The sequence below is a fragment of the Myotis yumanensis genome, unplaced genomic scaffold (genome assembly GCF_028538775.1).
Source record: "Myotis yumanensis isolate MYYU_CA2020_CCGP unplaced genomic scaffold, mMyoYum1.0.hap1 SCAF_22, whole genome shotgun sequence".
Classification (NCBI taxonomy): Eukaryota; Metazoa; Chordata; class Mammalia; order Chiroptera; family Vespertilionidae; genus Myotis; species Myotis yumanensis.
Genome location: NW_027223773.1, coordinates 11,147,016 through 11,219,104, shown reverse-complemented (window position 1 = coordinate 11,219,104; position 72,089 = coordinate 11,147,016). Strand labels below are relative to the sequence as shown.

Below are 72,089 nucleotides of genomic sequence, written 5' to 3'. Positions count from 1 at the left end.
ATGCATAGGGGATTCCTAGGTTGATTCCTTCAGACGAGAACTACAGACACTTTGTCAACACGTTATGTCCAAATCATACCTCCCTATTTCCCCCCTGAATCATGTAAACACCAGTCAGCCCAAAACTCTTAATTAAGCTTGAGCCCATAAACTTTTTATTTAAAATGAATGAAATAGGGTTTCCTACACACCCAATTAAGGCAAATTTATCAGCTAAGTATGAGATTTGAAGCCATAGCATGCCATTTGTATATATTGAAATATGCACGGCCCACTTCCTAATCCTTACACTTCTTTTTATACAGAAGCTTAAGAGTTGACCGCAGTTCAAGAACTAGAGGTTTAATACGGAAGTGAATTCTTTCAAATAAGCCTGCAGTTATTCAGTTCCATTGCTATTGGTTTCTTTTTATTTGCTTCCTAATATAAAAAAGCAATTACTCTGTAATTTCTAGGCCATAACGTGCCTTTCAAACTTTAAAGATTGTCAGTGCAAGTGATAAGATATTAAGCGCAAAGGATTCGGTTGCTTTGGGTGACTATGTGTCCTCCTGCACATGCTATTACTGTGACTGTAGAGGTGTCATGGCCTTGATGGATTTTTCATGTGAGCCTTCCTCACTATTGGGGATTTTGTTGTGTTGTTGTTAATCCTCACCCGAGGATATTTTCCATTGATTCTTAGAGAGAGTGGAAGTGAGGGGCAGAGACAGAGAGAAACATGCATGTGAGAGAGCCACATCGATTGGTTACCTCTCGTATTTGCCCCCAAGGCTGGGGATCAAGCCTGCAACTGGTACATGCTCTTGACCAGAATCAAACCCAGGACCCTTCAGTCCAAGGGCTGACGCTCTATCCACTGAGCCAAACCTGCTAGGGCTGCGTTTTGTTTTTGTTTTTAAATTGATTAAGAGAGAGAGGAAAGAAGAGGAAGAGAGAGATAGAAACATCAGTGAGAGAGAAACGTTGATTGGCTGCCTCCTGCATGCCTCCTACAGGGGACCGAGCCCACAATTCCGGCATGTGCCCTGACTGGAAATCGAACTCGGACCTCGTGGTTCATAGGTCGATGCCTATTGGGGCTTTTAAATCCCCTGTATTCTAATGACGGTAAACATGGCAGACCCCTGCAGGGGTCCTCATCTAGTAAGGGAAATGATCTTTAGGGAAAAGAGAGAAAACTAAAATGAGAATAAAGATGAGCTGTTGGGGGCTGCGCTTTCTCAGAAAACAGAGACACCCATGTCAGAAAGTTTTCAAAATTTTCTTCCTTTGGTTACACTTTGATCTGTTTGTGAAATAACAGGTTTTCTTTATTGATTTACTTCTTCTTTAATCTTTACTGGAGAGTTACAATTCAAGCTCAATATGCTAGTTTTTGGGGTTTTTTTTTTGGTTACAAAGAATTTTATTTTATATTTGTCATTTAAAACATATCTCCAGCACAATGTACCGTCTGTGAATGACAACTCCATTGTGTGGTTCCCCTCTCATTCCCCCCTTGCCCCCATATCTGGAAATGTGTTGTGAATGGTCTGTTATATTAAACTAGAAGCCTGATGCACGAAATTAGTGCGGGGGGGGGGGGGGGGGGGCTCTTGGCCTGGCTGGCAATCAGGGCGATCAGGGCCAGCAGGCCGGGGGAGGGACCGTGGGAGGTTGGCTGTGGGAGTGCACTGACCACTAGGTGGCAGTTCCTTTTTTTTTTTTTTTTTTTTCCGCTTAAAGTATTACAAAGGGTATTACATAAGTGTCCTTTTTTCCCCCCCCCGCCCTTTAGGTGGCAGTTCCTGCATTGAGCATCTTCCCCCTGGTGGTCAGTGCACGTCATAGCGACTGGTCGATGGGTCATTCGGTCGTTCGGTCGTAACAGCCGCTTAGGTTTTTATATATATACTAGAGGCCCGGTGCACAAAAATTTGTGCGCTCGGGGGGGAGGGAGGGGGGTCCCTCAGCCCGGCCTGTGCCCTCTTGCAGTCTGGGACTCCTCAGGAGATAACGACCTGCTGGCTTAGGCCTGCTCCTGGGTGGCAGAGGGCAGGCCCAATCCCTAGGTGCAGCCCCTGGTCAGGCTCAGAGCAGGGCCGATTGGGGAGTTGGGGCGCCGCCCCCCGTCATGCACAGAGCAGGGCGGATTGGGAGGTTGCGATGCCACCCTCAGTCACGCTCAGGGTGGGGCTGATTGGGGGGTTGGGGCACCGCCCCCTGTCACACTCAAGGCAGGGTCGATGGGGAGGTTGTGGCGCCACCCCGTCACGCACAGAGCAGGTCCAATCAGGGGTTTGGGGAGCTCCCCCCTGTCACGCACAGAGTAGGGCTGATAGGGGAGTTAGGGCACCGCCCTCTATCACCCACAGAGCAGGGCCGATCAGGGGGTTGGGGCGCCGCCACTGTCACACTCAGGGCAGGGCCAATGGGGAGGTTATGGCTCTACCCTGTCACACACAGAGCAGGGCCCGTGAGGGGGTGGGGTTGGTTGGGGCGCCGCACCCTGTCACGCACAGAGCAGGGCCCATCAGGGGGTTGGGGCGCCTTCCCCTGTCACGAACAGAGCAGGGCAGATAGGGAGGTTGTGGCCCTGCCCCCTGTCACACACAGAGCTGCAGGGCAATCAGGGGGTTTGGGCGCTGCCCCCTGTCACGCTGATCCCGGTGATGGGAGGCCTCGCGGCTCCACTGATCCCAGTGCTGGGAGGCTAATTACCCTTTTACTATATAGGATAGAGGCCTGGGGGCCGGCTGGTTTGTCCTGAAGGGTGTCCTGGATCAGGGTGGGGGTCCCCACTGGGGTGCCTGGCCAGCCTGGATGAGGAGATGATGGCTGTTTGCAGCTGGTCACACACCCTTCAGGGTGGCGGTCCCCACTGGGGTGCCTGGCCAGTCTGGGTGAGGGGCTGAGGGCTGCTTTCAGGCTGGCGGTTGTTGACTGAAGCTCCCAACTGCTCCTTTTTTTTCCTCTTTTTTAAATTTTATTCTGGGCCAGCTTTAAATCTGGATATAGCTCTGAGGCTTCGTATCTGGTTTGTTTGCCGTTCTATAATCGAAACAATGTATAACTTCAGCTCTGAGATCCCGGCTGGCTGAAAGCCAGTTTCTGGGGTTTTGTTTAGCCTCTTATTTGCAACATAGTACATAGTTGCTTAGAGTTGCAACTCAGAGGCTGGCAAGTCAGGTGGGGAACGTTGGAGTCTGCAGTCACTGGAGCAAGCAAGCCTCATGTTCGCTTCCAGCTGCCTGGCTGCTGGCCGCCATCTTGGCTGACAGTTAATTTGCATAAGGATATGCTAATTAGCCAATGGGAAGGGTAGCCAGTCGTACGCTAATTACCATGTTTCTCTTTTATTAGTGTAGATATATATATATATATATATATATATATATATATATATATATATATATTCTGGTTGAACTTTGGTTCTAAATCGCGTAGAGACAGCCCTTTGCTGCTCATTCGTGAGAATGTTTTCAAGCCCATGGTGGCAGGTAAAGGGAAGGCTCACAAAATATTTATGAAAAATAGAAAAAACTGGACTAGGACTGGGGAGTGTGACGCTAAATTGCACCAGAACCTGAGGTGAGTCACTTAACCCCTCAACCCTCAGTTTCTTCACTGGCAAAGGTTATCCCCGTATTTTTCCACCAAACTGGTTGTGCTTGAAATCTTAATACCGGCTGCTCGATACACGGTGCCATTGGACATAAGTCAAAAATATATGTAAAGAAAAAAGAATCGACAAAACTTCATATGTCAAATTACAGTAAACTCTATTTTTTCCTACCTATGAAAATGTGGACAAGTGACTTAATCTCTAAATGTCTGTTTCTTTGTCTGCAAAATGGAGAACAAGACGGCCCACCGATGAGGTTTAGTAAAGGCTAAATGGGGAGATTCATGCGAAACCCTTCTCTCAATGTCAAGTGGTAGAAAGCGGGCAATGCCTGATGACTGTGACCAGCAGATGTTCTTGAAGGTCAAGGACTGTCACTGGATGGCATTAAGGAGTCAGGTTGGACCCAGGTGGTAGGAGGTCTTAAGTGCCAGGACAAGCAGATCTTTCTCTCTTTCCAAGTATCAACGTGTGTGATGACAAGGTACAGGTCTGATGGGCGAGAGTGGGGCCCAGTTTGGGGTGATGAACAAGAGCCCAAGAATAAGGTTCCTAAATTATAGCAGGAAGTTACAGGAACATTTTATAAAAGGGAGATTTTTCAGGAAAATTAGAGTAGAGAATAGAAACGGATTGGATTTCTATGGCAGCAGGGGAGTCTGGAAGGAAGAAAAAAGTGGAAGTGACTTTGAGATGAGAATAGTGACAGAGGAGCCAATACCTACTTTGGAAGAAAAGATGAGTGTATTATAGACCTTTGAAGTCTCAGGATAGGGCAGAACGGTTACAGTGAGGAGGGCAGAGAGTGGAAATGTGATGTCGGGAGAGGGCTCGGACGTGATGACAGAATGTGATAGTCACTCGGGTAGAAGTCCCACTTGATGGTGTGAGTAAACCGAGCTTCCTAGAGGGTTGTGAAGTCAGAGGAGCAGAAAATGGTCCAGATTCCGCAGGTGACACAAAATTTGCCTTTGTAACCCCGTTCCCCTCTCTCCCTTGCCCTTTCCCGCTACTTATTCTCCTGTCTTCAGCCTTCCTTCCTCACAGATCCACTGTTTCAGGACCTGCCCTAGGACTAACAGTATTTCTGATCCCAACATAATACCTAACACATTGCGGGCGGCTCAGGAGCGTTCTTGTGTTTTCATGTTACACAGTGTTCTGCATAAATGTTAAAGGCATGCCTTAAAATTAAATACCCGTTAGTTTTGAAGTTATTTATTACATGTTCTTACAAGCTAATGTCTTTTTAAAGTATGATACTTTGTAAAACGTTTTTGTATTCATTCAATAGAAACTTAATTGGCCACTGGGTAAAGCTAGCAATAAAACTACTGGTGTGCAATTTAATAAATAGTATTTTAGATGTCGCTATCTTTTGAAAATATATTATTATTGATTTCAGAGAGGAAGGGAGAGGGAGAGAAAGAAACATTAATGATGAGAGAGAATCATGAATCAGCTGCCTCCTGCACGCCCCCTACTGGGGATCCGGTCTGAAACCCGGGCATGTGCCCTGACCAGGAATCGAACAGTGACCTCCTGGTTCATGGGTCAACACTCAAACACTGAGCCACACCAGCCGGGCTTAATAAATAGTTTTCAACACATGCATGAGTATAGTATTTTTAACGTTTTCTGCAACAAAATAAATGACCACTTTGCCAGTAGGCTGTCCTATGGAAATAAACCACAAGGTGGTACTAGAGTATTTAAAGTAACTGCATGTAGCTCTACCTATGACAAAACAATGGTGAGATAGTGTTCTTTTAAAAAATATTGTTAGATTTATACATATGTGACTTAATAAAGACATGATACAGTGTTACATTTTAAATGTTTTTTGGGTACTATTTGTGCTTTCAAAAGTGAGTGTAGACTGAGTAAGCATTTTAAAAAAACAAAACTATCAGAACTGAAGGGTCAGAGAAGGGATGGGTATTAGAATGTTCCATAGGATGGTGAAAATGGCTACCTCACTCAAGCATGTGAAATACATACAGGTATCTCTATATATGTGCATGCATATTTATTACATATATTTATGTATTATATATAAATATCTATTTTACATATTTTTATGTAATGTCTAGATCTATTTTATCCCATCCATCCATCCATCCACCCATCTATCCATCCATTCATCCATCCATCCATCCATCCATCCATCCGTCTGTCCATCCGTCCAGCAGAGCATTTTCTCCCGGGAGGCAGCTGAGCCATGCTGTCCTCCATGCACTTTCTGAAATGCTCCCTGTCTCCCCTTTTTTCCCAGATGCCACTCAGAAACCTCTTCCTTGGTGCAGCCCTTCCTGATATCTCTCCCGGGGAAAACCCATCACTTGCCTACTACTCTGACCCGTTGTGTCCGTACACAGGCATGCTTTGTTTCACTGTACTTCCCAGCATTGCATTTTTTACCACCCACCATCAACAGAGAGATTACCACTCCCTCTGACATTCTCACTTTATCTCTGTGGCCTGGAATAGAACCCGCCATATCTCCGAGGTATGCCCGACAATTTCATATCAGTGTCTATGCCTTCTAAGCCCACTGATTCACTTTCCTATGCGCCACATTCGATGTCCTTGTGAGCCCTCTGAGATGGGAACTGTATCTGATTTGGTCTGGACTCCTAGGGCCGGGCACTTAAAACAGACCTCAGCAGTGCACGGGGAGCAAAGGCAAGGCATTCTGAGCTGGGAGAACGCTACAGTTCGAAGATTTATCCTAAAAACATGCACAGAACAGACACGATCCTTCAAATTGTGGTCCAACATGTCAACATGTTTGGCTGACACGCCGTCAGTCACATTTAATCAGCAACAGGGATCAAATGCATGCACGCACCATCCTTTTCCTAGCGTTATTCACGTGGAAAGCATCAGGAATGCTGACCAGTCTTTCTATTGGGGTGTGGGGCGGAAGAAACGAATCTTAGTAGATATGAAGATTGGGGAGGGAACTATGAGCTTGGCCATTGTGCACATTAATTTGTGCTGTAAATCTGTCCCCCCCCCCCACCCCACCCCGCCCCCACTTCTCGGCAGCTGTAAACCAGACCAATTGAAACCGGACTCGGCGCTGATCCTCCCATATGCTGGTTGGCACTCTCTTCAGAGAGGAGTTTAGAGTCTAATTATTTTTAAACCCCCTGTTTACAAACCTTCTGCTTCTTTTCAAATCGTGCAGCCGAGCTCAAATCCCGAGCCAGTAAGACTCACCGTTTAAGAAGCAGAAGCTCAACTAAATGAAGATACAGTGTCCGGGAGATACTGGCGGAAGGGATACTAACCTCTGGGAGTAGGAGGGTTCTTTGAAGAAAACTGTTTGAAACAATTAGGTTTGCATTTCACAAACCCAGAACAGTAACGTTCAATGTTAATAGCATAACAAAGTGTTTTAACTTCCACGTTAAAGGTGGAAAAGGGAGTTGACCAGGATCATCTCATTTCTGCTACTAACCACACTGACCACACACACACACACACACACACACACACACACCCTCTTCTCTGTCTCTACTACTTAAGATCTTAGGTGACTTGAGATGAATGCTGAGATTAAAGATAGGCGATGATAGTGTTTTCTGAGCCAACACAGAAGTCGCCCCTGATGGTTACTGTGGGGAAGCTGAGAGGCAGCGTGGAATCCGAGTTCTAGGGCCCTAACCCTGGTTTTTTAAAAAAAGATTTTTTTCTCACATTTTCTTAGCTTTTAAGAACGTTAACTACGAAGTCAGACCATCTGTACCTGCAGTTCATTCATCCGATCAAAACTCCAAAACGGGGTCGATGAATAAATAAGGCGAAGTATTTCTCAGTCGTGTGTGTGTTTTTTTTTAAATAGATTCTGTGGTTCATTAGGTACATGGGTTGAACATAATTAGTCTCCATTTGAATTACATTTTTTTGCGTCCCTTGGATGACTGGAATCTTAATATCAGTCGTGCATGTAGAGACTTTATTAAAATTTTAATATAACTCGATCTTGAAGTCCCAGGAACCCGGTGTTGGACTCTTCCTGATGAAATTTGCTGAGAGCTTCCATCTCTCCACTCGAGAAAGAATTGAAAGTTGCTGGTGGCACCCGGCAGGAAGGCTCTCACACAATGACAATGTGTTCCGCTCTCTGTCAAGGTTAAAAGCTCAGTATGCTCTTACACGGTAGAAGCAAGCTATTGGAATTGTCTTTAAGTGGAAAGAAATAGAAAAGGGAATTTATGAAATTCTTCAAATCCCACTTCTCACACACATTCACGGTCAGATTCTTCTGCTTCAGAATGGACCCCGTTGTACATAAAGCATCTAAGTCTTCCTCCCCACTGCCTTCTTCGTCTTGTGCATGGTGAGAAAAGACATGCATTGCACAGCTTGAGAGAATTGAATGTTATCGATTTAAGTTCTGTGTGACCGTTATTTCCTATTAGCGAGCCATGTTTAGTGGACTGTCGGTCTTGGTACTGTTTTCAAAGGAGATGTCCATCCTACAGAGCTAAATCTGAAAGTATGTGCAGGCATCAGTGTGAATTTTTCGAGTACAGGTTTATCACAACCATTGCCTCAGTTATACTAGCATTAGAACTAAGTCAGAGATGAAAATTGATAATGAATACCTGAACCATCCTCTTGTTTGTCCATTGCTTTGGTAAGGACAACTTCCATATTTTCCCTCTCCACAGTGTCTTATTGTCTAATTGGGTAAATAACTTATGTGCCCTTCTATTTCCATCAATAGCAACTGTTAACATTCTGGCTTATACCTCTCAGGTGTAAGAGTGTGCTTAAGGTATGTTCACCCTATTCCACTCTTCTGTCAATTATTATAGTTTTCCTCATAGAGATCTCATCCATATTTTGTTTGATTTGTACTTAAGTATTTAAAATTTTTTTGATGCTAATGTGTATTATACTGTTTTGATTTTCAAATTCGACTTTTTCATTGCTGTTATATAGAAAGCAATTGAACTTTGGTATATTAACCGTGCACCCTACAACCTTGCTATAATTGTTTCGGCCTACATATTTTAAAAGTTACATCAATAAATAGAATTAAATTGTTGAAACATTTAGTAGATCTTATATATAAATTGGTGTTTATTTAACTATTTTGCATGTGATAAATCATACCAAATTTGATTTCATTTATCTTGACTAATCAAGATTTGAAGGTTTTCCCCTATCTTCCTACATATATATGTACACACACATATATTTATGTACATAAATAATTACTTCTGCAAATTAAATACAATTTTAAATAAACTTCTCTCATAATATCTTCCCCTTTTAGGTAAAGAATAGAGAGAAAGAACCACATATTCTGCTAGGTCTTAAGAGAAGTAAAGATGCCTCATAATTTAAGTAAACATTTCAAATTAATGGAGAAAAGTGTTTTAGTTTGTTCACTTCAGGTATGTCTTTGTAAATTTACCTTTTCTCCAATATAGTTTTGTATGTCTAGGGCTTAATTAGAAAAAAAAAAAGTAAGAGCCCTTAAGGTTTGTGTTGAACGATGTTCTGCTTTTTCTAAAGAGGAGCAAAATCATCTTCCAAGTGTAGACTTCAAGCCTCAGTCTCAGAGGAGGGACTAGGGTTCTCTGCTGACGGCAACATTCCAGATTGACTCCTGCCCCGGTTAGAGCCTAAATGATCATCGTGATTTCCCTGGGAACCTTTAATTACTCTTGATACGCAAGTCAGACAGTCTGCTTAGAATGTGCCATTCTTCTCCAATTGCAGTTTGGCTTGCATTGTGGGATTCATGAAGGCCCTGCCATTTCTCATGGCGCACCAGCCGGCACATGTGCCTCAACATGCATATTCAGGGACAGTTTGTGATTCATGTCCCTGTTTTGGTTTTGTTTTTGATTTCCAACTTCCCTTTTCAAAAGCATTCAGCGTGGTATATACCTATATATCTATATCTATATCTATCTATATCTAATCCATCTCTAATCTATACCTATACCTATACCTATACCTATACCTATACCTATACCTAATCTATACCTATACCTATACCTATACCTATACCTAATCTATACCTATACCTATACCTATACCTATACCTATACCTAATCTATACCTATACCTATATCTATACCTATACCTATACCTATACCTATACCTATACCTATACCTATACCTAATCTATACCTATACCTATATCTATACCTATATCTATATTTAATCTATACCTATATCTATCTCTATATCTCTATATCTCTATATCTATATCTATATCTATATCTATATCTATATCTATATCTATATTTCTTGATTTCAAAGGGAGGAAAGGAGAAAGAGAGAAAGAGATGGAAACATCAATGGTGAGAGAGAACCATTGATCGGCTGCTGGATTCCAAATGCGCAGGCTTTCTTCTAAGTGTAATAGGGCACCTTTCCTATCTCCCTCGAATCATTCAGAACAGGTTGCAAATCTTGGCTTCCTGTGGGTTTTGGAGGCGTGAGAGAAAGAACCTCAAAAGACAAAGTGAGGGTTGGCAGAGCCGTAACTTCCTCTCTTCACTGCCCATCTATTGGCCTGTTATTCAGTGTTCAGAACTTCTGTGTAAAACACCTAAAGCTAACAATTGGGTTTGATGGGACTCCATAAATGTGCTTTATAATTTAGATTTAGGTCTTTGCGGTTTTTATAGATTTGGTCACATACGAGCCGGGCTATTTGATCATGTTCTGTCTCCCAGCTCCCACGTTTCAAGCCTCTCCGGGCAGAAATGAAAGTATGCGTGCACCCCTTTTCTACAGCTCTTTCATTTATACCCCAACCCTCGCCCGCTTTCATGTCGGCCATAAAAATCTCCATCCAGTGCTGCTTTATGTGCAACCTCATTTTTTTGTTCAGCTTGACCTACCGTGGGGCTGGATTTTGTAATGAAACTTTATCAGGTTTTTATTCAACGGGGCACCTTCATATGAGGAGGAAGAGACAGAATATGTTACCAAAGGTTGTGCTGACGGGATAAAAAGTGGGTTTTCAACTTGTTTCATCCGTTTTGATCATAGGAGCCGCTTGAAAACTTTGCAAGTCTTTAAAGCGTCAGCTCCTGATATTTTAAATGTGCTGAGGTCAGGGCCGCAGTGAGAAATGGAAAGCGTCATGTGAAGGGAATTCTGAGGTTCTGTTACCCCGAGGAAAGCAGGGGGGAGGTCAGGGACATTTGGGGAAGAAACCAAGGAAATGAGGTTGTCTGGTTTTCACGTTCCCACCGTCCGGCTGTGAGACAAGATGAATGAGCCATGCCTTCCCCGGGTCCCCAGACGCCTACAGACGCCTGACTACAGTGTATGTAGTCGGTGTTACCACTTGGAAGTCACACAACTTGGACCAAAGTCAAAGGGACATTTCTTTATTTAGTTCATCCAAAATACACAAGTGTGCAATGTCTCCAAGACTGTGACTATTTTGTTGTTAATCCTCACCCCAGGATATTTTTCCATTGATTTTTAGAGAAAGTGGGAAGGAGGGGGAGAGACAGACAGAGAGAAACATTGATGTAAGAGAGACACATCGATTGGTTGCCTCCCAATGTGCTATGACTAGGGCTGGGGACTGGGCCTGCAACCAACAGATGTACCCTTGACCGGAATCAAACTCGGGGCTCTTCAGTTCGTGGGCTGATGCTCTATCCACTGAGCCAAAACCCGGCTAGGGCCCCATGACTATTTTAATTTTTGGAAGAATGTCACACAGAGTGCAGTCTACCATTCCGAATCCATCATAATATGGTATTTATAAGACTGTGGCTCTTTTATTTATTTATTTATCTTTGGCTGTGGCTCTTTTATATATCATCTTATTTACCCAGGGTCTTTTATATTCTATGCATGACTATAACTCAGGAAAATTTCTACTCGTCAACACACTTGGGTACATGATACAAATGTAGCACCCTTAAGATGCAGCCCAGAAAACATACTTTACAGCTACTGACAAAAAAAAAGAAAATAAAAACACTGTTGAAAATTAAAAATAAAAGTGATTCCTGGATCAAATTCACGTCAGGCCCAAAAGAACAATTCAGTTTCAGTCTGTAAATACCTTTGGGTGGCAGAGTTTTCCATGTGTAAGGTTCATACCCTGACTAATTTTTGTCAACTTGATGTAGAAATTCAAAACAGAATGGGGCAATCTATTTTGAATTACCCATTTATATCATATATGCACAATGCTTGCTAGTTTCTAATTTTTCTAATAGACAATATTATTTTATAATTGCTTTTTTGACTCATTTTAATTATTTTTCTAAATTAAAATTCAGTTTGGCGAGTTTATGAGGTTAGATCAGTGATCCAGGGTCCATGCCCAAGGGGACTCCAAAATAACAAGAATGATGCTGATGGTGATATTGATGAAAGAATGAAAAACAGCATTTATTGTGTGCCTACTGGATTCCATAAACGGTTCCATATACTTCACATGTAGTAAATATTAAACCCTTAGGACAAGGCTATCAGATAAATATTCTTACTCAATTGAGAAGTTTGGGCTGAACAGCAACTTTTGATGACAAAAACATGCTAGAATTTAAAAAACAATTTAGAGCTTAGGTAGGCATAGCTACTTTTTTGCTCACAGAAAGCACCAAGAAATGTCTTAATTCCTGGAAACCTAAGTGAATTTCTAAATATAAAATCAATTACATAAACGGCAGGGCAGCACAATTGAAGCCAGGGAAATCTAATGAATAACTTTCCGCTGATATTTGCTGTGTGTGTTTATTAACAAACAAAATATCCCCAGTGTGAATGAATAAATATATAGACAAATAGACACACAGATCGATACGTAAGTAAATACATTAAATGCGTAAATGAGATGTTGCTATGCTTTCCAGTCTACCCCCACATGTGAACACAAAAGTGATCGTCTTGGAACTAAACCATCCTTTTTTTGATTAATTAAATGTTCTGAGGCTAGGCTGGCTGCTTTTGGTCCTCCGTAAGCATTTCATCCATTCTTATTTAGTAACTTATTCCAAAGGCATTTGACACTCTGCAGCTGAGCAATAGGGGTTGCAAACACCATGACCGATCACCTGGCTGTGACAGCCTGGGGGGTGGCCGGGCCGGAGCTCCTGGCTGGTGCCCACGCCTCAATGGGGTTGGCTTTCTGCTGCCCGCCCTTCCTTAGCTGAGGGAGCTGGAGGGCCCTGTGCTTTCCTGAGGATCCTGTTGCTCAGCAACCAGGCCTTCCCTCTTAGGAAATAGGTCAGGAAAGAGGAAGAGAGATAAGGGAGTGATCAAATGTTTGCCTGCAGCTCTGATAAAGCAAGAATCCCAGGAAAATAAATAGTTCAGGATAGGTATCTTCGACCCACAGGGGAAACTAATTAATCTCATTAGGTAAGGGGCTGTTACCTGGAAATGCTGTTTCCTCTCTCACCTGGGGGAAGAGGGTTCGTGGTTTTACTTCATTTTATGTTTTTATTGATATTAGAGAGAGAGGAAGGGAGAGGGTGAGAGAGATAGAAACATCAATGAGAGAGAAACATCATTGATTGGCTGCCTCCTGCACGCCCCCTACTAGGGATTGAGCCTGCAACTAGGGCAGTGATGGCGAACCTTTTGAGCTCGGCGTGTCAGCATTTTGAAAAACCCTATCTTAACTCCGGTGCCGTGTCACATATAGAAATTTTTTGATATTTACAACCATAGTAAAACAAAGATTTATATTTTTGATATTTATTTTATATATTTAAATGCCATTTAACAAAGAAAAATCAACCAGAAAAATGAGTTCGAGTGTCACCTCTGACACGCGTGTCATAGGTTCGCCATCACTGGACTAGGGCATGTGTCCTGACAGGGAATCGAAATGGTGACCTCTTGGTTCCTGGGTTTATGCTGAACCTCTGAGCCACGCCTGCCAGGTGAGGGTTCATGGTTTAAAATAACATCGAAGGCCAATCGCATTGCATTTGATAAAGTTAGAAATTCTGGTGTGCTGTGGGCATTATCTCAAGGTCAAAGAAGAATAGTCCCTCTCGAAGCCAAGAATGAGTTTTATTTCATGTAGTTGACTTACTACTTAGTTATTCACAGACACTTACGTGTCATAACAAATGTTAGCTTTTTTTTTTATTGACAAAAATTCATTGAATTGTCTTTCTTCTTCTACGACTTAGGAATACTGATTGATAGTGTTTGTCAGGAAAAATCCCCAATGAAAAACTGCACTGCAGAATCTTGAGTAGCTGTAATTGAAAAATTGGAAACAGAAAATGTTCTTAAAAATTTTTTGTGTGTGTATTAAATGATGTGAACTGGTGATAACTATATACCATCTGGTGCATCTGCAATCTAAAAGAATGGAAAATTAGATCTGTAAACATATGGTAAACAGAAACGTTTTGGCTAGGAGTATTAAGTGGAAACAAGAGTCTGTCTTTCAAAGCCCACTCTGACCACTCCTCTTACATCAAGTTCCCTTTTTTAATAAGATCTTGTCTCAGTGGGCATACATGCTAAACCCATTTGTTTTCTCTATTGTGTGACTGATAGGCCATTTAAAGGGACAGAATGCCACTTCAGTTACTGTCCCGTTAAGACCTTCTCGGTGCTTGTCAGGAGAAGAGCTGCTCAGTTGTAAAGCGCAGGTCAGTTAAGAGAAGGTGGCGGGCCGGGCCAGTGTGGCTCAGTGGTTGAGCGTCGACCTATGAACCTCCTGGGCTAAATGGGCCATATTTTATGGGACACATAGCATGCTTCAAAACTCACAACATGTAAGAACAACTTCCCGTAGGGTATTTATATTTTAGCATGGCCTTGTTGGGTTTAGCTGGGGGCGGACGTGGCTAATCTATGCTTATGTTACTTAGGCATCATGTGCTTTGAGGAAATAACAACCCAGGCCCGCATACCTTGTGCAGCTGTCCCTAACCTGGGGAGCCCCTTGCCTCAGGGGGTCTCCTCCCAGCTGTAAGAGGCCAGCCCTGTATCGAACAATTTGCACTTAAACCTGATAATCTGGAAGAAGAGGATCTTGACAATAGAAAGCTCCAATAGAGAATATATTGTGTATGCAAATGTGCTGATTTGGATCAGAAGATGAACTCTAACAGTGGGTCCACCTTAGAATTTAAGGCCTGTGCTTCTCTGGGTGTCCGGCGATGCCGAATGACAGTTGATGCCCCGTGGAAAGAAACGCGACATCCGCATGGTTACCAAAGGGACATAGGATGCTCTGTGATGTCTTAGTGCTGACTGATGGCACACCAAGAGGCGTGAGAGTCCTGCAGACACACTCCGTCCAATGGTTAAATAAAGCGCCGTGGAATGAGTTTTTCCTATTTGGAGAGAAACGGAGTTCATTTCTTTCTTGCGACGTCTCCTCGCAAGCGGGAGTGCCGTTTAATGCAGTCGCTTTGGTTTCCAAAGAAACTCTTGGCAGTTTTTGGAAGTTACTTTGCAGTGCTTTCAGACTTGGTTGTGCTAAGCTTGCCATCTGGCCCAGAGGGTGGCCTGGAGCCTTCAGTGAGCCACCTTTTCTGGGTTGGAGATGGAAAGCAGTAGTGATACATTCTGAATAAGTGGACTGATGGGCAGAATCGTTCATGCTACCAACAGGCTTTCCAGTGAACCAGGGAGTTGAGATGTTCTCAGTTAAATGTGTGTGTGTTCGTGTGTGTGTGTGTGTGTGTGAGAGAGAGAGAGAGAGAAAGAGAGAGAGAGAGAGAGAGAGAGAGAGAGAGAGAGAGACTTGCCATTGAGTTGGCTCCTGGTGGCCCATATCACCTTAATTTGCTCTGGAACCCACTGGTTTATCTTTCTGGGTGTTGTGATATCCCCAGAGCTCTCCCCAACACCATATATTTCAAGTGAATTGATCCTCCCACCATCAGCCTTCTTCCCTGTCCAACTTGCACATCCATATGTAGTAACTGGAAGACAAGGGCGTGGATGGTCTTGGCCTTGGTCTGTAATGACATGTCTATGCGCTTGGTGATCTCTCCTCCTTCTTCCGTTGCTGCCCTTCCAAGTCTCAGCCTTTCTCTTGATTTCTTGGCTGAGTCTCCATTCGGATTGATGATTGGACCCAGGTGAGCAAAATCATTCACAAGATCAGTCTTCACTGTCTGTATTAAAGTTGGGTGGGAAGGGGAGCAGAGGTTGCCACCATAAAATATAACTTTGGGGCCCGGCCAGTGTGGCTCAGTGGTTGAGCATCGACCTATTGAACCAGGAGATCAGGATTGGATTCCCGGTCAGGGCACATGCCTGGGTTGCAGGCTCGATCCCCAGTAGGGAGCGTGCAGGAGGTGGCCGATCAATGATTCTCATCATTGACTTTTCTATCTCTCTCCCTCTCCATTCCTCTCTCTGAAATCATTACAAATATTTAAAAAAATAGTATTTGGGGATATTATTTTAAGCTGGTTATTTTTAAGAAACTCAGGAAGAAACTGTGACCTTCCCCCTAACTGCCTAAAAGAATTTAGAGAGTGGACTTGCTCCTGGAATGGAGGTCTCATCATTGATAATGATATTTCAATGTGAACTAGGTGTCATTGAGAGGAAGCTGGCAAAGCCCATTTTATCAGTGTCCTCCCTGAGTCTCAGGGTTAAAGATGGCCCAACATACGTTTGTTTACCAAACATGAGCTTCCCCATCTCCATATGGGTTGCCTGGCAATTTTAGAGAATCAGAAACCTTAGGACCGATTGACCATCATAGAGAAAACTGTCGAAGGTCTCTTCTTTCTGTATCTCTCTCCTATACACATACTCTTCCCATCCCAATTCATAAACATTTTTTTTTTCTTGAAAGATGGTAACTATTGAATTATGCTTTAGCAAATTTTGTGCCTGTCCTTGGTGTTCGTAGAGTGAAAGAAAAATGGAAGGAAGTAAAAATAGAAATCAATAACACTACCAGAGGGGGGAAATGTAGCCTCCAGCTCCAGCCTTTCCCTATACATCGTCTTTGCTTGTTTTTATGACAAATGAATGCAGTATGAAAATTACTCACAGTCCGGCAGCAACCTGGATGCAAACCCATGTGCAGAAGGCCCTGAATAGAATCTAACTCCGCATCCGTTCATTTTAAATGCAAATCGTGGAATCCGAGTAGGACCGGCATGTCAGAGTGGAAGGGTGTGTTTGGGCATTGAAGAAAGCCGCCTGGGAAGCTCAGCTACTTATTTATAGAAACGAGTCTGAGAAGGGAAGGACCCAGAACAGGCTTGCCATTCTACTCCTGTCAGTGTTAGATGGAGGTTATATCCTGAAAAATCTTGGTTATCAAGGTTCTGACCAAAAAAGCATCCGAGAAAGAATAACAGGAAACACACCTTTACGAAGGTGAAGCTATAAAACACATCCCTCTTCGGGTTATTTGAGATTCCTGCAACTTAGGAATTGGGGGATGTTTTCTAAATTAGAGGTAAGGAGTCATTTTCTTGTGTGTGAAATTAAATATATATATAAATATATGCATTTATTCTGATTTTCACTAAATTGCACCCTGAGTTTCCTAGGGATAATTGTGTACTCAGTCTTCCTCACAGGTGTGTTTCCCTCGGGGACATCTCTTGATGATCATAAACTAAATAAATAGCAAAGACCAGGGAAGATGCTGAAATTCAGAGAAAAATATTAATGAGCAATCAACCCTAACTAATATGGCAACACATTAAAGGTCCACACGCCCCTCTCTGGGCATGGATGGGTTAGGATCAAGTGTCATTGAGATGAGTTTGAGAAGGTGTGTGTGTGTGGTGTGGTGTGTGTGTGTGTGGTGTCTGTGTGGTGGTGTGTCTGTATAGTGGTGTGTGTGTGTGTATGTGCTGTGTGTGTGTGTGTTGTGTCTGTGTGGTCTGTGTGGTGGTGTGTGTGTGTGTGTGGTGTGTCTGTGTAGTGGTGTATGTAGTGGTGTGTGTGTAGTGGTGTGTGTGTGGAGGTGTGTGTGTGGAGGTGTGTGTGTGGTGGTGTGTCTGTGTGGTGGTGATGTGTGTGTGTGTGTGTGTGTGTGTGTGTGTGTGTGAACCCTGCGCTGGGTGGAGAGAAGTCCCTGCCGCTGCAGCTGTGAGTTCTGTTGGGGCCAGACCCCGAGGCCCTGGCACTCAGCAATTAAGATTAATTGGCAGCCACCCTTCCGTGGGGATTGTGGGAGAGCCCAATTAGCAGCAAGCGTTTAGTTTTCCACCAGGGTTCCCTTCTCCCTTTCCTCTCTATTTAGACTTTGAACTGGATGAAAGTGTAGAGAGAACTTTTTCCTTTTTAATGGTATGAATTCCACTGCGAATGATCAGGTAGAAAGCGCTCTCATTCTGGAATGCGTATGTCTGCCCTCCTGTTAGCTTTGCAAACCTCCGTTTGGAATCCGGGGTTACTTTGGGCCCAGCCCCAAGGCCATTTACCCGGCACGAATGTTCCACAGGTTTGAGGAGGAGGATGAGCAGCTCAGTTCCTCTGGGACGGCAGCGCCGACTCCATTTGGAAGTGACTCTGTTTGTTTCTGTTTCACGCTGTTTAGGTTAATACCTCTGCCGTGTGGCACCCACACAGGACACCTGCTGTGTTGGCTTTCTGGGTGCTGGTTGGAGAGGAGTCCTAGAATTCCCAGGGATCCGTATGTCCCCACTTTCAGATTCAGCCGCAGAAATGGGGAGACCAATGAACACCATCAGAGACAGGACGAGGACAAGACAGGAAGCATTCACACCCCATGGAGGTGGGTGGACAGGGCTTTCCTGAACTCACGCTACTGACTCTCTCATTTCCCAGTAACTTCCATATCCTGTCACCCCGTCGGGGGGATTTTAGGATTGGTTTAAGCCTCACTTATTCCTCAGGTTTCTTTTGAGGCACCGTCTGTTCCAAATAGACAGACAGACACTCACACACACACACACACACACACATCTCCTCTTTCTCTCTTACACTCTCTGCTCCATCTCATCTGATTCACATACAGGGCCTTCTATTACTGCCTCCTTGTAATAATTCCCTCCTACTGAGATCCGTGAAAGTAACACACAGATGAACCCATTGAGAGAAGTCCCTACGTATTCACTTTTCTATCAACCCCAGTTATGAAGCAATTCAACAGCTAATTATTTGCTGGGTTAATTAATGGTTGAAAGGATTGCATTGATGACTAAATACATACATGGATGGATGGATAGATGGATATGTTAGAGCAATAACTGCTTTTTTCATTATATTGTTAACTTGGATTATTCTTATGTTCCAATAATAGATTGTACAACTCAGACTAAAAACTCTGCAGGAATGAATTAATCGCAAAATAATAGGCAAAATAAAGTGCATACAGTCGTTACTTATTGCAAGCAGTCTGGTGCTCAGCCTTAGACATTTATAGCACACAATAAGGCAAGTTACTTAAGACATTTCCCTGTTTGGTGGAGATTTCTGTTAGGGTTGGAGTAGAGATTGTATAAATTTACAAAATGAGACAAGAAAACACAAAACTCAGTGATTTTTAGCCCATTGTTTTAATAATGATTTTCCGTAGAACTTCACCCCATAGTCTATTGAGTGTGTTATAAATTGTGTCTGTGCAGCTGATGAACTAATGAATTGATAAAGAGCTGTCCTGTGCCACTCAGAGAACATATGTTTAATTTTTTTAAAAAAATGTGTATAACCTCAGAATTTAGTGTTACGGTCAATACTCACAAATGGATTTATACAGGAATGGAGTGAATGTGTTGATGCCTCCTGCATAGGGCTTTTAGGACGGTAGCAACATGGAACACGAAGCCGACTTTCTTCTTTTTTCTTTTAAGATGTATTTTTATTTATTTCAGAGAGGAAGGTAGAGGGAGAGAGAGAGAGAGATAGGAACATCAACGATCAGAGAGAATCATTGACTGGCTGCCTCCTGCATGCCCCACTCTGGGGATCTAGGCCTGCAACCTGGGCATGCGTCCTGACCAGGAATCCAACCCTGACCTCCTGGTTCATAGATTGACTCTCAACCACTGAGCCACGCCAGCCAGGCTGAAGCTTACTCTCAAGTGGGCAACAATGGCTGCCATATTGTGTAATGCCAAGGCGCGGCCACAAGCTGTGTACACAGCCAAGCTGTCTCTGGTACATGTGGGACTTGAAATGATGGCTTCTTTTCAGGAGACAGCCAACAGCAGATCTGAGAGCAGGGAGGTTTCCGTTGAGTCATCTCGTTCCTGACACTTGTTTTAAATGCCATCTGTTTAACTCCAAGTGTTGCCATCTTCAGAAAATATAGGGCATTTCTCTCTCTCTCTCTCCTTCCCCCCCCCCCCCCCCAATATATTTTTATTGATTTCAGAGAGAGGAAGGGAGAGGGAGAGAGAGACAGAAACATCAATGATGAGAGAGAATCATGGATCGGCTGCCTCCTGTACACCCCCCACTGGGGATGGAGCCTGCAACCCGGGCATGTGTCCTGTCCAGGAATCAAAGTGACCTCCTGGTTCATAGGTAGATGTGCAACCACTGTGCACACCAGCCAGGCTAGGGAATTTCTTTTATCCATTCATAGGCAGCTTGTTGAAGAGCTTCCAAAGAGGGAAAATCCCATCTCAGATAAAGGAATGCACGTTGACTTATTTTTATGGAGAGAATATTTTCTCACCAAAAGTGACTGTTGCCTTTCCCTGTTGAGGATGACCACCTCATCTCCAGGAATGGCTTCCCTCGAGTTCAAGGGCAGCTCTGTATTCACAGTTCACAGAGCAAAGATGTCCGAGCATCTCCCCCAGGCTCCCTGTAATCAGGCCTGTTATTTTCTAATCTTTGGGTGGTTGTGGGGAGATAGTCCTCCATGGGCCTCTTGCATTTCTGCCCATTTTGCAAACAGAGATACTGAGACTTTTGTTCTCGTCTAATTTTTCATGATTGTTTGTCGAGCAAACAGCCTTGGAAAACAGAAGCAAGGAGAGGCGTGTTTATTGCCCATTATCAGAGAATTAGGTTTCCTAAGTGCAGGCTTTCTCTCTCGTAACACAAACCGATGAGTATTCGGGAGTCACCAGGCCCTTTTGTACATTACTCTTTGGGAGGTGGGACTCGAGGATTCTGACACTCTGGCTACTCCTATTGCCAAGAGTAACGGCGTCTTTTGTTTCAGATACAGAATCTATGGAATTACAGCCAACCTGTTCACTTCAAAATAGGATAACATCTCATGTCATTCCCACTGTGTGAGCATAGGAAGGTAAGATGCATTATATATTTCAAGCCTTGTGATATAGAATCAGCCCGGCCGGCGTGGCTCAGTGGTTGAGTGTTGACCTATGAACCAGGAGGTCACGGTTCGATTCCTGGTCAGGGCACATGCCTGAGTTGTGGGCTCAATCCCCAGTGGGGGGATGTGCAGGAGGCAGCCGATCAATGATTCTCTCTCATCATTGATGTTTCTATCTCTCTCCCCCTCTCCCTTCTGCTCTGAAATAAATTAAAATATATTAAAAATTAAAAGAATTAACTAAAGCATTGGTTTTAACAAATATTTGTAACACATGTTAATTAACCCTTTCCTGGTGGCTCAGTCGTTGAAAGGTAAGTTTAGAGTAGTACTAAGGAGAAATGTTTCACTAGGATATAGCATGCACATTTATTCAGTGTTAATGGCAAGGATAAAATTATATTTGCATAATGTATTGCATGCTCTTGACAGCCAGTACACTGTATACTTTGTCCAAAAGTTGCCATTTTTCTAAGCCTAACATTTTAATCTTGAGAGGAAAGTAATTTTAAGTTAAAAGAATTATATCATTAACATTTTTAGGTACTTTCTACCATAAAGATCCTCAATTATTTTCTCATATTTCATGTCCCCAAGAAATATATTTTTCCCAAGGCATGTTTCCGAAATACTCAGACTTAGCAAAAATATATGTTTGTTCACACTCAAATATGATTATAGTTAAAAAAACTGGTGTGGCTTAATTACTATATTTTAAATTCACAGATCATCATAATTGTTAATACGTTTGGTAAGATTCTCTTAAAATCTTTATGAGGGCTAATTTAAAAAACAATTTTAATGGACTATAATATAGTTTCATAATTTAGGCATTTCATAAAATAAACATTTTCATTAAGTACTCGCACAGGGATTTAAATACCTTTTAATTTCCTACTGTAGATTTAATACAAGTAATTCAGCATAACAGTGTTCTTATTGTGTTTAGGTTTTAGAATTACGTGGAAAGTGCAAATTCAGTGACATAATAGCGTTCGTTTTCATTACACAAATTTAGTAGCTTTTAAAAATAGTGCCTGATAATTATAATGTTAATAGTGATAATAAATATGTTTGAAATTAGTGACATGCATATTTCACAGTGTGTTTATTTTTAACACAATCTCTCATGGATTAAGTTGGGTGGTTTATTAGGGACTAGCAATATCCGTGCAGAAATAGACACTTACTTTCAAGAATTAACATGCTTGCCTGGCTGGTGTGGCTCAGTGGGTTGGGTATCATCCCATGGACCAAGAGGTTCTGGATTCAATTCCAAGTCAGGGCACATGCCTAGGTTTCAGGCTTGATCCCCAGTAAGAGGCGTGAAGGAGGCAGCTGATCAATGATTCCCTCTCATATGGATGTTTCTCTCTCTCTTTCTCTCCCTTCCTCTCTATTTAAACATCAATAAAAACATTTAAAAAAAAAGAATTAACACACTTTATTGTATACACTGTTCTTTCTTCTCTCTTAATTCCTCTTTGGTTTTTGTGTTTTCCCTACTTCTATTTCTGTAGTTATCTTATTTTTCCTCCTCCTCTCCCCCCTCTACCTCCCCCTTTACCTCCCCCTTTCCCTTCCTCTTCCCCTTCCCCTCCCACTTCCCTCCCCTCCCCTCCCCCTTCCGGTCCCAATCCTCCTTCCCTTCTCCTCCCCCTCCCCCTCCCCTTCTCCTTCTCTTTCTTTTCATGCTTAGAGGGGTGGTCTGTGGGAGCATTGGACAGGGATTGGCAGGTGGAGGGGAAGAAGGGAGAATCTGGAGTGTTTCCCCCTCCATCTCAGGTGATGTCTCTAACAGGGACTGTCTCCTCCATGCCTTCACACACAGCCCTCCTGTGGGTTCCCAGCTTCAGCCAGTCAGCCTTCAGCATGGTGCTGGGGTCCACCAGACACTTGGTGCTTTTGTTGTTAACACGCCCTCCTCTTGGTGTGCCTCTAGCCCTAAAAGCAACAGCGGCTTCCTGCTGATGTTTGTCTGTTTCATCTCTGTTCTTTGCTTTGCTTTTTCGCTCACCCATCACTTTGATAACATACTAGAGGCCTGATACACGAAATTCGAGCAAAGGGCTCGGCCCTCACATTCCTGGCTTCATCCGGAAGGTTGTTCGGCTGTCTGGTCTAATTAGCATATTGTGTTTTTATTAGTATAGATTTTCTGTGCTAAATTTTCTCTTTCTGACATACCCAGAATGGTTTTTCTTTTCCCTGTTGGACCCTAACAAGTCTCTTGAAGTGATAACATTTTTTTCCTTGTGCACACTAGTCAGACTTTCTTCATTTTCTTTTACTTCTTTCTTCTAGGTTTTCCTCTCTTCTACTTACTCTGTAACTGGCATTGACTTTTCACAGATAGAACAGACTATGATTCCATCCACTCAACACAACAATATGTAAAACACAATCAACTGAATTTCTTATTAAACATCGTGTGTATCACAGAATAAAAGAAAGAAACGAGTAATGTCTTCTAAAAAGCAGTTAATAAAGCTGTAACTTTGTGTACATATGTGTTTGTATACTTACTATCTGGCTATCTGTCTAGTTCCCTTATTAATAATTTTGGCAATAAGGATTTTATATTTGCATTTAAATCATATTTTTAACTTTTAAAACTTGAAGCTTGGATGATAAGTTGATGCCTCTCTTTTTTCTTATTTGATCATCTGCTCTTTAATGATTTTTATACAACATGGTTTTGGATAATTAAGTGTGGATTTTCCTCTATTGCTAATCTTAAACATCAGTCTAGACATTCTCCTAACAGAACTCCACTTAAAGGCTACTCTGAGTTATTCTACTTCCTCCATCTTTTAAAAAAATATATTTTTATTGATTTCAGAGAGGAAGGGAGGGGCATGTGCCCTCGACCAGGAATCCAACCATCAGCTCCTGGTTCATATGTCGATGCTCAGCCACTGAGTCACACCGGCTGGGCCAAAGTCTTTTTCATATCTGGGAATAATTTTTAAGTTTCCTGTTTAAGTAGATACTAAATTAAGGTTAGAACCTTCAGAATCAATGTTGGAAAATATATAGTGCTTCCCTTTAGGTTCCCTGAAACTTCACAATGAGTTTGTGTTTTGCCTTCCTTTTGAAAAAATTTGCAAGTATACAGGGAATATTCCATTTGCATGTATTTAAATGTTTATTTTTGATGACGAAGGGGAGACAAAATTTTGTCTTTCAAATCAATTGCTGTAGAAACATAAAAATGTCATGTTATTTTTTCCTTCATTTTTTAATGTTCAAATAATCTGCAAAATAGAGACATCAACAAAGATAAATAAATCTGTGCAAAAAACATGGAAAGACAGAAGATCTATTGAATCCTGATAGCTTCTCATATTGACAGGAAATTATTCACACTTATCACAGGACATTTATATACAGAAAAAAACTGTTTTGGGAACTTCTCCAAGTAAATGCAATTTATAATTTCTTTGATTTTTATCAACAAGTTCCAGCGCTGAATGAGTGGATGGACACTTAACTCCATACTTACTTGGCTGCACAATGTTGCAATAATTTGTGTTTTATGGAACAATCACTGCTATGCAGTTCATCATATAAGGACTTATCCATGCTTCTTATTTCTTCTCTTTTCTTTATATTCTTATTAATCTAAGGAAATCAGTCTTCCACATCCTCAAGGCCCTTCTGTACATGCCTATGTGATTCCATTGAATTAAACCAAATGGTATATTTTGACAAAGTTTGATCAATGGTATTGTTGGTGTTGTTGTGTATGTGTGTGTGTGTATGTGTGTTACTGCAATTTTTCTTTTTAATTACTCTGAGAGTCATAGCAGTTTAGATAACCACCACATTATTATTTAGCAGATCCTGATAAAAAAAGAAATAGTTGAATACACTCAAGGTATTTGGTTCAGATTTGTGTTTTATGGAAGTGAGTTTTTTTTTTTTAATAATGCAAAGAGTACTTAAAATCGTATTTATGATGCTAAACAGCTCCCACTCAGCAACATGAAGATATATAGTTTCTTGAATTTATAATGTTGTAAGAGTATCCACTCATGGTTTAAGAGTGTTTTATCTCTCCACAAACTCCCTTTGAACTCTCCCAGTAGAAAAATTTTAAGTACCTGATAAAAGGAATAAATTCTAAACAAATGACTGAGAATTTCAGGCTTCATAGTTAAAGCATTATTTTTTCCATTGGAGTAAAACGTATTTCCTAAACCCTAAAAAACTTACATGGTGTTAGTATATGGAAACCATTTTTGCCTTGAAGTGTAGTGATTGCGTGGATCTGTTCAATCATTTGTCTCTCCCCCCTCCCCCCCCCCCCCCCAATTATAACCTGGTTATCAGTGTGTCCTTTATCTTCCTTACAAGAAAGGGAGCCATTTTTTATTGTTTCCAACCTGTTTGCTATTGACCAGTTTCTTGTAAATCTCTGACTTCAGAAATCGCGGAAAAGAATCCTTGGCCATGAGGCTATAGATTAGCTTCTGAGCCTCATCAAAACACTTGAGAGTTGGTTCTGCAATATTCTTTGAGATGAGGTCCCTGGTACTGAAGTCGATGTTAATCTGTGGAAATAAGGTTGCATATCATGAGATTAGCTTAATCAAAGAATACACGATTTATACAGATGGCAGGTACACATATGCTATTTGAGTTTTTTTTTTTTTTTTTTTCCTAAACACAAAGAGAATCTGATGCAAAACAGCGGAAAGGTCATGAGCTCATTTTCAGATGCAAACACACGCTGGGTGCATTGTTTCTAGCTTGGGAGGCTTGGTGTTGACAGTGAGCACAGCAAAAACCCTACTTTGAGATTATAAAAAAAATGGCCAAGTGAAAAGGCAACCAAAATATTTTATGATTTTAAATTGCTTTTTCCCATCCATCCTTTATTTTTTCCCCCTAGTGTTTTGATCTTAATACCTAAAATGTACCTTCGAGAGGTGGACAGTAACTAGGATTTATTAGGATGGCTTCCACTAGCCCATTCCTATTACTTTTCATTCTATATCCCCCCCCCCCAAATGAACCAAATTATACCCCCGCTTCTACACCGACCCCATGCCGTCTACAGGTTCCCCGCAAATGAACCAAATTACACACCCCCTTCTATACCGACCTCATGCTGTCTACTGGCCCCCCACCCCCCTTTTTGGCCTCTCCAAGGACTTTGTGTTACTTAGACGATACTTGTGTTTTCCGCATCCCTCACTAGGCCTTGCACAGGGTAAGGACTCAATAAATATATAATTAACCTTGCACTTCTGACTTATCCGTTTCATTTTCTGGTTTGCTTGTTTTTCTACCAAGGCACTGCCCACATGAGCTGTGGAGAGCTGAGTGATGCTCAGAGACGCTCCTCCCAGGAGACTATCACTGGTTTTAGGAAGATGGGTCTTAGCAACTCAGCTAATGTCAGGGGCAAAACATCACACCCACCTGCTTGTTTAAATGTCATTATTTTTCTCCAAGTTGTTCAAGCTCGAAACGTGGGAATTATATGTTTGACACCTCTTTTATTTCTCTGATCTCCTATCGTATAAATATGCAACATCTATACATTACATGTATATACAGGGTGTCCCCCAAAACATGTATACACACCTTTAACAGCTGATAGCTCCATTGATGTTTCTTTCTTTTCAGATATAACCCATCGGAATTAATAATGTCAGCCAGTAGGTATACATTTTTTGGGGACACCCTGTATATTTTTCCTCATTCCTCTTTTACTTGGTAATTTCCCAATGGTCATTTTTCATTCTCACCCCTATCTCTCTAGTTTAGTTGCTGTTTTTAAAACCCTGAATCTCTTCCCAAACCAAGGAATTTACCTGTTACTTGATACTTCTTATAATGTCTTTCCCTTCTGAATACTCTAAGATAGCATTCCTACATCAGTTTCACCGAAATGTCATTTCCATCAGATAAGTATTCACCTGAAAACCTATTGTTTTTTTGTGACATAAAATGTAAACTTCGTACCCTGGCTTCCTCATACCTGAATCATCTCCTACTTGTCCTGGTGGGAGCTATGAAGCTGGTCTAATTTCCCAGAGCAAATCTGACACCTAACGCTCTCATTTATGCTGTTTCATCATCTTGCTTAAACAGATTTGGGTACAAAGGCTTTCGTTAATGTTAAGTATTCAATCCGATTATCAGAGGAAAAGGATTTGTTAATTCTCTGCTGTCTCCAAGTTCTGCTCCAAGTGGTCTGGACTTTTTTTCTTCTGGTGGCTCTGTCTTCTCCTATGGCTGCCATGTGGTAAAATAGCTTGATGTGGATAAAAGGAAGAAAAATTAGGAAATCATGCCAGAAGTTCATGTGGGCAGTGATGGTGGTCTAGGCCCATTGTCGGCAAACTGCGGCTCGAGAGCCACGTGCGGCTCTTTGGCCCCTTGAGTGTGGCTCTTCCTAAGCCTTAGGAGTACCCTAATTAAGTTAGTAACAATGTACCTACCTATATATTTTAAGTTTAAAAAATTTGGCTCTCAAAAGAAATTTCAATCGTTGTACTGTTGATATTTGGCTCTGTTGACTAATGAGTTTGCCGACCACTGGTCTAGGCGGTGTAATGTCACAGGAAATGAAGGGAAATGCATAGATTTCAAAGGTATCTAAAAAGTAGAACCGATGGAACTTGTGATTGCATAGTTATGATCTGGGACAAGGAACAAAAATCTTGTAAGAGTGACCCGCTTTTAGAAATATTCTCAAGAATGAGATGACAGAAGTTTTGATGGATTGGATATGGGGTATGAACAGATCAGAAGAATCAGGGATGGCTGCCAGGCATTTTGCTAGAGCAACGAGAAGAATGGTGTTGCCTTTGACGGAGATGGAGAGACTCAGGTGGAAGAAAGTTTGAGCAGGAAACCAGGACTCAGATGTGAATGTGTTAACGCTGAGATGCCCCTGACAGCCATGGCCTGGAAGAGATCCCGAGAGAGCCACTGCCAGCAGAGAACGAACGAGGACTGCCTCCCTCATCATACTGGGTGTTGGGTTAGGAGTGGAAACAGCATAAGGAATTGTTAAAGAGCTGTGAGCAGAGAGGAGGAAATGAAAGACTAGAAGCCAATTGGAGATAGTACTTCAACTATGAGAGGGATCAATTTTACAAAGTGCTCCTGAGAAGCCCATTTAAGTAAAACTTGAGGATAGGCCACCAAAAGTGCTCTGTTCTCCTTCACTTCTCTGAAATCTCAGTATCAGGAAAAAAGTGAAAGTTTTAGTCCTAATATATATATTTTCACTCATAAGTTCCTTTAATAGAATCACTCCGGGAAAGCGTGTCTGCGGACTTCACCCCTTACTTTTCACTCATCTCAAATGTGGATTTTGGTTGGATTCTACCAGGAGATACGTGGATACATTTATATCTCAGACAGTCAGACACCGGTGACGCTGAGCTTGGAATAAAGCGATGGCGGGAGGGACCTTACTCAGGGGTGACCTTCAGAAGGCATGCTTTCCACCTGTACCATCTTGAGGAACTTCTGAGTCATTGAAAGTTACATAGGAACTTAGATTTTGCTAAGCATCTCAAACTAGTAGGTTTGGGCCTTTTATCAGTTGATGAAATAAACAGAGTTCCATCAACATTATTTACTGATATGAGTAAGTCGCTTGCATTTTGTTTGCATGGATACTCTTCAGTTTCAAGGACTCCGAGAGGTATATTTTAATTCCTGATTTTTCAAAAGGTCGCGGATCACTGAAATCTGAAACCACTGCACTGCCAACCTCAGAAAACAAGACGAGGGATTGTGATTCTTATGGGATGACAGCCTCGCTGCCATCACAACCATTTAGAGGCTTCTAAATCCTGTCAGCTTTGAAAAGGCCTCAATACAGCTGACATCAGAATGCTGTTCCTGGTAGTTGTTGAAAAACAATATACACTAATAAAAGGGTAATATGCTAATGAGGGTGGACGTCTTCCAGATGTCCATCCGGGCAAAGCCACAGTGGCTGCGAGGCTCAGAGCTCAGGCAGCCATGGGCTCAGGCAGCTGCGAGGCCCAGGTTTCAGGCCTCACAGCTGCCATGGTCAGCAGTGGCAGCACCAGCGGGGTGATGTGGGCGGCACCTTCCCCTGATCAGCCTGGTTGCCTCCCTATGGGGAGTGGGCCTAAGCCATCAGTAGGGCATCCCCTGAGGTCTCCCGGACTGTGAGAGGGGGCAGGTCAGGCTGAGGGACGCCCCCCAACCCAGTGCACACATTTTTGTGCACCAGGCCTCTAATCTATAGTAATAAAAGCATAATATGCTAATTAGACCAGACAGCCAAATGACTTTCCGGGAAAACCCTCCGGACGAAGCTAGGGCTGCGAGGGCTGAGGCAAGCTGCTGCAGCTGAGAGGTCCATGGCTGTGCGGGCCAAGCCCGTGCATCGGGCCTCTAGTTTTGTTATAAAGATCCGGGACATTTTCTATGCTCATGTGATGCCTGCCCAAGTCCCGTTTTCTACTCCAGCGGTTTTAAATTCTTTGGGCTGTCAGCACATTACTTTTGCAGGAAGAGTACATTTTACAGTGTCCCTTTTGGCTTTCCTATGACCCTGAACTGAGCTTGATATATTTTCACATAATTTGAATAAAAGGTTGTCGATGGTGCTCTCGCATTCAAATGAGATAGCCTTCCTCATTTAGACCGTAAGTGTATCGGGAGATTCATTATGCAAAGGTGTGTGCCTGCGTATGTAAAAGGCCCCCCTAACATGGGGCAGGCAGCCTGTTAGCGAGCCCTCCCTCACAGCAGCGCTTAAAAATCCCTCTTCAAATTAAAGCCGCCTATAATCTTGCTTTGGGTGACATAATTCTATGTAATCGCCACTAACACCTCTAGTCTTACTTCATTTTGGCATCATTAAAGGCGAACACACTCCCTGAATGATACTCTCAAGGGTGGCTGTTAAAGTTGAGAGTGGGAGGCTTTGTAACATCTGGAAGAATTCCATCCATCCCCAGGACCGCATTGCTCTCTCGTGATTGGTTTTAGAGACAAATAAATGATGCGCAGTACTAGCACCTTCACTTGGGCAAGAGAAACGAAAGAAACCATCACATGTGCAGTCATAACGTAGAACACCACAATGTATATGGACAGCCGAAAATCCTAACGCGATCACTGTTAGTTAGATGGATTCATAAAGAAGAAGAAAAAAATCTGGCTTTCAAACCAATATCACTATAAATAGAGTATCTTTAGAGTTGATTTCAAAGTCTTTTAGAGGATGATGCATTAATCAACTTGATGAATCTTATATGCTATATTTTACATTTTTTAGAATTATTTATTGATTCTTTACATGGTGACTGGAAAATGAATGTTGAAATAGATCCCAAGAGGTGAATTTCTTTTTTTTCTCTTCTACAAATTCCAGGCACTGCTTTCAGTGGTTCATATTTCTGGAATGTCCTCCTGGGCCAATCTGTGCTGCTGTAATTAAGGTCCATGTAAAACTTGAACTATGGCAAGTTTAGGCCCTAGATTTTGTGAAAGTGTTTGCATTTCATCGATGCTGTCTTTTGTCCCCATAAGTAAACAACCCTTTTAAACCATTGAGTACCAAGTTTGGATCAGAAAATACGGTAACTGTCCCTTAGAAGGATGTGGCGATTGCCCCTCTGGGAAGATGACTTGTACTGGGTAGTTAATGTAGCTTCCTGTTTGCTACTTATCCATCAAAATATATTCAGTGAGGAATCAAGGAAGTTTTAAAATAGAAGTTGCTAAACTTTAAAGTTAAACACTAGAGAGGTATGTGGAGGTGATCATGGTTTTAGTGCTAGAAATCAAATAAAAATGTGATGTTAACATACAACACTTTTGGGGGGCTATTATCAAAGTCATTCCAGATTTCTCTCTAAGGCTCCCCTCCTATTTTTCTGACCCTGAAGTGGTACAGGTGGGTCTTGATCACTTGAGTCAGGGCCCCCCACCTTTGGCTCATTTTCACCATCAGAGAAATACAGGTCAGCAAACCCTTCTTTCGGAAAGGGAGACATGATTATCTGCCATAGTGGGGACCTCCAAAACTTGAAACAGGAAGAATTTATACTTTTGTTTAGGAGTTGTTTCTTTCCCCACACATTGTTTTCTTTTGTAAAAAAAATATTTTTATTGATTTCAGAGGGAGAGAGAGATAGAAACATCAATGATGAGTGGGAATCATTGATCGGCTGCCTCCTGCATCCCCCTATGGGGATCGAGCCTGCAACCTAGGCATGTGCCCTGACCGGGAATCGAACCCATGATCTCCTGATTCATAGGCTGACCCTCAACCATGGAGCCACACCGGCCAGGCCCATATGCTATTTTTAATTAAAAAAATTTTCAAAATTCTATTCCTCACTGACTTCCCTGATTTCAAAAAGGAAAGACAACGTGAACTCGAAATCCAAGAGCACATTTCAGTGGGATTTCTGGAGGGTTAACTCCAGAGGAGAGAGCAGGTACTGTTTCCCCAGAGCCTGAATGCTGTGTGAAGGAAACGGACACAGGGTTGGAAAATACTTGCTGAGTCAGTGAAGGAGGGAGGGTCGTCCTCAGGAACATGTACTGGAGTTTACAGACACTTTCTATTTGAATACATAGCGGCAATTTGATTTCCCTTCAGACGGATTCAGTGCCTTTTAATTGCAAGCAGATTTGCTGGGAGATGCATATTCATGGAGCTGGGATCTTTCACTCACCTCTTTAGGGGCATCAGCCTCAATGAATTCAGAATAAATCATCTTGGCTTTGGAAGCAATTTTTTCAGCATTTTCTGTTTTCTTGAAGTCTTCACAGGCAAGCCAGAACTCAACATTTTCTTCACTGAATTCTGATTTGAGAAATGTTCGAAAAGCATCTAGACCAGCTATAAGATATGTAAGAAAATTTTTGTACACCATATAACTCAGTAACATGCCCCAAATAAATATATTATATAGGGTGAGTATTCATGGAGTCTTCAGTGGCAAATATTTATCATTCCTCTAAATATAGCATTTATATGTTTGAGCTTTTTAAAAAATATATATTTTATTGATTTTTTTACAGAGAGGAAGGGAGAGGGATAGAGAGTTAGAAACATCGATGAGAAAGAATCATCGATCAGCTGCCTCCTGCACACCCCCTATTGGGGATGTGCCCACAACCAAGGTACATACACTTGACCAGAATCAAACCTGGGACCCTTCAGTCTGCAGGCCAATGCTCTATCCACTGAGCCAAACCAGTTAGGGCAATATGTTTGAGCTTTTAACTTTAAAAACCTTACTTGGATCTGTCATCATAAATATAAAATATTGTATCTGTGGTTCTAGAATTAGCTCTATTAACCAAGAAAACCTGTACTTTTTCTTTTTAGATCCAAGGAGTCCAGGAATTATGTTTAGGGGAAAGTCTTTTTTTTTAAAAATATATTTTATTGATTTTTGACAGAGAGGAAGGGAGAGTGATAGAGAGTTAGAAATATCGATGAGAGAGAAATATCGATCAGCTGCCTCCTGCACACCTCCTACTGGGGATGTGCCCGCAACCCAGGTACATGCCCTTGACTGGAATTGAACCTGGGACCTTTCAGTCCACAGGCTGATGCTCTATCCACTGGGCCAAACCGGCTAGAGCTAGGGGAAAGTCTTAATATCAGTTACTTAATAGAAAACCCCAGGGACTGTGCCCAGACCAAGGTAATGATGTTTCTAATTTAAAGCCAGGATTTCTTTAAAAAATATGTCTTCATTTATTTCAGAGAGGAAGGGAGACGGGGAGAGAGACAGAAGCATCGATGATGAGAAAGAATCATTGATCAGCTGCCTCTTGCATGCCCTCTACTGGGGATCGAGCCTGCAACCTGGGCATGTGCCCTGACCGACCGGAAATCAAACCGTGACCTCCTGGTTCATAGGTCCATGCTTAACCACTCTGCCTCACCAGCCAGGCATAGAGTAAGAATTTCTTGGTTGTTCTGAGTTGTTGAGAAAACACAGTTTGATGCTGGGAGATTACATGATGTTGGTCTGGCTTATTGCAGCGAAGGAGGAGGGGCTGGCACTGATTAGTTTGGGGTGACTATATTGGCCAATTCTAATCCTTAACCAAAAAGGTAACTGGCAAGATATTTGGTGTGAATGCTTCTCCCTTTAATGAGGTGATAGGTGGATTAAAATAGACTTAACAATGTGTGTATTTTTTTTAACTTTTGCAATAGAGTTGAAATAACAAGTCACTGCAAAAGGTTATCGGGTGCCAATTAAAATTCTCCGTAGAAATATTGGAGACTATGGATGTTGTTAATATGTGAGCACAATAAAAAATTCAATGAACTGCATGCTTCCCGAATTTAAAAATACACCCAAGAAGCTCCAATCACACAAATTCAGGTTATAAAAAATCCTCTTAGTAGCCCTTAAAGAAAATTTACTAGGAGTTTGGCCCAAGCAATGATGAATTTGAGGGTTCTACACAGAATTTATGATAAAATGTATTATATATTGAGGATAAAATATGCTTTTAAGAATACTGGAAGAATATTGTAGGTTCATGAAGGCACATGAAGCTTTTCCCCAATGAAGACGATCTAAGTACATCCTAGAGAGACAGGTAGTTAGAGATCAAGAAGCAATTGTTGTGTTCTCCCATCCTGAGATTTCAGTGAAGGACTACTCTGGACTAACAACTGTTGTCATTCAAGGACACAATGGAACAGGATACACACCCCAAACTGGACACACTATGTATTGAACTATTTTTCTATTCTATACATACAATTTCGATGTTCAAAAGATGTCAAGTGAATTTGGAATAATATGCTGCATACAATTAAAATCCGATTATCTGAGGGCACGCTCTGCAGGATGGAATGGCTGTTGGTTAGATCCAGCAGGGGCTGATGAAAGAAAGAATTCAGTCATTGGAGAAACCTACTCCAACGCCTATGCCCAGTGCATGGGAGGCATCTCACATGCCAACAAAACAGTTAGGTAATCTGGTGAGCCATCTTATTGTCAAGAGCATTGAAGGCCTGTAAGCTCTTTCTCTGGTGGTATAAATATAAGAACCAAGCAGCTGTTGGGATGAATCTGTGGGCATGAGTTGTACACCCCAGGAGAGGTGCCTACGCAAGCATCTGCTCTGGTCTCTGAGGCTCACGGCTGTGTTCTGTGGGACAGCCTCCCCGCTCTGAGCTGTAGAGACACCACGGGCTGAGAAATTTCCTGCTCTGAGCTAATCCAACCGGTCCCACTGGGTATCCATTTAAGGAAAAAGGAAAACCAACCGTGCCATTCAAAACTTACAAAAATGCAATTCTGTATTCTTGAGGTGTTTCCAATCTGACCTTAGTTGAATTATAGGATGAATGTGAATTATTTTATGTCTGTGCTTTAGGAATGAGTTATTGAAGAGTGATAACATCAGAATACTGTTTCATCTAATTCAGTATAACTCTCTCTGAATATGAATGAACTGCTATGGAGAATTTATTCAGCTTCGTCATGTGTTAAACTTTTCTAATATTCTGATATTTACTTCATGGATTTAAAATGGGAATGCCATTTGATTAGTTCAAACAATACAATATTTTTAAATTTCTCTATATATGTCTCTGTGGTGTCATTTTCCCCTCATTTGAGATAGAATTGCTACAAAGCAGAATGATTTATCACAAGAAGTTCCAGCAACCTTCGTCAGTGACTATTTTTGTGTCATCTGGGATATTTTATTTATAATTGGCCAAGATTACCTTATTGAGCCATCATATCTAATATAAATACACATTAACACATGTGTACATTAATATACACACATTCATTTAAATACGGTTTTGCATTTCCTAAAAACAAGAAAAGCTCAGTTGAAATAAATACTTTGTAAACTTTACTTTGGCCTACAGGACATGAAAAACAAGTGATTTATCTAAGTTCTCAACTTTTCAATAGTTTGTATGTTTCTTTCAACTTTTAAGAAAAATAGTCATTATATACATCACATGATAATGAGTTTAAGGGGATGACAAGATTCCGCACTTGCTTTCTGTTTTAATGTTTGGAGTTTCCATAACTGTGTTTTATTTTTGGCCCAACCCAATTCCACTTAGACTCCGGGCCTGTATAAATTTATGTGACTGTGGAGAATCTTATACTTTGAATATAGATCAAAGTCACACTCTATATATAATATGTCTATCACTTTTAGGATTTAACCATTTACTTTAAAAAAATATATATATTTTATTGATTTTTTACAGAGAGGAAGGGAGAGGGATAGAGAGTTAAAAACATCGATGAGAGAGAAACACTGATCAGCTGCCTCCTGCATGCCCGCTACTGGGAATGTGCCCGCAACCAAGGTACATGCCCTTGACCAGAATCGAACCCAGGACCCTTCAGTCCACAGGCCGACGCTCTATCCACTGAGCCAAACCGGTTAGGGCTAACCATTTACTTTAAAGTGTTGTATGTTCAGACCGATTCTGAGTTGGTTCTCACCTTGGTTGGTTAAAAGAGTGTCCATGTTTTCAGACCACGCCGCTGCCTCTGCCGTTGGTGACCTGTGGAAACAACATCTACCCTTGACAATAGCATTGTGATCTTTTTCTTCTGTAATCTATGGTCATATCTGAGTTACGTGTGTTTGTTGAATCACATCATTTAAATGAACTTTGCACCCTTGGATCCAACTGGGAAAGATCATCCAGAATTAGCCAGGTTGGGGCAAGAGTAGGTTTACATTTATGAGCGCACGAAGCAGAGTTGATTCTTGTATAATTGCAATGCATAATCAGAGTAACTGTGTATTTGTGTGTGTACGTGTGAGATTTGCCGTGAAAATTCACCGTGGAGCTGGAGCCAAAATCGCACTTAGTATTTCATGGGGTTTTGGCTGATTTCCTTTCTGTTTCCTTCATTAAGCGAGCACCATCAAGGCCAGCAGTCCCCACATTTTGTGTCCAGAGAAGAGCCAGGCCAGATGGGAACTGCGTGAAAGCTACCAGTTACCTCGCTAATCGCGCCTGCCAGAACCAGTTGTATTGCATTAAAAACCGTGGCATCCAACGACTTAGCTGTTCACAGTCAATTAGCGGTGCGCTGGAGAACGGGAAATTCAAGCCAGGAGCCCATGTGCTCGGGGAAGTGACAGCTGCCTCCTTAGCCAGCATTTCAGAGCCATCTTCAAATTAGTAAGTAAACGTTGCAACAATGAATAATCTTCGCAAGGATCATATATATATATATATCTTTTGTCTCTAACTCAAACATTTAATACGTTGGTGAAGCCTCACCTGAAGGAAGCTCAGTGGTTTTCTCCCTCCTAGACCCTTTCTTTTATATCTGAGCAAGGATAAAAATGAACCGAGTTGTTGACATGTTTTAGAAAGGGACAAGGAATCAGTAGAGAAGGGAGAAAAGGAAATCAGGAAGAAAGGCAACAATTAGCATATTTGTCATAAATGAAGGAAACAAGACATGAATTTGCACATCCTCTGAGACAGAAATAGCTTGAAAGGGCAACTCACTTCATTGGCATCTTCCGTCGCTCTGTCCGACTGCCCGGGTGATGCCACTGTTTCACTTTCTGATGGATCTCGAGGCTGAAGGTGGGAGGACAGCGGAACATCACAGTTACTATGCAGATACCGGTGCCCTGGGTCACCATTAGCATTCTTTAAATCACGCTAGCCTCAGGTTTTTCATTTTGTTGTTAACTTCCCTCTGGTCAAAACACTTCAACTTCTAGGTAACAAATAACTCTCTGAATCAAGGCGACGTCGCTTCCCGTCTGTGGCGATGCTGAAATAAATTCCATGTGAAAGTTTGGTTCCTAAAGCTCATAGACATCCATTTGCAAGACAACTATTGTTCGCATGAGGTTGAATCAACTCAGAAAAAAAAGTTGTGTAAAGTTTAATATTCACCTTCAGGTCTTTCAGCTGTCAAAAGATTATTTTGTTTTTCTTGGTTCTTTGACTTTCAAAAGTCTGAGGAAGACTCTACTTTTAATAGGTATCTTACACAACTATATATGTCTAACTATTTTTACAATTTTATTCATGGACTAAAATGTTACAGCATAAGGCATTATGCGTTTTTTTTTAAATGTGTGTGCTTTTCTATGTATATTTTTCTATTTTTTTAAACCATGAATCTCATGGCATTTTGTGCCAATATTTCTTTACGAAATGCTAATGTTTAAGGTTAAATTGCTTGAGTATAGTTATCAACACCAAGGCCGCGTATTGCCATTTCTATTCATGCTCAAAGTTGTGTACATATAACCCCATGTTGCAGCAGGCTTTTATCCCAGCTTAACAGAGTTCTTTTGGAGTAAAATTCTACTGGTGTATATTTATGATCCTCAGTGTAAATCAGACACTCCTGGTGACTGAATTTTAGGGCGGAAGGAAAAAAGGGGTCAGGAGACAGCAGAAACCTGCGACTCCCCTTCCTGAGTGCGGACGGACACTTCCCCACGTGGTGAATCTGTAGAAATGCCACGGGGCGCCTCAGCTGCAAGGGCCCAGGGCTAACGAGCCCGATGGGAGTAGAAGGGATGACCTAAAAAGTCAGTGTATCATTAAGAAAGGAACTCATCAATTAGCTCAGCCCATTTTGTTCATTCAAGCCCCATTAAGTAATGTTCTTATGATATGCAAGCGCCGAATCATTAAGTAGATTTAGACTTTGTTTTGCTGAGGGGGGATGATGAAGTACTAACTTGACAACATATGCATGAACTTTGTGGAAAAATAAACTGTTAAAATATAAAGACCCCCCCTCCCCATTAAAAATATGCCAGGTCTGTAAGAAATAGGAGCCAGAGGCCAGAGTAGGCTTATTTTACATACACACTTTAAACTAAAAAAATGAAATTTCTGTTTTGCATTCAGGGTAGGATTCCTCATGACCCTCGACTGTTCATTTACAGGGCACGTCCCCTTCCTTACATGCTTTTAATTTTTCAGGGAAAGCTAAGAAGTGGATCCAATGAATGAAAATGAAGGTTCCTGATACATGAGCGGTGAGTAAATACCCTGCCTTCTTGGGCTGAATGACTCTTTATTGTGTCCAGTCATCCTGGCCAAAGAGGGTCATGTGTAAGTATTGTTGAGACATCTAGACATCGCCACGCTTAGTCCCAGGGGTTTCGATACCATTGTCACAGCTCCTGGGAGCGTGGTGGGCTGAGTCATGTCCACAGCATCCTACACAGTGCTATTTATTTACGTTTCCTTTATTCCTCTTCTCCTTGCTTGACATTCACGGAACCATAGTTAAGCTGTAGCGTGGGATGCTATGGCCATACCACTAGCATCATGCAATCTGGGGGGGTTTCTCTGTAAGGATATGAGATTTATTCTACAATGTTTTGAGTGTTTGCATTATGTAAGAAATCGCTATAGGTGGTATAGGAATACAAAAAATTCAGTCAGATAGCATGAAATTGGCAATTTTGAAATATTCACCTGTGAGGTTGTGTGTAGAACGAATTGGAAGAGTATGAGAATAAAGGCAGGGGTGGGGAGAGTTAGAAGTATAGGTGGTGGTCGGAACAGGAGATGATGGGTTCGGACAGGGCCATGGCAGGGGATGTACAAGTGCATGCCAGTTGTGGGATGCCCGTGTAGAAGGGACAAGACAGAGTGGGTCACGGGACAGAGCTCAAACCTAGCAGCCTGCAGAGGGTCTTCCTACCAGCACTCACAGTGATAACAATAGAAGAGCTGGTTTGGAGAAGTGAGCAGGAAAAATCAGGTTTAGAGATGCAGAACGATGTTTACAAAGTGTGATCAACTTCCTGTCACATACAGGTGACAGCACTTCACCACTAAAGGTAGGAGAAAAATTATTATGTAAGCATCGCACCTGGAGAGTATTATGCTAAGGGAAATATGCCAGTTGGAGAATGACAAATGCCATATGATTTCATTTATAGGTGGAATTTAATGAGCAAAATAATTTAACAAACAAAGTAGAAACAGACTCATAGATACAGAGAACAGACTGACAGCTGTCAGAGGGGAAGAGGTGGGGGGCTGGGTGAAAAAGGTAAAGGGATTAAGCAAAAAAAACCCCACACAAACCCAACCAACCAAACAAAAAAACCCCCCAAACTCAAAATATGGTGATTACCAGAGGGAAATGGGGTGGGGGAGGTGGAAAGGTAAAGGGAGAAGGTAAAGGGAGGGACACACAGTGATGGAAGGAGACGTGACTGGGGGTGGTGAATGCACAATACAGTACACAGATGATGTATTATAGAATTGTACCCCTGAAACCTACATAATTTTATTAACCAATATCACCCCAATAGATTCAGTTAAAAAAAAGAGTTTAATTCTGGTGCTTGCGTAATTTCATCTAAGTGAGAGTATAACACTTGGTGCAAGTTCTAGACAATGTTTGCATTTTTAAAAGCACGGTGAATTGATTGCATGACACCCAAGTGAAAACGTCATAAAGAATTTGAGGGGGGAAAAACCAATAATAGTTAAAATAATTGGACACTTAAAATGTATCAGACACTTCCTCCGTATTATCTCCCTGGTCACGATTCTATGAGAGAGACACTATTTTTATTCCCATTTCACGTACAAGGAAACCAAGACTCAGAGAAGTTAAATGACTTGCTTAAGGCTGCATTGCTCAAAGAGGGTAGGGGTGGAGCAAGGTTGAATAGTAGGACTTGGTATTTTAGTAGTTCCACCTGGGAGATTTAATTTCACCAAGGACATAGCTCAGAAAAAAATAGCGCGAGAGTCAAGGACATAGCTACTTATTCAAGAAATATTTAAATACTGTAGGAACTTCGATAGGTAGAGCAACACTTAACATGAACTGGGGAGGAAGACAGCACAATAGGTCAGAGGAGTTAGGGAGTGCGTGGATCTCCTTTAGGAACGCTGTTCATGGCATTTTGGCGAATAGAAAAGATGATCCAGAGTGTCACGTGACTAAGAGAGGCTCAAGAAAATGAGGAGAGGTCAGATACTGTGTGACTGGCCAACGTGGTCACTGGAAGAATGAACAGGGCCAGCAGGAATGAGCTTAGATGAGAGGGACAGCTCACCACCAAGTTGCACAAACATTCGTCCATATTATGTTCTTATTCAAATGAAAAGAAAAGGGAAGGATGATAATTATTATTGCTATTGTTATTAGTTTTACAATTGTCTTTCTGGATTTATATAATAGGCTTATGAAAGCAGTTATTTGGGGGCTGAATCATTTAAAATTTGTCTCTTTTTATAAACAGAAGGGAAGAGAAAATAATATTTTTCAATTCCGAGATGCCTCCAGTTATGAGGCGTAATTTATAAAGCAGTGAGGCTGAGTGTTGTATGGTTCATAAATCATTTCCGAGAGCACTCTGAGAAAGAAGTTTGAAATGTTTTGAGCAACGGCAACACCACTGAAATGTGTCTAATCCCCCAAAGTGGCTGCTTAGAGAGAGGACGCTCGTTTCGCTGCTTAGATCTCGGAATGCTTGTTGACAAATCCGTCACATTGCTTGCTAGTCACATTTCAGGATTGTGTGTCCTAAGTGCTGTCTCTTTGTGTTATTTTAGAATCCCAAGTCACTGATAGTCAAAGGACCATCTGCCTCGATAAAGTGAAATATTGAGAAGTTTAACAAGCCTTCTAATGCAGGCAAAAATGCATTTTCTTATGCTTTAAAAGTTAAATATCATTTTGCATACCAATGCATTCATATACCTAAATTAATTAGAATTAATTTTGAATAGTATGATAGAAATGAGTAAAGCTAAACGTATTATCCAGATCAAACCATCGGCTTCTTTTTTTTTTTTTTTTGGTACAGAATTTTTAACTTCATGCTGTGATCTCATCGTCTTCATAGGTATTAAAGGACTTCTTATAGTCTTTCTTTACTGTAACTGAGTAGTGTATCAACATAGAGACCAATAACTGTTTCATTGACTTTTCTCCCCCATGCTTCAAATTTCTGTGTTGGCATCTTGTACACTCAGCCTCTATTTGATTTTTCTCCGAAGCTAACCTTCCCTTTCTCTTTACTAGCTGGTAAAGAGTTCAGTAGTCCATGCAGAAAACACGGAAGGTAGGATAGCAGTCAGGGAGATAGTAATAAAGCTCAGTAAAGTATTTTATAAAGGACTATTTCAATTGGAATGTAGGCCATCTTTGGCTAAAATATTTTGTTCAATTTTGTGGCCCAACAGAATATTCAAGACCTTGTGGTTGGGAATAAATATCACTGTCTGGGTAATAAAATTTTGACATATTAAAAAAATGACTCTGCACACTGTAGCTTTTAAAATATGCACTAGAGAGAAGATGCTAAAATCCTGGTGTTTGAGAGCACTAATCTATATATATAAAAACCTCAGCGACCAAATGGCCGGTCAACTGGTCGCTATGACGTGCACTACCACCAGGAGACAGATGCTCAATGCACAGGATCAGGCTCCCTCCTGTCTGGATTGGGCCTTTGGGGATCAGGCCGAAACCGGCTATCCAACATCCCCCGAGGGGTCCCAGATTGCCAGAGGGTGCAGGCCAGGCCGAGGGACCCCACCTCGGAGGGATTCGTGCATTGGGCCTCAAGTCCCTAATAAAAAAGGAAAAATGCAAATTCTGGATATATACCTCTAAATGGAATTTCTCTGTTATACCCAAATATACTTCAAGTATAGCCTACAATATTCTTTACTGTTGTATAAGGCAGAGTCTTCCTTTATTGTATTGTCATTACTAGAATCAATTATGTAAGTCATGATGTAAATTCAATTGTATTTAATTCTGCTATTGCAATCAGATCCACATTTCAACTAGGGATAACCTGTCCCTCCCTATTTATTGGTTATCCAGAATGGAAAAGGAATAGACAAAATTCTCACCAATCCAGCACCTTTCTTCCTCAAAACACACGATGAGTTTATTTTCATTTCATTTATTTATATAAGGTATTTACCCTTGCATAAGAATTTTGGTTTCACATATAGGTGAGAAAGAGTATATACTAAATATGTATATATTTAACTTTTAAACTTGCAAAATTTATTTTTACAGAATGGAGAAAGAAAAAAGGAAGTGGAATCCTAATCACTCTTTTTAGCAAGTATTAGTACAATATCTGGCTAGATACTTAGGGATAGTCAATCATCTAATATTTTGACAGGCTGAATGAGCTCCTCTTAATTTGTGGATTATTGCTGGAAGAAATCTCTTTGCAACCTTATAAAGAAGTCAGGAAGTCATCAAATTTGTGTGCTGCTGGGAATCAGACTGTAGCAGTATCTTCCACTGAATGTGTCATTACTTTGACTCTTTGAGCCTTTTAATCATCTGACCAGGGTGTTTTGGCATGACGTATAGACTGGCTGCAGGAGACTCAGGAATGTCCTACATACATTAATTTTCAATCAATCGATTTTCAGACAGTGTGTTTTACAGGGAGGACATAATACCAAGTTGTTAACCTAGGTACAAGTACAATGAGATCACTTTTCTCAGCAACAACAAAAATCTTCATTGGTTTCCCATTGTTGATCTAATGTACCCAGAATCCTTAGCATGAGAGTATGTAAACGCCTTCTATAAAACACAGATTTTTTTTTTCCTTTCTCTCAGATAAACTGCCTCTCTTCTCTAACCACTCTATTCCATGGAATGTTCACTTGGAATTCTCTACTCATTTTTTGTCTTCTAAACACCTCCGAAGTGATTATAATCACTTCCTTTTAGAAGCGTTTGGTGTTGTCCAAGGATTCCTCTTATTCATAACCTTCTGCTGGTAGGATGGCAAGATTACTCATCGCCCTTTCCTACTGCAACCCTATGCCCGCTCTTACTTTCTTTTTCTTTTTTTTTAAAAAATATTTTTTTATTGATTTTAGAGAGGAAGGGAGAGGGAGAATCATCAATGATGAGAGAAAATCATTGATCCGTTGCCTCCTGCATGCCCCCTACTGGGTATCTAGCCCACAACCCAGGAATTGAATTGTGTCCTCCTGGTTCATAGGTCAATGCTCAACCACTGAACCACACGGGCCGGGCCAGTCTTATTTCCTTGTCTGAGGCAGAGAGCCTTGGATATCTCACAGCACATGGCATAGTACGTTGCACTCTAAAAGTGCCTAGTGAATATTTTTGTAAAAAAGATAAAGTGAGATGGAAATGGTCAGAAACCAATATGTAAAAACAAGAGAATACTGGAGGTATTAAAAAACAACAACAAATAACAATGAGGAGGAAGTTAATAAATAAAATATAATGATAGTGATTGTCATTAATAAGCCTCTATTGCATGCCAGACACCATTAGATAGGTTTTCATAGAAAGTTTGATTTCATTCTTGGGGAGATGCTGAGATTCTCATCATGTAGGTGAGGAAACAAGTTGCACATGTCCATTCTTTGTGCCCCAAAGCCACACTGTGTGAGGAAGCAAGGATTCAAACATGCCTTGCGCTGATTCCAAATCTCTTCTTTTCTTGTAGCTAGTTTAAAATTTCAAATTATGTGCATCCTTTATGTGAAGGTGTGTGCCATACATTAGAAAGAACAAAAACAGTAAGCATTATGTATTTTTTTAAAATAGAAGTCTAATGTGGGTGACGGTAATATAACATATCTCAATACTGCTATTTGTAGTTCTAGACATGGCAATTTGTATTTAACAGGAAGAGTGCATGAAATGCAACTTAAAAATAGGAGTTGTGCAAACTCATTAAGCAAGATTTCAAGCTTCATAAAGACATAAATGGAATATAGATTATGCTTTATTTTAAAAGAAGTGCTACCCTAGTCTCGACCCAGTCTTACTGGGAGAAGGGACAGGAACTGATGGGGGTGGTGGTGGATAGAGAGCACATATTCTTTTGCAAATTTAATACTGTTATTTCACATACTTCATGCTCTCGATTTATAGGAGATCTCTTAGTAAGTTACTTCTTAAGATATAACCTAGATTAGGCAAGAACAAGCCAACCCAAAGACAATGCTGTCTATACAGGAAGTCCATCTTTTTATAACCATTATGTTTGGGGAGCCATCTGTTGAACTAGTTCACTTTCTCCACATTTTATTAATGATGTGATTTTGAGATATATTGAAAGCCAACCAATATGTTTTATTTTACTTTTTTAAAAGCCTTTTATGTTGACACTAGAGGCCCGGTGCATGGGTTTGTGCACCAGTGGGGTCCCTCAGCCTGGCCTGCGGGGATCAGTGGACCTCCACACCCCTGCAGCCCGGCCTGACGCGCCAGCTCATTGGGTTCCAGCCTGCTGTCTGCATTGATCCTGCACAGCATGCAGTAGTGTGCTAAGCAGCAGGTGGCCAGAGGAGCCCGAGCCCGGGCTCTGCGCTGCTCCCTCTCATCCTGGCCCCGCTGGGCCTGCCACCACCACTGCTCTGGTGCTCAGGGGAAGTGTCCGCAGGAGAGGCTTGCGCTGCCCCAGATGCACTCGCCAGCGGAGCCCGGAATCTGGCGCCTGTCTGTTAACTGAGTGGTGCTCCCGCTGTGGGAATGTACTGACCACCAGGGGGCAGCTCCTGTGTTGAGCATCTGCCGCCTGGTGATCAGTGTGCATCATAGCTACTGGCCAGTTATCTGGTTGTGCGGTCGCTTAGGCTTTTATATATATAGACTAGAGACCCGGTGCACGATATTCATGCACAGGTAGGGTCCCTAGGCCTGGCTGGTGATCAGAGACAATCTGTGGAAGCCCCGCTCGCACCCGCCTTGGCCTGGCACTGCCCGCTTGCTTACTCCACCATCCTGCCATGGTCCCACTCTCGTAGGGGCCCATCAGGGCTGGCAGTGCCTCCACTGCTGCCCGCTGCCAGCGCCGCGTCGCCGACGCCCGCCATGTTCTGTGCCACCCCCTGGTGGTCAGTGCATGTCTAACTCCCGGTCAGTCGAACTCCCGCCCATGGGGACAATTTGCATATTAGCCTTTTATTATATAGGATAATTCTAGATTCACAGGAAATTATAAACGCAAGATAGAGAGGTCCCATGTGCCCTTTACCCAGTGTCCCCCCAGGGGGTCACATCTTCTGTAATTATGGCACCTGATCCAATTGGCATCGGTACCTGTGTGTTTAGTGCTGTCATTTTATCACAGGTGTAGAAGCATATAATACAGACACAGAACTGTCCCATCACCTCAGTGATCTCCTTCATGCCTTCCCTGTATCGTCACCTTCTCTGCCTTTTATCTTTAACCCCTGGAAGCCATTCATCTGCTTTCATTTCTCTATTTTTTTGTCATCTTGATAGTGGTCAGAAGACTCATTGATTTTTTGATATTAAAGAAAATTCTCTATGCTGATGTTTTTACATTATTAGCACCCTTTGTGCTAATAAATATATGAATGTATATATATATGTATGTATGTATATGTGTGTATATATATATATATATATATATATCCCTCTATGAATACTTCTGTTTTTTTTATGTGCAGATTTCCAAGTGCAATGTAATTATTATTTCTACTTTCCAATGTGCAGTTCACATTGAGGTGAAATACTATTCTAAAGGGAACAGCAAATCATATTTCTGACTTTTAGTTCAGTTTCTCAGCCGGTGCAACATGAAATCTCTGTTAAGTGCAACTACTAATGTCTTATCCCTCTGAGAAATAGATCTTCTTCACAGAGAAACCTAAATAAGGGGGGGTCATATACCAAATAATCGAAGTGAAGGGAAAACTCTCCTAGTGGGAAAATCATTTCAGTAGAATAATTGTAGAATTATTCTAGTAGAATTTATCATCATCCTAGGGCTTTGCCAACTTCATCTTAACCAAAATGTAACTATATATATATAGTTGGCCAGAAGACTCATTGATTTTCTGATATTAAAGAAAACTCTACGCTGATTTTTGACATTATGACTGTAGATAAACATACATATGTCTGTGGAAACAGTTAATGTCTATTACATGTGTATCACATCTGTCTGTATTTAGCTATGTGTTTGCTTTTATTTGTCAAATGTGGCATTTCTTAGGGTTAAGTAATGAAACATGATACAAACATTTATATGAGACAAAATTAGTTTTTAACAGTTTTTTTCCCCTCCAAACTACATTTTTTGGGGGATGAATTCCTTAGCATAAGTCTATGCATTTATCTAATAAATTACTAGGTTAATAATCTCTGGGCTGTGCATTTTCAGGACTTGGCAAATGACTTTTTCCTATTCCAAATATGCACTTATTTGCATGATCTCAATGACTATTTGGATAATCTTCAATAAATCTATCTACACCACCTTAAGGCCAGCAATATTCAAATCTTCAGCTGCAGCTCCGGTCCTTCTCCTGCTCACTTATTTTTTCATCTACTTAAAATGCCCACAAACTAATAAGCTTATGCACATCCTTATCATCTTTGCCTTCTGTCTCAGTGGTGGCTTCTTTCATAATGTCTCTTCAGTCACTTTTTCTGTCATCTACTCAGTGACCTGAGCAAAAACAGTTCAGGGAATCATTTCTGACTCTTCCCTCTCACTGACCACATTCCATGTGGTTTCTTCATATCACTTCATTCACTCCTTCATTTCACCTTCTTTTTAACTGTTTACCTGATGTCCTTTCTTGTCTTCATACAGGCCACTCACAGTACAACAAGATTCATCGTTCAAGTAAACCCGAGGGCAGGTTTTGCCTGCCCGGATGTCTTGCAAACGAATGCAATTTCCTTCCTGACCAACCTTTATGCAAAGGCAAACAGCCTGAGCTGCCTCTGGGAGGGAGAGTGAGGGTGACGGATGGTTTTTCATCTCAGACTTCTGTCTCTGCAGCACCCTCATTTTATCCGAAATTTCCATCTCCCTCACCCTTTGTTTTAAAATGCAACACTTGTTTTTTATTTTAAATATATTTATATTGATTTCAGAAAGGAAGGGAGAGGGAGAGAGAGAGAGAAACATCAATGATGAGAGAGAATCCTTGATCGGCTGCCTCCTGCACGCCCCCAACCCCAACTGGGGATCAAGGCTGCAACCTGGGCATGTGCTCTGACCAGGAATCGAGCTGTGACCTCCTGGTTCATGGGTCAACTCTCAACCACTGAGCCACACTGGCTGGGCAGTGTGTGGTTTTTTAAATAAACTGTTCTGGACTATAGTTTTACAGAGAAGTTGCAAATATAACGCAGATATCACATACACCCCTCATTCTTTCTGCCCTCCCTGCCCACCTGAATACATTACCTGGGTGTATTCATCAAAACGAAGCAATTAACATGGGAGTTTACTGTTAACTGAACTCCAGACTTTATTCAGATCTCATCCAGTTTCCTACTGATTCCCTCTTTCTGTGCCAGGACCCAACCCAGAATGTCACCGTGCATTTAGACAAAACTTACTTTGATAGAGAAAATTATATGGATCTGTTGAAAACTTAGTTTACGACAATTTTCAGATCAACCAGATTAACCAGCCAGTCACTCTTCATCTCATGAAAAAAAAATAGAATAGCACTAGGAGAGCAAACAAGTAGAACAAGCGTAGTGAAAGTTGGGGCGAGTGTCTCTGGTATTTGAATGGGGACCTCTACTGCGGGATTCCATGCTGGGTGTGTGTGTGGTGGGGGTGGGTGGGATGGGGGGGACGTATGGCCGGGAAACCCTAGGAGACCAGAGCACACCCTGGGAAAACTCACTTTAGGAGATATATCACGAGGGAGGAATGAATACAGGAGCAAAATGAACCATTGCAAACACACATTTCAATTACAAGTTCGTTTGAGAATAATATTGCTGGATTACATGGATAATGATTGGATAGTTATGATTCCAAACCCCAAATGGGAAGACCTTTGGGGGAAGATGAACAGTGTGTGTACCATTGGCCAGAACTGCAGATATTCACATTTCTTCACAATAGGTCCTTTGGGTGGTATTAGAAGGGGAGACTGGTTTGGGGATGGAGAAGGTATTCTGAGGTTTGGGGTAACTGGTTTGATTACTGTCTTGTCATCATAGGATTTTATTTTCTTCAGCTGATACAGAATGAATGATTGACCTTAGGGGTATGAATGCCACGCTCTTATATTCAAATGAATCATCTCAGGTTCCAAAGGGGGAAAAAAATCTAACCTTCTGGCTCAGCCATTTCCACAGGAACCTGCGGGGAGTGTCTGTGTGGTTCTTTAGTTCCCCTGAAGCCTCGGTGGGTCCCCTGGCCCACTTTTAATTTCCCAGGAACGTATTGTGTGTCTGCAGGGACATTATACGACAATTCTGCATTAAATTTTTTCTTAAATGAGACATTTCAAGAGATTTACTTGCTATAATCTGTATTTGGGGGGGAGGGTATGTGGTTGTGTGTGTGTGTGTGTGTGTGTGTGTGTGTGTTTAGAATCAGATTTTCCATCCTAAAAGAATATAAAGTGCTACTCAAATGAAGGATTTAAGTTTTGAAAATGCAAAACATATTTTTAAAAAGCGTCATCCCGCCCTAAGCGGTTTGGCTCAGTGGATAGAGCGTCAGCCTACGGACTGAAGGGTCCCAGGTTCGATTCCGGTCAAGGGCATGTACCTGGGTTTCGGGCACATCCCCAGTAGGAGGTGTGCAGGAGGCAGCTGATTGATGTTTCTATCTCATAGATGTTTCTAACTCTCTATCTCTCTCCCTTCCTCTCTGTAAAAAAAAATCAATAAAATATATTTAAAAAAATAAATAAAAAACATCATCCTCAGATCAGGCTCTTCATGTTATGATGTTAGCGTGTAGGTAAGGTTCATGAAAATAGTTTGATTTATTTAATTGCACAGCCACATAGCAGGTCTTTTAACCTATCACCGTGCTTATATTCTATATGGCTATGCAAATAGTTCATAACAAAGCAATAACAAGGCATAAAAGTAAAATTAATAAGAATTTGCTCCGTGCTATACAGTGCCAATACCTTTCTTATTTATTTATATGTTTAGTGTTAGTACCTACATTTATGATCACAAAACAGCCAGGACCAGGAGGGTTTTTATTAGAGAGGGATTTCATCGACATGCTGGGGGATTAGAGAAGCCCTGAGTCGTAAAACTTCCCACTAATTCCAATCAAATCCAGTCCTAATGTCAAATCAGGGTAAGTTTATTAGTCACTTGTCATAACAGCACTTGTAGTAAATTAGGTCATTTCATGTTCTTGCGAATAAGGAAAGTAATTAAGTTAGTTTCATTAGTTGATGGACAGTTTTAAAAACTCTATTTCTTTTGAAAAATCAAGGTGTATTGTTCTTTCTTTCCTTAGATAAGTGGTTAGCAGAATAATTAGCTTAATAGGAAGTCCTAAATCTAACAGAATAAGACAATTTTGTTATGAATAGTGACTTGTTTTTATTAATAAACTTTAACATACTTATTTTAACAATGTGATGCATTCGCTTAGGATTTAAATACTAGGGTTTTCATTATGTAAAACTTTCATTTAAAAATAAATACGTAATTAGATGAATTAAAGACAGATTCATATATCTGTTATATAGTTTGTGCTTTGAAAATATGCATAAATATCTGTTATATAGTTATATAGTTTATGCTTTGAAAATATGCTAATTGCGGGCTTTAGAAATGACATGGAGATTAAGATCTTTGTAAGTCCTTAAGCATTGTAATGAGCCTGCGTGATTTTTTTTTTTTGCTAGCCAAATTTAATAGCATGCAAATGATTTATTTAAAATTAGCCAAGCTGAAAAATAGTTTTTCAATTTTTGAGTTAGCTGCAAATTTTAAATTTGCTTTGTTTCCTCTCATGCAACTTCATAGTCTCGTTTTTTTCTGCAGTAGGAAATTCAGTTCACAATACAGCAAATCAAAAATGTTATATTCTGATGAAGTTTTTAGTCCACTGTCTGTAGCCATGTTCTAGTCTAGATTATAAATACTTTTTATTCCAGATAATCATAAAGGACTTATTACAATGCACACTTAGACACACACACACACACACACACACACACACACACACACGCTTCCCGTTGCATTATTTTATGGTCTGAGAATTAGCATTTACCAAGTTTCTACTCTGTGCTGTCCACTGATTCCCAGCCTCCCATGCAAACACTGTAATGTGAAACACTTCGTGTGCAAAATTCTTGCAAAGTGTCTATGGCTATTTTGTATGCATAAATTTTAATTTAAATACCTAAGTGATGTTGTGTAATATATTCATCCTGCTTCTCGTCTTTCAGATGTATCTATGTTGCTGTATCCTTTGCATCTAATTGCTGGAATACACTTGTGTTTGTCCACCCCATCTGCCCTATAATCAAATTCTTCCACCCCCCAGACACCACAGATATCGCTCAGTTGAGCATCCTGCTGCAGCCTCCTTTATCACCATTTTGTAGGTGAGGAAACTGGGGCAAGGAGTGTTGAGGACTCTCCCAGGATTGCACAGCTGGGGTCGGAATCCTGACAGTCCGCTCTGGATTCCCCCAGCACATCGCACCCCTACTCTGCTCCCCTCACTTCTGCTAGAAGATCAACCTTGGGAGAGGACAGCGTTGCTGATGGGCCAGAACAGAGAATTTAGTCAACATAGAAGTTCTCGCAGATTTTAGCAAGAGGCTAGCCCCCTCAAGGAGGGAAAGGTGAGGGCAGGCTGCCGGGGTGAGATCCTGGGACGCTGTCCCTCAAACCTAACCGCACAGGAGATTGCTCCACTCCTGCCCCACCAAGCGCTCATTCCCCTCACAGGCAATTCGCAGACGTGATTAATAGAATTGCTTCAAGAATCCAAATAGGAAATTGTAGTGTCCTCTTAACCACCTAAAGGCATACTTGACATTTTTAAGTTTAATGACTATGCTTTCTAGATAATGCAGTATTTTGACAGTGTCTAGAAATAGCAAGGCATTGATCTCTTTAAAAGGCTCCTGTATGGTGGAGATATTAATATTTACTTATCTATAAAAGCCTAAGTGACCGGTACAACTGGACGACCGGCCAGTAGCTATGACACGCACTGACCACCAGGGGGCAGATGCTCAACGCAGGAACTGTCCCTGGTGGTCAGTGCGCTCCCACAGCCAACCTCCTGTGACCTACCAACCTCCCGCGGTCCCGGGACTGGGCAAGATGGCCCCAAGCAGCCCCAGTCGCTGGCCAGGCCGAGGGGCCCCACCCGTGCACGAATTTGTGCACTGGATCCCTAGTATGTTATAATAAGATAAATCTTAGAAACAGAGGAGAGGCGCTGTTGGCACTTGATGTGAATTTTAGAGCATAGTGCAAACCACTAACACATCTTGTATGCAACTAGGGACTAGAACAGCGGTTCTCAACCTGTGGGTCGCGACCCCTTTGGCGGTCGAACGACCCTTTCACAGGGGTCACCTAAGACCATCCTGCATATCAGATATTTACATGACGATTCATAACAGTAGCAACATTACAGTTATGAAGTAGCAACAAAAATAATTTTATGGTTGGGGGTCACCACAACATGAGGAACTGTATTTAAAGGGCCAGAAGGTTGAGAACCACTGGACTAGAATGATATATATTCTAGAAAATGTACAAACACGGTAACACTACTTGGGTTTGGACTGGGCTCACTGACTATTAGTATCTTACTAAACCGCAAGTGTAAAATATGTATAAACTACTTTGAAAGAATGAAATATTTTAAGGACTTACACTTTTATTTAGGGCAGTATCAGGGTAGGGTTTTCAAAATGATCTTTAAAATAAATAGTTGACGAACAGTAAAAAGAGTAACCAAAATAGATCTTTAAAATGTTAAACATGATAAAAGTAGCACTTCACAAGTTCTGCTTAAGTTATTTAAACTATACATAAATGCAGAAATAGAGAACTTTTATATTTAACATGCTTTTGTGTGCTCAAACATCTTACATTTTCTTTACATTTTAGAGTACGGTAATCAGCTCTCTACTAACTGTATGCCCTTGAGTAAGGTCTTCTTATTACTTGTTCTAGATGCTTTTCTGAAAAGATAGAGGGAAAGGATGAGATAGGTGTTTTTTTTTTTTTTTTTTTTTTTTTTTTAATATTCCTCCCAGCTCTAAAATTCTGTAGGTTCTGTGATCCTATGTCTTGTCTCTTTCCCTCCTCTCAGTGGAGGCTTATATTCTTTGTTGGTTTTACTCTTTTTACAAATTTCAATCAAAGACTACTTGTCAGAGTTGGTCCACTGACAATATGTGACAACCTATCATTTTGTGCAAGTGACCCAACGAATAACTTGTAAAGGTTTTTGTTTTTATGATTCTAAACCTGCTGAATTGGATGAATATAATCAAATATTTGGACTTTTTATCTTTATATATTATCATTTTACCCTTTAGCAAGTTCATTTATACAACAAATTTTTAATCTCTTTATACTCACACAAATGATGTGCAGGAGAAATCTTTCCTGCTTGCTCTCTTGCTTCCTTCTTTGTTGATGGGATGGATGAGAGAATCAATGCTTCTTTCAGATGATTTTTTTCCCCAATTGGTAACTTTTCTAGGTTGACATATCCCCTATTTAATATATATATTTCTCTATTCAATCTTCATATAACTGCATTATTTTTGAGATCAAGTTTAATATCTAACCACCATTGAATCCATTCCATACTCAAGATATTCAGATGTTTGTTTTAATTCGAAGGATTTGGGTGGTATTTCTACCCAGTGTACAATAGGCCAAGTTCAACAATAACCTTAACTCTCCGAGTCTCTTTTCTTAATGACAGGATATCAATACCCATCAGTGTTCTGAAATCTTCACATAGTGAAGTCACTTACCTTGTGATATGTAAATTACCTCTCAGTAAAAAATATGTAAATCTTTACTTTGCAGTTGTACTCTGAGGAAAGGGTTTAATTTGAGGGAAAAAACCCACAAGCCTTCCCCCCTCCCTCTCTTATGAAAGCATCATTTGCATGACTTTCATATGGTATAAATGTTTGCATAGGAAATTTATTGTTTATTTTACATCCACATGGTTTATAGTCTTTAGGGTCAAGGATTCAAAGCATAGCAAGGACATTTAAAATACTACTATTTTTATAATTTCACCTAACCGGGAACTGATTTTAAATGCATAAACACCATCTTTATCATCAAGAGGACTTGAAGGGAAATTGTTACACTATAGTATTTAATATATATACATTATAAGACTGTTATAATTCAAAGGCTGTTAAATTGCGTTGTTTACCCATATCTTCAGAAAAAAAATCACTTCTGTCGTGGTAAACAACCTGCTTCCCTATTTATATTTATAATGCTCTGGCCCTCTAGCAACTTCAGTATGAAATTATAGCTAATTTGCCTACAAATGTCAGGTGGTCATAATAATCTGGCCACTCAGTGTGTGTGTGTGTGTGTGTGTGTGTGTGTGTGTGTGTGTGTGTATTCTTATTGATTTCAAAGAAGAATAGAGAGGGAGAGAGTTAGAAACATCAATGATGAGAGAGAATTATTGATTGGCTGCCTTCTGCACGCCCCTTATAGGGGATGTGAGCCCATAACCGGGCATGTGCCCTTGACCAGAATCGAACCCAGGACCCTTCAGTCCTCAGGCCAACGCTCTATCCATTGCGCCAAACCAGCTACCGCAACCCAGGCATGTGCCCTGACTGGGAATCAAACCAGTGACCTCTTGGTTCCTGAGTTGATGCTCAGCCACCGAACCACACCAAACTGGGAAGGATCTGCGTTTTTCAAATGTGAATTCAGTATGAACATAAAAATCAATTGAAAAGAAAAGAATGTTTGTAATCATCAGTAGAAAAAGAAAATAAACCGAAAAGGGACACAGCTGTGATTCAGAGCAAAGATGAGTGGCATAGTTGAGGAAACACAGGCACCACATGTCCGAGTCATGTTATGTCCCTTTCATGGGAAGAGGTCCGGGAGGAGTAGCAAGACCTCAGTCACCTGAGCCCCCCAGGCAGACTGCGGTCAGGGCTGGAAGTAAACATGGCCACTCCTGAGAGCGAGGCTAGAAAGAAAAAGCCATTGAAGTGACAGAATGATGCTTATTTCCTACAGATGCAGAATTCTGAAAATGTGATTTACAGAGTTTATAAGAAAGGCAGTCAAGGAGGGAAGAACTAAAGATACGGATTGAGGTTTCCACCGAGGCATAGTTTAGCCGGGGCTATGGGTGTTGTGAGAGAAATTTTAAGGATGGATGTGGTAATATATATGAAGCATTCTGTTCCCTGGAAGAAAGGTTCTATAAAAACATAACATATTGCTGATCCTTCGAATGCATGGTGAAGGTTGAAAGATTTCCAGACATCAGGAAAGGGCACATTCACAACCCAGTGAGAAGCAAAGGGTATTGAAAAAGAAGGTCAAGAAAAGAAGAAAATTTTAAAGCTTTTTAAAAGAACACACACACACAGAGTTTTAAGCAAGACTATCTTCATTTTGAGTTATTCTGTAATACAATAGATTATTTTTAAAAGGATTTTTTTTATTTCCAAGATAATTGCACCTAGAATTGAATAATTTAAGTGCACAGAGTTAAAATGAAGGCAGTGGTCAAGTAGAGCAGAGGGTGAACTTGCAATAAATGTCTAAGGGAACAATGGTATAAAAGAAAACGTACAACAGAAATAGTAAAGAAGTCGGTATCTGCGTCAAAATTATTTTTCCCAAAGCTTTGGGGAAATGTTCTGAAAGATGGGATTTTCAAAAGAACTTCCCTAAAGAAAGCTGGCAGGCAGTGGGTAGAGAGAGCAGTAGCTTGCAGGAGGAGTTGTGGCCACTTTAGATGCACGCAATGAGGGGCAGGAAACACAGGAAATTAGATGGTGCCACCCCAAGGATCCCATGCGGAGATGCTGATTACTTGTCCGGATCTCGTTAATTGCTACAGATGTGGCCATCAGGTGACCGGGCCAACAGAATACCTTGGACACCAACCAAGTGTTTAAATTCCAAACACTGTTAAATGGAAACGTGTTGGCACTGAATGTCTGTCCTCCCTTCACAATCTAGCTCTGGGTATAGTTTAGCTGCCTTGATTAATTAGGCAACTGTATTATGCTTCTACTGAAAAGTCTTATCAATTGGAATCTTACAATTCAACTAGAGGCCCGATGCACAAAATTCGTGCAGGAGTAGGCCTTCCTTCCCCTGGTTGCCAGCACCGGCTTCCTCTGGCACCTGGGACCCAGGCTTCCCTCACAGCTCCAGCTTCTTCCAGAAGGTCATCCGGAAGGATGTCCGGTCTAATTAGCATATTATGCTTTTATTATTATAGATTAGAGGCCTGGTGCATGAAATTCATGCACGGGTAGGGTCCCTAGGCCTGGCTGGCGATCAGGGCCAATTGGTGGGGCGACCGGTGGGGCATTCGGGGGGCCCCCCGCTCGCACCTGCCTTGGCCTGGTGCTGCCCGCTTACCTGCTCCACCAACCTGCCTTGGTCCTGCTCTTCTTGGGGCCCATTGGGGCCGGCAGCACCTCCACTGCAGCCCACTGCCAGTGCCGCCAACACCAGCGACACCCACTATGTTCTGCGCCGCCCCCTGGTGGCCAGTGAACATCTAACTCCCTGTCAGTCAAACTCCCGCCCTTGGGGACAATTTTCATATTAGCCTTTTATTATATAGGATGGAATTGAGGTTCTCATAGCAAATATCTTTTTTTTTTTCTTTTTTTTGCCGTGGACATTATATCTCACAATTTTATTTTATTTTTAAAATCTTTGTTGTTGAAAGAATTACATCGGTCCTGTTTTCTCCCCCATTAACCTCTTCCAACCCTCTCCTGTTCCCCCCCCTTCCAGGCCCTCATCACCCCATTGTCTGTGTCCATGGGTTATGCATATAGGCATGCAAATTCATCAGTTGATCTCTTTCCACCCACCCTCCCCTGCCTTCCCTCTGAGGTTCAACAGTCTGTTCATGCTTCTATGTCTCTGGGTCTATTTCTGATCATCTGTTTATTTGGTTCATTCGATTCCACATATGAGTGAGATCATGTGATACTTGCCTTTCTCTGACTGGCTTATTTCACTCAATAGCGAATGTCTTGAAGTTACACACAGTGGGAAGAGGTGTCTGAGTAAGTGTAGGAAGTGGTACTTAGTGGGAGAGAGAAAGGTTAGAGACAGAAATGAATGAAAGACTGGAAAGCCCATTGACATACACAAAAGAAGTGAAACTATGGTCTGATTTGCTTGAAAATGTAAGAAGGCTCCTTTTCTTTTTTTCTTTTTTTTTTTTCAAGTTAAGAATACCATGTATTTACTGAGCTTATGTAACCTTTGGGCAAATTAGAAAACAAAATTCCCCAAGCTTGAAACTTGTTCTAAAACCAGATGTTTAAAGTTTTGTGTGTTTTTTTAAATAACAAAATTGGTTTTCTATTTAATTTATAATCGTATGATGGAAAAAATTAAAACAATTATTTATGCCACATCTAACACTTAATCTCAGTGTTTGGGGTTATATATTTTACATATTCATATCCTTACATAACTTAATCAAAACTATAGCTAAACATTGGTTTCTAAATAAATGTCAATATCCGAACTAGAGCCATTAACATTTTTATCTGCATTTATAAGTTAGTTGAAGCTTGTCTATTCATTTTTGCCAATAGGTGTCAGTGGTTGACCATATTAGTAAAATTATTGCAGATGTACTTGTTCACAGGCTAGCCTTTAAAAGAATGCATTATTCCTTAAATGGTCCTTTTTTATCATTTCACCTTGAGAAGTAATATATATTTATGACATGATAGAGTTGACAATGGGAAATGTTAATAGATTCCCTAATTGATTGCACTGTTGTAATATCTAAGAGCTGTAGGAAGTATTCAGAAATTAAAATGACATTTTAAAAGGCTTGCTTTGTTTATATAGATTTATGTATATTCCTCCAACCAAGCAGTTTTCAATATACAAGAGAAACTGGCTCATATAAAAAGTGTTTTATTCCCATTCATGTCTGCTACAAAGTTTTTTTTTTTATTGAAGTTTCCAGCAACTTCTTAAAAAACAAAAGCAGAAACACTGTCCAAGGCAGTTGGCAAATGCAATTTTATTTTTTAAAAATTATAAATAGTTTTATGATAATTGAGTAGTCATCATTTTGTATCTGTTAGAAGGGTGATGAACTTTGCATGCGATGTGAACTATTCTTGTTCTAAAGTCTTAAGCACATGCAATGAGATAGTCTCTGTCCATTTCCTTTTCTACTATTTAGTATCTTCTCCCCTCAATGCCTCTTTTCTTTAATATCTTCTTGAGTTAGAAATGATGTTAGAAATAATGCAGTATATGTTATATTTACTTGAATTACTAATTAAAAAAAAACGCTGCTAGTTCTTCAAGAATGGTTCACCAGGCTTTTCTTCTGTGCGAAATGCACAAACCTCTGAAATATTCCAAAGTGTTTCTTAATTATGATTTTTCTGCTAGAAAAATGTAGTTCCCATGTTGAACACATTATTGAGGCAATATTTTGATAAGGATTTCATTGACCAAAACTAAAATGAAATATAACATTCACTTAATGGTAATTCAAAACATATTTAGTGAGCTCCTCCTATATTCCAGGAACTTAATGTATTTTCTTTCTTGCCTATGGTTATCTGTTGCCATGTAGAAAAGTTTTCTCTTTTTCTTATGTCTAAAACAATGGTGTGTGTATGTGTTTCAAATAAACTCATTGAGTGAAAAAGAAATACAAGCCACAGAGCAAGAGAAAATATTTGCAGTTTATAATCTGACAAAAGATATATGTGCAGGACATAGAAAGAACTCGTAAATCAAGAAAGACATTCCCCTCCATTGAAAAATGTGGGCAAAAGCGTTAGGTAAGCACACGTTATAACAGAGGCTGTCCACCTGGCTAATCACATGAACCAATGACCTTCAGTAATAATCTTCTGAGAAGTAAAAAGAAGGCCACAATACACCCACCACAATGTCTAAACTTAAAAAAAGCATTACCAAGTGTAGGCAAGGCCGCAGAGCAACTGAACTCCTCATTCACCTCTGATGGGAGTGCGCGGGCCTGGCAATGCCAAGGGAGTTGCGTAGACATGTGTCCCAAAAGGTACACATCCAAATGGCATTAGCAGCATTTTTTTTTTTTTTTTTTTTGGTAAAAATAAAACCCACACCACGAACAATCCGAATGTCCACTTACCATAGAGAAGATAAATCATTTGTGGAATCGTCCACACTCCACAGCAACAATAAAGAACGAATTATGGCGGCATGCAACAACATGGGCTCATCTTGCAAACGGCGAGGGAAAGAAACTAGGCACAAAAGAATACGTATCGTTTAGTTCAATTTATGTAAAGTCCCAAAGCAGTTAAAACTAACCTATGGAGGCAGAAACCACACCATTAGGAGGAGTGCTGATTCCAGGGGGTCGTGAGGAGATTTCTAGAAGGACAGTAAGCATCGATCAGACCATCAAACCTCAGAGGGAAGGTAGGGGAGGGTGGGGGTAAGGGACAGAGAGCACTAAAGGACTTGTATGCATGCATATATGCCTAACCAATGGACACAGACACCAGGGGGGTGAGGGCATGAGTGGGGGGAATTGGGGGGGGCAATGGGGCAATAAGGACACATATGTAATACCTTAATCAATAAAGAAAAAATAAAAAAATATCTTGCTCAATCTGGGTGGTTTTACACAGAAATGGGCACTTGGTAAAATAATTGTGGTTTCTGTGCTTTTCTCTGTATGCTGCACTCCGGTAAAACATTCCCTTGAACAATTGAACTCTATACTCTTTTCATCATTGTTAGCAGATGACACTGGTACATTTTCTATCATTTGATAAAAACACTTTATTATTCCAGATAAAGGCTTTTTTTTTTGAGACGCATCATAAGATATGCAGATGGCTTTCTCTATTCACTAATTTCCATTTTTATATAATGTGTGAGTGACAGAACCAGACTTTGTCGTTGAAGAAGCGAAGTAATTCTAACTGAGATCCAGTGCTCAGCCAAGTCATTTAAAGCATAACTCTTAGTTCTGAAATTCCTCAAAGGTACCATCCGGAGAGAAACAATGAAATGAGTTGATTTGTTTGGTTTTGCTTTGTTTCTGCCTGATATAATAAAGACATCAGAAGAACCAACCAAGTTTCGGCTCCCACTTAATACAAGGGAATTTTATTATGTGTGTATTTTCTTTTCTATATACAGGCGTACCTTGGAAGTATTCTGGGTTTGATTCCAAACCACTGCAAAGAAGTGAATATTGCAATAAAACAAGTCACATGAATTTTTTTGATTTCCCAGTGCATATATAAGGTCTGTTTATATTGTACTATAGTCTAGTAAGTGTGCAATACTGTATGTCCAAAAAAATGTTCCACTAAAGATCACTGATCACAGATCACTGTAGCAAATGTAATAATAATGAAAAAGATTAAAAATACCAAAAGGTAACAGAGACATGAGCAAATGCTATTGGAAAAATTGAACCAATAGATTTGCTTGATGCAGGATTACCATCACCTTTAATTGGTAAAAAATGCAGCATCTGCAAAGCACAGTAAAACGAAGTGCATCAAAATGAGGTATGCGTGTCAATAGTTTATATATATAATCTACAAGCTTATTGTATACTACACATAAGTACATACACATAATTGAAGCCAGAGAAATTATTAGGAAAGGAAAACAGAAGTGCAGAGGATTATTAGGAAAACTCATACTTCATTTTAAAATTTCATTTTCTTGTTCTCTAGGTTTATGTGATATTTCTCTTGAGGTTTCCCGCACAATAAAGGAAAAATAACTGTTTATAAGCATAAATCTTTCTTTTCTACTTAGCCATAGTCCTTGGGCAACATCTTGAAACTTAATAAACTTGAATTTTGTCAGGAGAAAAGTGAAGGTAATTTACTGGTCAAGACCCCGTCGTAGAAGCAATGCGTCGTGGAGCTCTGAAATGTGAGTGGCCGAGCTTCTCTCTGGCTAATGGCAGCCCAGAGACCAACAAGAGAGATGGTCTGAAAGCCATTGAGGGCGGAAATGGTAAAGCAATACAGGGTTTAAAATTACTGCTTTTATGTAGGCCACTTAAAGAAAAATATATATATATATTTTATTAACTTCAGAGCGGAAGGGAAAGGGAGAGAGAAAGTGAAACATCAGTGATGAGAGAGAATCATTGATTGGCTGCCTCCTGCACGCCCCCTACTAGGGATCAAGTCTGCAACCCAGGCAGGTGCCCTGACCGGGAATCGAACTGTGACCTCCTGGTTCATAGGTCAGTGCTCAACCATTGAGCCAGGCCAGATGGGCTAGGCCACTTTCTACAGGAAAACCCAAGGCAGTGGGAATTTCACAGGACTTAGGAGACACAAGTCCAGATCCTCCCTGTGCCCTTCCTACTGAGTGATGGGGAGAGCAGTCATTTCTGCTCCATGGTTTCCATGGTTTGGAAAAAAAAAAAAGTGGGAATTAGGACAAAAGATTTGGACGGTCCCTCATGGTTCCAAAGTAATACTAGACATTCAATGTATTTACATATCAGCAATTTAAAGTAAATTAACAAGTATCTTCCAAATTTTATTTATTATCTTTTATTTTTTTTAATATATGTATTTTTATTGATTTCGGAGAGGAAGGGAGAGGGAGAAAGAGATACAAACATCAATGATGAGAGAGAATCATTGGTCGGCTGCCTCCTGCACAGCCCCTACTGGGGATCGAGCCCACAACCTGGGCATGTGCCCTCGACTGGAATCGCACCTGGGACCCTTCAGTCCACAGGCTGATGCTCTATCCACTGAGCCAAACCAGCGAGGGCTTTATTGAGTGTTCTAGTTGCTGCTGCTAAAAAACCAACACAGGAACACAACAAAACTCTTCCATAAACGCACTCTGATTTGCTCATGAAGAGCTCACAGACTGGGGTCTGGACAGGCAGAATGGAAGAAATCTGGCAAGAAATACAGTTTAAGAAAGACAGGTTCTTAGAAATGGCCAACATTTATTAATTGGGTTAGGTTACTGTCATTACTTAATATTTATAAGGGTGGTATCTTTCTAAAGAACATTAAGAGTTTAATAAATTAGATTAAGAAAAAAGGAAAAGGATTTCCAATGACCTGCCTTAGTTTACCCCATTTTGTCTGCAAAACAGTGTTAATGATACAGGTGATTTTCAAACATGTGATCTTTGGCAATATCTTAAAAAAAAAAGTCAGATTTTTGGTCCATTAAATCCAGTGTTTGTCTCTGACACTGTTACTAAGGAACGGTTTTGAAAGTGAGTATTTAGTATTCTTTCTGAGGGAGTCAGCCATCACTGTCTCAAGGGGGCTGTTTTTGTAGCATCTCTACCAGCGGTTCTCAACCTGTGGGTCGCGACCCCTTTGGGGGTCGAACGACCCTTTCACAGGGGTCGCCTAAGATCATCGGAAAACACATATATAATTACATATTGTTTTTGTGATTAATCACAATGCTTTAATTATGTCCAATTTATAACAATGAAAATACATCCTGCATATCAGATATTTACATGACGATTCATAACAGTAGCAAAATTACAGTGATGCAGTAGCAACGAAAATAATTTTATGGTTGGGGGTCACCACAACATGAGGAACTGTATTAAAGGGTCACGGCATTAGGAAGGTTGAGAACCACTCTGGTTTTGATGATGCGACTTTTTTTGCTCTAGTTTGCTGCTCTGCTTGGATTAGAAAAGTGAACCTACTGAATTTACTAATCCTGTAAATTTGGCTTTACATTATATTTTACATCGCATCATGTTTTGTTCCTAATAACAACGTTGAATCACATTTTGCGGAGAACATAATACAGTGCGTCTTACGACATGCGGGGAGGCCTAAAGCCAGCTCTCTTATGAGTAAAATAGTGATAATAAACCCGCACAGCTTGCCTTCTAAAGTTGTTAGGTAATTTGGATAAAAAAAATGATTGTAATTTGTTAAGCATTAAGTGCTATAAAATGTATAGTATTGCCGTTTGTGATTAAATACACTCAGATACGGCTTTCCGTCAATACTTCGGCATGCTTTTCCTGTGTGACTTTGAGTTCTATTTCCGTCTTAATCTTTGTTTACTTGTGACTACTGAGGGTAAAACTGACTGGTATCAATTCCCAAATCCCATTCTGCAGTCTTACTATCTGATGAGAAAGCTGCATTATCATAAAACAAAAAGTATAGAAATAAAAAAAAAGACCAAAAGTCCATGTGGTATACTTAACAGCTGCCATCTAACTAAAAATCTCAAATACAGATGCTAATGAGACTTTAAATGAATTATTAAAATAAAAGTAATGAATATTCAGATATGTTACAATCAGCAGGTAAACTACTGTTGAGAGAATTTCTAAATCCTAAATGGGTAATAATGGAAAAGCTTAAAAATATGTCAAAACATTTCAAGATTCTTTTTCTATTAATGCTACCTCTAAAAAGAAGTTCAGTTTGTATCTTTCTTTGTATGTGGGAAAGAGAAGGAGATTTTTTCTGGAGCGAGTCCCTCGTCAAGAAATGAATATTCTAAGTTATATGAAATTTATTGCACTAGCTCATGTGTTGCATACTCTTATCAGCTTCTCGACTCTCATAGTCAAAGAGATATTTATCTCCTCAGATGGGTTCTGTAGGCATTGTGATTAATATTCTAGAAATATTGTGTGTGTAGTGAGGGCTGAGCTTAGGGCGAGGCAAGTGAAATGCTCTCAGGTGGAAAATTTAAGGGTGCAGCAAAAATCATTTCAGGAATCAAGATAATGGTTCAATGCAATATTTTATTTTGTAACTTATTTTTTATTTTAATTTTCCCATTGCCATTTACCCCCTCTATGCCCTCTTCCACCTCCACCCACCCCAATCTCCACCCTGTTGTCCATGTCCATGAGTTCTCTCTCTATTTTCCCTTTTTGTTCAATCCCTCCATACCTCTCACCCCCAACCAGAGCTGTCTGCCTGCTCTCTATGAGTCTGTCTCTCTGTTGCTTGGTAGTTCAGTTTGTTCATGAAGTTCCACATATGAGTGAATATTATACCAAGTGAAATAAGCCAGTCAGAGAAAGACAAGTACTATATTATTTCACTTCCTTGATGCAGTATTTTAAAAATAAAAATGACCGTGGAAGTCAACAATGAACACCATGTCAAATGTTAATAACTACAGGGTCAGTACTACTGATTTTTAGTTTCCCTCAATCTCTCACCTGGCTCAGTATAACACTGGTATATAGATCATTCTGGTTTCTACAGCTATAAATTTCCAAATGATCTCTTCTAAATTGGGTCCAGAGGTCAATTAGGGGAGCACACATTTATTATTATAACTGACGAAATATTTTAATATATTGTCTGATTATTTTATTTTCAAAAAATTCTATAAAGATTTATAATGTTATCTTTTTAAAAAAATATATTTTATTAATTTTTTACAGAGAGGAAGGGAGAGGGATAGAGAGTTAGAAACATCGATGAGAGAGAAACATCGATCAGCTGCCTCCTGCATACCCCCTACTGGGGATGTGCCCACAACCACGGTACATGCTCATGACCGGAATCGAACCCGGGACCCCTCAGTCCGCAGGCCGACGCTCTATCCACTGAGCCAAACCAGTCAGGGCTATAATGTTATCTTGATGAGTTTTGTACATGGGTGACTGAAGAATTTAATTTCATTCATATATAAGTTTTCTTGACCAGCATCCCACACACCTAGTATGGAAGCAGTCAGGGGATCTTACATTGAGTAGCATCATTGAACAAGCCTCTCTAACCTTAGGCACACGTGGATGCTACTGAGATGCCCGCTGTCTGTGTGCCTGCCCTCTGCACTCACCCACACTGGGCTCCCAGGCCCTGGGATCTGGGCCTCTTTGCTGGCGCTGGGAGCTTTCCTGCCCAGAGCCCATCTCTCTAGCGGCAGGAATGAGCCAACTCCCCTGGAGGATCTTCTGCCTCAGAAATCATCAGAGTTTGGCACAGAGTTTCTTGTCCTCAGCACATCTTTGGTATTTCTAGGACTTCTCTCCATTCTTGGAGAATCTTTCCATCTCTTTTGGCAGCCCTCGAATTCACTCTTGTTTTGCTCTCTCCTCTTGGAACTCTTAGGTTAATCTTTCGAGAAGTAAAAAGTCTCCACAAAGGTAAGGAAATCTGTTGTCTTCAAGCAGGTTCATCTGTCCTCTCTGCAAATATTCTTAAAGAATCATGAAGTGTTTTTCTCTGGGGAGACAGAATGTAGGGATCATGAACGTAAGCCACCCTGGCATACCTGTGACATGTGTATTAGGTTAGATTGATCCTAGCAATCTTGATGTTCAGTAGAGCTCGGTTGTACTTTGCGCTCCTCTCCGCATATCCACGTGAATAAACGTGCTTCTTCACATAAGTCAAAATCTTTTTTTGCCTACACATGCACAGAACTTTTAAGATAGGAATTTCACTGACTAAAGATGCAATTTCTGAGTTTTAAAAAAGATTGTTATTTCCTTAGCTGATGAGTGTGGAATACCAGGGGTGAGGCTTATCTTTCCTGTTAATGAATTTACTGAGCCCACCACACCGCTGGGTCCAGGAAGAACTGACGTAGTGCAATGGTACTCTGTGTACAGGCAATATCAATACCGTGGTGCACAACACTACAGGTATATTTTGAACTCTCTCTATAAAATTGTTTTCTACATAGTATAAAGAAATACAGTAAATATCAAATATTTAAAAAAACCATATGAATATGTAAAACATATGTCATTTTCTATTCTTAAGGTGTATTTAGATTTCGAGTGGTAAAATTTAATTTCTCTTTACATTGCTTGACTATATTTTTCACCAAATAGTGAGAAATAAAAATATAGGACTTCAATATCATATAATAAATAAAAAATGAGCTTTTATTTTACTAACTGTATTAGGGTTCTCCAGAGAGATCTAACAAGATAGGTGGATGGAAAGGTAGGTGGATAGATAGATAGATAGATAGATAGACAGAGATAGAGTTATTGACATAGGTGTAAAGATTTATGTTAAGGAATTGGCTCAAGCCATCTGCATTGATGTGTTCTGCCTTAACCTCCAAACTGCCACCTTCAGGTGCCATGACATTTTTTTTAATAAAAATATATTTTATTGATTTTTTACAGAGAGGAAGGGAGAGGGATAGAGAGTTAGAAACATTGATGAGAGAGAAACATCGATCAGCCGCCTCTTGCACACCTCCTACAGGGGATGTGCCCACAACCAAGGTACATGCCCTTGACCGGAATCGAACCTGGGACCTTTCAGTCGGCAGGCCGACGCTCATTGAGCCAAACCAGTCAGGGAAGCCATGACATTTTTTTTTAAGTCCTCAGAGGTAAAGAGAAGCATTCTTTGTTTCTCCTGAAGCTGTCAATTGAACAATACTAGGAATTAATTTACGAAACCCTCTCTTTGGTGACGTTGGTAATGAGAAGGTATGTTTACTAATGACAAGATAAAAAGCTAGAGGACTATTGAGGGATTTCTCATCACCTATTTAGAACTCAATGGTGACTGTTTCAGAGATAAATACTTTTATACCACGTCTGGTATAATGCTTGGCACGTAATAATTTCACAATAAACTCTTGAGCAAATGATATATGGACAGATAAATCAACATGTTTTCTTTAGCATCCTAAATAGACTTTAAAAGGAACACTCCTAGTTTAAACTTCGCTGTGTTTATGAAATTATACCAAGATTTTACTCAAAAGATTTATCAAGGTAATGTAGAAATCGCAGTATCATTTTTTGTTCCGGGCATCTATGAAGATAGACTACACCTCATTTTTTCACTATGACTTGTCTGTGGAGGTAGATGACTATAGACATGACCTACTTCTCCTTTTTTCTTCTTCTTAATCAGATCAAATAGCAAAGTGGAATAAATGGCAAGAGAAACAAAAGCATTGTCTCACCTCTGTCATATTTTTCAGACAAAATAAAGTCTTCCCATGTGTCCTCTGTCATGGTAGAACCCCAACCTTTAAAATGCCCCTTTTCTTGGCTCTAACGTTGTATAACCCATCAAAAAATAATTTTGAGATGATGATGTCATGGCTGTGGATGATGGACAGTCACCACATTGCCATCGACCGACCTCTCTCCTTATAACCAGACAAATCACACGATTAGATGAGCTTCTTAAAGTGTAATTATGAAGAGATCATAACTGAAAATGGTTTACTTCCAAATGTCTTCCCTGTGTAAGTAAAATGATCACAGTATTAGTTTACACATCCATCACCTCACATGGTTACTATTGTGTGTGTGTGTGTGTGTGTGTGTGTGTGTTTGGTCTTCAACACGGAATATCTGCTTACCGGTATGTGGAGTCCTTAAGTTGATCCACTGAAATCCAAGAAAATATTATAAGGACTTCAATTCATACTTACTGTTATTTAAAAATGAAGATACACCCAACGATCTGTTATATAAATAATACAGACTGATGCTGGTGGCCTCAGTTTGTAAGTAAAAGTAAAAAAAAATTATATTATTTATTGTTTTTACGATCTAACGTTCTGAAACTGACTTTCACGAAATGGATGAGTTGCTTAGAGAGATTCCTGCCAAGAATCCTCAGATTGAGAGTCAGGGGAAGGTCAGTCCTCTCAGCTTCTTGTCAGGCGTGTACTGGGTGGGTCGGGAAGAGACACTAAAGCGTTCTAATCTAATCATACTATCGCACGGTCCCTGACACTTATTTTTTAAAATGATCAACATTTTATTAGGCGCCTCTTGGTAAATAGGACATTTCCCCCCACAATCAGTGAGGAAAAAACTCATGCCAATGAGAGAGCGTTTTGAAGAGAGATATTTGGAAATATTTTGTTGCAAATATTTCACCCGTGAACACTCTCATTGCTCTCCACATAAAAAAGATTTAGAAACCATTTTCTAACCAGTGGCTTACGGAATACAGAAATACAGCATAAAGCTAAATTTCAATAAAATCTTAGCCCAATTACATGCGGATTGAAAAACGTGTGTCATGACTATTAATGCAGCCAGTGGTGCATTTCTCCTATTTGTATTTAAGTGTTTTCAAGATATCTTAACTAAAATGGCAATGTTGGCTCTCAAACCCAAGTACCAAAATATACTCCACTTTGGATGCTGTAATAAAAATATTGAGGCATTCTCAGAAGTTTTTTTTGTACCCTTTTAACCATTAAATGATTTATTAAAGTATTTGACTCATTTTTGACAAATGATTTTTTTGTGTGTATATTTTTCAGTGTATGCAACTTACTAGCTTAGTAGTACATGAACATTATGTTAAATAAATACATGTTGTGAGGGCACATGCTCAATTTAATTTTTTCTTTTTCCTGATAGGAATGAATTCAGAAAAGTTTGGAGATCACCAGAAACCACCTCCATGGAGAGATTTTAATGATAGACAGCTCTGGGAATGCTCACCTCTTCTTTATTTCTGCATCATATTCTGTAAGTCACCCACCTTTATTCTCTGGTTTTATTGGTTTGTATTCTCTTTTAAAAATATATATGTTTTTATTGATTTCAAAGAGGAAGGGAGAGGGAAAGAGAGATAGAAACATCAATGATGAGAGAGAATCATCGATCGGCTGCCTCCTTCACACCCCACACCAGGGATCGAGCCCACAACCCGGGCCCGTGCCCTGACCGGGAATCGAACCGTGACCTCCTGGTTCATAGGTTGACGCTCAACCACTGAGCCACAGCAGCCAGGCCAGGTGCTGTCTTTTTAAAGGGGTGGCTAGGGCTCCGCCACATTTTCTATATAGAGTGTCCCCCCAAAATGTGTACACACACTTTGGATAATTATAAAGGCAGTATTTATCAAAATACATTTCATTTGCAACATTGAGCCATCAGCTGTTAAAGTATGTATATATTTTTGGGGACACCCTTTATTCTTGAAAAAAAAAGCATGAAAATAAAAATCCAGGCAATCATTTAGCTGCTTTCCTCTTACAGTGTTAAAGTCTGTCTTGTTATTTAAAAAAAATCCATGTTCTCGAGGGACGTTTTGGTGTGTATGTGATTGATTGCTATCATGCTCGCACAGTCTTCCGTGAGCATATTGCCATAAAGATTTATTGCAAAATTTATTTCCTTGTAGAATACCTCAAGGTCATCAAAATTCCAACAGAAGTGCGTGGCATTCACCTTGTAGGTCATCAGATAATGGCCACTGCCAGAGGTAAGAGTTCTCTTTCCCGCCCAGAGGTAAGACTGTGACACAGAAAGGCCAAAGGTCGCATCTCATAAAGCCATCTCCCTCTTCCCATCGTCTCCACTCAGCCCCTGAACTTAAGAAATATGTAGGTTGTTGGCAGTTTATTCTATCCAGAAGGAGACTTGACTTATTTCTTTAGAGGTGGAAAAATCTGAAAGTGCAGGAAACTCAAAATAGCACTTACCTTTAAGATAAGTGAAATATATTCGAAATTAAAGCGTCTTTACCCTTTTGATTAGTAGCTTGCAGTCTATAAAACATGTGGTCCCGCTTGGAGGAAGGGAGCCATGTGAAACACAACTGTAGCGTCGAGGAAGCGTGGTGTGAAAATTACAACGGAGCTTTAAATGTCCTTTAATGCCAGTTTCACCATCGGAAGAAAAACACCGTGATATTTTCCGTAATAACGTTTTCCAAATCAACTAGGAAGTTTTTTTTCTTTTTTCTTTTTCCCCTTCTTACTATCATTGCCCAGAATTTAACTAAAATCACTTTAAATCGGTGCACCGGTCCTCATTAAGACCGGAGAGTAAACTTAAAGCATTATTTTCTTGCCATAATCCCTTAGGTTTTCAAGTTCAATAAGTGCAGGTATAAAATTATTTTCTCATGAAGGGAATCAGGACAGCTATGGCAAAATGACAGGGTTAGGTTGCAGAGGTGGTTCTCATGGAAGAGATGCCATGTATGCAGAGAGAGAGGAAAGAGGGCTGCAGGGAGCCGTGGTGAACCGGGGGGAATGATGTTGCAGGTAGAGGGCCAGCCCAGCCCTATCCTCATGTGGGGGCAGGTGGACATAAGCCTGGGATGTTTGAAGCATAAGGAAGCCAGTAGGATTGGAGCTGAATGGAGGAGGGGAGAAGGGTAGGGGTTAAAGTCAGAGGTAATACAGGCGGGATCACACGTGACCATTATTGTAAGGAGAGCATGAAAGGTCAGGGAAGGAGCTGAAACACACGTGTTAAGGACCAGCACATTGCTTAGCATGTCTAGGGAGATCAGAGCTTGAGTTCATGCAGACCTTGCGTTTCTGTTCAAATGGAGAGGACTTATTTTAATCCTTTTTTTTTTTTTTTTTTTGGCTGTTTCTTATTCCTAAAGAATCACACTGGAGGAGTTCATCTAGCACCACCATATTGAGAGGCATCTTTCCTTCTGTTTTATGAGTATATCTATTATTCTTAAAAATTCTTATCCCGCTTAAAGCATGCTCTTTGACCACAGGAGTCTACAGAGGCCAGCGAGATAGGCATTAACATGTACACTTTCCCCCTTTCTCATGATTAATAGATCCTAGTTCAACCTGTTGTGACGACAGTAAGATTTATGTGAACTTCTTGAAGGCTCCGCTCAAAACCATAATCATTCCGACCAGTGTGGCTCAGTGGTTGAATGTCAACCTGTGAATCAGGAGGTCAGGGTTTGATTCCCCATCAGGGCACATGCCTGAGATGTGGGCTCGATACCCAGTAGGGGGTGTGCAGGAGGCAGCGGACCAATGATTCTCTCTCCTCATTGATGTTTCTATCTCTCCTTCTCCCTTCCTCTCTGAAATCTATAAAAATGTGTTTTTAAAAAGCCATAATTACTAAATTTGGAAAACAAAATTCAAACTATCCAACAGAGTGGGGGTGGTTTTCTCTCAGAAGCCTCTTTGTACATGGCAGGCACGTCTTCTGGCTCCTCTAATGTCTCGTACAGCTTTTCTCCCCTTTCATCTCCCATCCACGCAGAGTCCATCTGAGATGGACCAGTTGCTGTGCTTCTCTGAAATCCACCTTGCCTGGTAACACCAGGGTGTGTTTCAGCCCAGATCCCTTTTCCTCGTGCAAACTGTTACTCTTTAAGATCAAGTATGACTGGTTTGGAAACGGTTTTTAAAAGATTAAAAAATATGTATCGCCTAACGCTGCGTCCATGGCACTGCTCAGGAATACAGTGAAGCTGCCCTTCTTGTTGTCTGGGTTACATACCTAATGCAGAAATATTGTCATGAAGGAGCTGTCATTACTTAAAAAATTTAAAAAAAGTACCTGTGCCCTAGCTGGGTCGCTCAGTGGTTAGAGCACCGACCCTTGGACTGCAGTCCCAGGTTTGATTCTGGTCAAGGGCATGTACCTCGGTTGCAGGCTCAATCCCCAGCCCCAGTTGGGGGCTTGTTCGGGAAGCAACTAATCAATGCGTCTCTCTCACATCGAAGTTTCTCTTTCTGTGTCTCTCCTTCCCTTCCACTCTCTCTAAAAAATCAATGGAAAAGTATCCTTGGGTGAGGATTAACAAAAAATGTATATTTATTGATTATGGGTTTAGTGATTATGGGTTTTTTAAGATATATTTTTATAGATCATATGTTTTTATAGATTTAAATGTATATACATATATTTAAAATACACCTGAAAAAGAGCTGAAATGTACTTCGATTAGGATCCATGGCACCATGATGCTATGTGGCGTCATTTTTCTGGGCTTGCCTCTGAGAATTCTGTTTGACAGAGAAATTAAGTCATCGTTTACCGCAGAATGATGCCAAGAAAAATGAACGTTGCATCGTTCTGAAAATGCAAGTTGATGTAGGGGAAGGTTGACGGAATCAATGAATCACTGCCCTAATATCTTCTTGTTACTTCAGCCGTGATCATTAACCTAATGGATTATGCTTTGTAGGAGATGCATTGTTTTGGATCTGTGTACTAAAATAACATGAGGGGCCTTCTCATTTTAATGGTCCCTTAACTTTCTCTGTGTAAAAGGCTTGAGTAAATTTAAACCTTTGTATTAAAATCTATACCATCAATCTCAGATGCTAAGTAGCTAAAGGTTGCAGTGGGCTCTCCGATCCAATTAGCAACTTCAAAAAAAATATTTTCATTGATTTCAGAGAGGAAGGGAGAAGGAGAGAGATAGAAACATTCACGATGAGAGAGAATCATTGATCGGTTGCCTCCTGCACGTCCCACACTGGGGATCAAGCCTGCAACCCCGGCGTGTGACCTGACTGGGAATTGAACCATGACCTCCTGGTCCATAGGCCAACGCTCAACCACTGAGCCATGATGGTTGGGCCCAATTAGCAACTTTTAAAACACAGGACAATAGCCCCAAATGAAGTCACTTAATGGGAAGCCCCATGTCATCTACCAAGACTTCACGTAGTTACGGATTCAGCTCTCCCAGAAATGGAATCTTACACCAGTTCACCAGGAGCCATCTGATCAGCACTAGTTAGTCATCTGCCTTAGACCCTTAGCCACCCTCAAAGGAAGGTAACTTTGCAATAACCAACCCACTTTTTCTTTCTTAGTAAAACTGTTTCCTCCCCCTCTTGCCTGTAAAAGTCTTCACTTTTAAAATATATTTTTTATTGATTTCAGAGAGGAAAGGGGAAGGAGAGAGAGAGATAGAAACATCAATGATGAGAGAGAATCAGGGTAGTTACAAATATATATATAATATATGTATTTTTTAATGTATTTATACTCATAAATATATCTTACAGCATATAAATGTATACTTTACATAATATATATATATACTTTACATAACAAAATACAAACAAATAAATATAAAAAGTATATACCTTACATAAAATAAATATATAAATATATTCAAGGATTTTTAGACTTCCTCTAATTTTTAATAATTTTTTTTCGTTTTTTACAACATATTTTATTGATTTTTACAGAGAGGAAGGGGTGGGATAGAGAGTTAGAAACATCGATGAGAGAGAAACATCGATGAGCTGCCTCCTGCACACCCCACTACTAGGGATGAGCCTGCAAACAAGGTACATGCCCCTGACTGGAATCAAACCTGGGACCCTTCAGTCTCCAGGCCGACACTCTATCCCATGTGCCAAACCGGTCAGGGCAATAATTTTCTATTAATTTTCCATGTGAGGAGAAATAGAAAGTTATTGATATATTAGAATACTCTGAATATACCCTTAATATATTCTGGGTATTCTAAGCCAGGTTTTTTGTTTTTTTTTTTAATCCACTAGAAAACACTTCTGTGTTGGAGTCTCCAGTTTAGTTCTTCTGTTGTTTGCTGATGGGTGTTGCAAATGA

The 72,089-nt window shown here is 40.7% G+C and overlaps 1 protein-coding gene across 1 annotated transcript; it reads right to left on the bottom strand.

Moving 5' to 3' along the window:
* Positions 1-25,177: 25,177 nt before the first annotated feature.
* Positions 25,178-36,338, bottom strand: RGS21 (regulator of G protein signaling 21). Its single transcript, XM_070401339.1, has 4 exons — positions 36,328-36,338; positions 35,300-35,376; positions 31,520-31,686; positions 25,178-25,381 (listed from the first exon to the last, which is right to left on the bottom strand). Exons 1-4 carry the CDS (start codon positions 36,336-36,338, stop codon positions 25,178-25,180), a joined length of 459 nt encoding a protein of 152 aa, XP_070257440.1.
* Positions 36,339-72,089: the final 35,751 nt, after the last annotated feature.

What these genes read in the sequence shown, in the direction of transcription:
- RGS21 (XM_070401339.1), bottom strand. An exon ending in CACTCTTTTAACCAACCAAG is followed by an intron (nt 31,687 to 35,299) that starts GTGAGAACCAAC and finishes CATATCTTATAG; the next exon opens with CTGGTCTAGATGCTTTTCGA. An exon ending in AGGCTGATGCCCCTAAAGAG is followed by an intron (nt 25,382 to 31,519) that starts GTGAGTGAAAGA and finishes TTATTTCCACAG; the next exon opens with ATTAACATCGACTTCAGTAC.